We start from the raw sequence: 67221 nt of genomic DNA, 5'->3' as shown, positions 1-67221 counted from the left end.
CATGTTTCATTGATTGCTTCAGATCACGCATGTGACCTATAACTCTGACCCGTTGGTGGTTTTGGGTATTTCAAGTAGGTTTTCGTAATATTTCCAGATGCGAGATTAATTGATATTTATTACTTAATTGTCTGCATTTTTATTTTTTACATCCACAAATGTTAAATTATGAAGTCCATGAAAATAATTGTTTCTAATGGAATAAATGACGTATCATTTGTGAGGTTCCTTGACATTGCTGAGTACTTTCTTCTTGGTAACTTTACCAACAGTTATGCTGCATTACTTGGCATGGAAACTGAACATAGTCCTCTAGAATGTTTTAAGACCATAGAGCAACTCTAGTCGGATGCCTGGTTTACTGGCTACTCTAAGCAGTTTTGCTGGCTCTGCTAACAGTGTGCAAAGTCAGAGGGCTATATACTTGGACGTCCTAATTCTTTCATGCGTATCTCATTTCGCCAAACACATTGTGGGCGCTGACATCGCTAAGGATGGAAAGCTCTAGAGCCGTATTCGGCCGAGGGTAGTGAATGAGGTTCTAAATTGCCTCCTCTAAACTTCTTTAAAGCCAGAATAAGTCATGCACTAGACTCGTTTTATGTACTTGCCCTCCAAATTCGTAGTTTTAAGAGTACGGGTGAATTTAGGGCATTTGATAGTCACACTTAGACAAGATTATCACCCGGGTGGCTTATCACTTGATGAAATCAAACGATCCAGTATGGTCTGTGCATTTTAGGACTATTGCACGCGCTTCTAGACCGTTGTACATGCAAATTTTACTCCATTAAACCTTGTTAACAAACCATTGATGCCATTGAGAATGGATTTTGTACACACGCATGGGTGTGGGCGTTTCTGTCAGGATAATTTGGTTTGTGCAAGATTCTAGTGCAAATGAGGCTGGTCATAGTGCGGAGTGACTTAGACTAGTATGCCAGAAGAATTTTGTCTACATTCACAAGCATACATGGTTCCCAAATAAAGAGTAATAATTTGCATTAAGCATGTTATCGATGCTAAATTTGCCTTGATTTGAAATTTACATACATGTTTTAGTTATTAGTCCAACTAGTTTCGTTTAGGCAAGAAAGGGTGAAGAACAACACAAGCCCTTGAAACTGCTTGTAGCACTCTACTCTACATTATTTAATAACATCGATTTACTATGAGATTATTGTACTAGTACTTATTTTTCTTCAATTACGTAAGTATAACTTTATGTTTCACCTACATACTCTCAAATTCAATGTTTGCTCACCTGCCAGGTAAGATCTTGAGTAAAACTCATAGTCCGGCTACGGCACAAGAGAGAGAAAGGATGAACAAAATCCACTATGCATCGGCCGTAGGCTCTCTCACGTATGCCATGCTATGTACCAGAACGATATCACGCATGTTGTTAGTTTGACCAACAGATATCAAAGTGATCCTGGAATGGAACACTGGACGGCGGTCAAGAATATCCTGAAATACTTGAAAACGACTAAGGATATGTTTCTTTGTTATGGAGGTGACCAAGAGCTCGCTGTAACCAGTTACACCGATGCTAGGTGGAACACTGATCCAGATGACTCTAAGTCTCAATCTGAATATGTGTTTATTTTGAATGGTGCAGCAGCAAGCTGGATGAGTGCCAAGCAAAGCGTGGTGGCGAAATCTTCAACTGGATCTGAATACATAGCTGCTTCGGAAGCTTCATCAGAAGCGATATGGATGAAGAGGTTCATTACTGAGCTTGGTGTGGTTCCTAGTGCGTTGGATCCGATGACCATCTATTGTGATAACATGGGTGCCATAGCCAATGCACAAGAGCCAAGGTCACACAAGAAGCTGAAGCATATAAAGTTACGTTTTCATGTAACTCACGAGTATGTCTGATGGGGATATGCCCTAAGGGGTGTGTCACCAGTCTCACTCGCCGCAGAGAAGGAGGCCCAAGGGGAGTTCCAGTCGACACGGGCGACTGGGCCCCGAGCCCCTGATGCGACTGTGCTGAAGCCTTCAGGAGGGGCGACTGGACTGGAGGCCCAGGCGACTGGAGTTGAAGATTACTTGGATGAAGGGCAACGAATCCCGGATTAGTAGCAACTGATATGATTCAGACTTATCCTCAAGTAACCCTAGATCGGGGGGGTCCATATAAACCCCCCGAGATAGACCCTGGAACACACGCCATCTGAGATCCGATCTCTCCCGCATTGCTCTTGGCGTAGCCACCGACTGAGCCCCCCCATTGTAATTCTCCACTGAGTAATTGATCTAGCATGCCTTTTACTCTCCGGAGGGGCTGAACCTGAGTAAAACCTTGCGTCCTATGCACCTCGCACCGCAGATGGCTATGTCTCCTTGATCCCGCATCAACGAAGTGATGCACCCTGTAGCACCTTCCGTGGTTGAAAGGACACGGATGTCGCCTAGAGGGGGGGGGGGGGGGGTGAATAGGCGATTTAAAACTTTTACGAGATGGGCTTAACAAATGCGGAATAAAACTAGCGTTTACTTTGTCAAGCCCAAAGCCTATATACTATTGTTCACTTATGTGCACCAACAACTTATTCTAAGCAATGGTTCACCTATGTGCACCAACAACTTATGCTAAGCAATACAAGCAAGTATGTGATAGCAAGATATATATAACTTCAAGCACGATGGCTATCACAAGGTAAAGTGCATAAGTAAAGAGCTCGGGTATAGAGATAACCGAGGCACGCGGGAGACGATGATTTATCCCGGAGTTCACACTCTTGCGAGTGCTAATCTCCGGTGGAGAGGTGCGGTTGCTTAGTGCTCCCGAACGCCACAAGAGGCTCACCTTGAGGTGTGGTTGCTCGATGCACACCAACGCCACAAAGGCCTCACCCCAAGATGCGGTACTCACACCACACACCGAACGCCACGAAGGCGCCTCACCTAGATCTCCGGTGACCCTCGCCACAAAGGCCTAGGTCACGGTTCCACTAAGGGATTTCCTTCGAGGCGGAAACCGGGCCTTACACAAAGATTGGGGCACACATCCACAACTTAATTGGAGGCTCCCAACAAATCGCCACAAAGGCCTAGAATCCGTCTAGGGTTCCAAGAACCCAAGAGTAACAACTTCCTTGCTTTCACCTCCACGAATCACCGTGAAGAACTCAAACCGATGCACCAAATGCAATGGCAAGAACACCACAAAGATGCTCAAGTCCTTCTCTCTCAAATTCCAACAAAGCTACAAAAGCTATTGGGGGAATAGGAGAGGAAGAACAAAGAGGAGAACACAAAATTCTCCAAGATCTAGATCCCAAAGATTCACTCACAAAGAGATGATTTGGTTTGGTCAAAGTGTGGATCTAGATCTCCTCTCTCTTTTCCCTCAAAATGGGGCAAGAATCATGGAGGGATAGAGAGAAAGGGCAAGCTTCTCAAGAACAACAATGGAGGAGAGAGAGAGTGGAAGAAGCAACAGCCCAAGGAGGAAGAAGGGGGTATTTATACCCCCCCAAGAAAATCGAGCCGTTGCAGACTTTCGAGGGCCGGATAATCCGGCCCGGATATTTTCGAAATATCCGGCCCAAGTAAACTGCAGAAACACCAAAACTAAAACGGGCATAACTTTAGCATCCGGACTCCGATTTTGATGATCTTGGGCTTGTTTTGAAGCTAGGAACAAGCTCTACAAGATCATGCAGGAAACCATCATAGTCCAACAAGGGAGGATAGAAACAAATGATGAAAGGTTTGACCTATCTAAAAAAGACATACCGGTAAAACCTCCAATCTCGAAAATGCAACAAGTTGCCCGTGCAAAAACCATTCTTGATGAACTAGAGCTTGTCATGAGAATAAGCACAAGCTCTAAATCATCACATGGATAAGATCCAAATGACAACCAAGAAAGATGATGAACCAAACTCGAAAACGCAACAAGTGATCTATGCGAAATCCGTTTTCGATGAACTAGAGCTTGTCATGAGAATAAGCACAAGCTCTAAAACATCACATGGATAAGGTCCAAATGACAACCAAGAAAGATGATGCAAGGATGCAAAGGTTTGAGCTCTCTCCGAACGATACGATCGAGTTACTCACTCGAGAGCCCTCTTGATAGTACGGCAACTAAACTATAAACCGGTCTCCAACTACACTATGAGACTGGTGAGAAAGAAACCCTATCAAGAGCAAACCTTATACTTGCGCATTCCACTTGAGCTTGATGACGACGATCTTGACCTCAACAAGATGGAACGCATTTCTTGCTTGTGCTTGCTTGACGAAGTCTTGTAGATTGCTCCCCCATAAACCACCATGGGAGAGCTTCTTCTTCGGCGCATCTTCGCATAACCATGACCACCATGTGGATTGCTCCCCCATAATCCACCATGGGAGAGCTTCTTCTTCGGCGCATCTTCACATATCCATGATCACCATATGGATGGCAAGACTCAAGCAAAGGATCTCTTCGAGATGGCTCATCTTGAACTTGCACATCATTCTTCATTCTTCATCATATTGATGTCTTGAAGTAACTTGAGGGCTCACTTCATCTTCATCTTCAAGACATACTTGACACTTGATATCCTTCATCAATTTCTTCTTATTGCAACCTTGAAGCCAACATATGGTTCAAGAATTGCCTATGGACAACTCCTACAAATATAACTCAATGCAAACATTAGTCCATAGGGATTGTCATTAATTACCAAAACCACACATGGGGGCTCCATGCACTTTCAATCTCCCCCATTTTGGTAATTGATGACAATCTCTTTGAGAGGTTTTATATAAGGAATTTAAGTAACAAATAAGTTGAATCTATAGAGCAAACTCCCCCATAATATATGCATGTGTGAATGATCTTGACTTTCATTGCATATATTGGCATTCAAAGCCTAGTGGAGTTTCCTCTAAATATTCAACTATGCAAAGCAACAAGATGCAATGCAATAAAGGCACATGCTTAAGCACAAAGCAAAGACATAACCAAATTCCCTTAAACCCTCCAAACTTCTCCCCCATTGGCACCAATTGCCGAAATGGGTGAAAAATTTAGAAGGCCAATATAGTGAGAGTTCCTCCATAGCGTGTGAATTTCTCATAATTTGAGTGGAATCAAATGCACATATCCAATTACGAATATTCGGAAGGAATCACACCATAGATAGGATCAAAGATTGCAAAAAGATAACAAAGTCAAGAAGCTTCAACAAATGAAGCAAGCAACCAAATGAACCACAAAGAAGATACCAAAAGAAAGATAGATATTATGATAAGATCAAGAAGATTGCTCTAAATAATATGAGGAAGCTCCCCAAGGTTTGTGCACAAAACAAGACAATTTCCATTGGAGTATAAAGTGCACAAACATGGAATCATCACTCCCATAATATCATTCAAAAACAAAATATACCAAGTGAATCAAACTCTAATGATCACCAAAAGATAGTGCTCTAAATTAAATGAGGAAGCTCCCCAAGGTACATGCATAAATTAAAATGTTGTATTTGAATACAATATGCATAACATGGAATCCTCACTCCCTCATTACCATTTAAAACACAAACATTTGCAATAGATCATAGATAGAAAATTAAGCTTACCACTTGCAACAAACAAATGGTTGAGCAACAAGTAAGAGGCACCATAATAAAAGGCTCAACCAAGAGGATATGTGAGAGGCATGATAAAGCATATTATAAGACTATTACAAGGATGAGCAAAAAACATCATCATAGTCTTCAATGAATTATATTGCTTAGCATGACCAATCAACACGCAACAAATAAATAAGATATCGAATGGAGATGTATCATCTCTTATGTGTATAAGTTTCTCTAAGTGAGCAATATCACAAAGATATTTATCCACAAAGAAACATGCACACACAAAATAGATACACAAGAAATATAGCATGATATCCAAGACAAAGTCATGCAATATACCAATAAGAATTTTTGCTTAATAGCATGGCCAAAGGCTCAATTTTATCTTATTGTACATTCATGAACTTCAACCACAAACAACTAAAATACATCACAAATATCAACAAGGGATAGAAGATAGTTGGGATGCATTTGAGAAAGGCAACAAGTATCACAAACGGGGATACTAAAAGAAATAACTCAATTTGCACTTTCATCGATATTGCACATGTGAGAGGCTTGAGGAATTGATATGCAATAAAATTGCTAGATAGGCATAGATGGGATGGGTGAATCATGATCATGATTTTATATACTTCCCAACATATGTGCTCATCTCAAACTACTCACATTCGCAATAAAGAGCTTTCGTTAAGATTTTAGCAAGAAGCACAACATTTGCAAATCAAGAGATTCATGCCAAGATGCAACCACATGGTTGGATGCTAGAAAAATATGCATGAGAAGATACTTGTTACCGAGATAGCATTGGTGAGGATGTAGTAGATATGTGTTCGTTGACCATCCTAGCTTGCCTCAAGTTACCATTGAGTCACCACTTCTCCCCAAGAGTGAGACAAGCATCCAATGCATATCCATTGTACCTAACACAAAGGTAAGTACAAAAAGGTCCCCAAACTAATTGGGTTCAAAGTAGTTAGACACACTACAACATATAGGACAAACTCCACAATTCTATGTGCATATAGATATGAAATTGAATTTCATGCACATCTTAGTCAAATTAGGATTTGATGGAGTTTACCCTATATATTGGATCAAAGAAAGTGACACATGCCATAAGATATACATATATTAAATATGCATGCACAATACTTTCAAGAACCAAAGGAAGATACAATTTGGACAAAACACCAAATAAACCAAGAGACAATGGTTGTCCAAATTATATCAAAGAATCAAATCAACACAAGATTGACTCCAAAGACTTATCTCATTATAAGAAGCTAATTAAACCTAAGCACAAAGGAATGAGATAACCAACTCCCAAGAGAGCAAGGTTCCAACAAATAAACCAAACCCTCGACACTTTTTATGATGGCACAAAGTACCAAAAAGAAAATTTATGACTCCCAAAACCAAATTTTTGATAAAGATCAAGAGATATTAAGCATTCTAACAAATATAGGAGAGCTCCCCCAAGATTAGTGCATTATCTAGGATTTTGCATATGAATACTAAATGCACAAAACTAGGATCATCACGCTACCTAAATCTACTAAAATGCTAAGAAAGTTTGAATAGACAAATTAGATCCATAAGATGCAAGGAAGACACATGGGAGTCAAAGCACAACACATTCATGGCAATAAATAAGACAATTTAAACACAAGAGCCAATGTAAATATGATCAATAAATTTCTACCCAATAATAGATTGCCAATTGTCCTAGGACAAGAGGTATTAGGAAATATTTTCCGGTGGTAGTTTGTAAGTAAATGTAAGATCATTTTTACACCAAATAAAGCATATGGTAAAAGATAAGAGTTAACCAACATGCAAAGAGAGTTTCTTGATAGCTTCAATTAGTCATACCAACATGCAAAGCAATTAATAGTATTCATACCAACATGCAAAGCAATTAATAGTATTCATACCAACATGCAAAGCAATTAATAGTATTCATACCAACATGCAAAGCAATTAATAGTATGACTTGAAGCACATGGTTTTCCAAAAATGTATTGAGGGACACATTGTGAAAAACCATGCCAAGAAAAACTTTCACAAATAAGATACACAAAGATATTAGCAATGAAGCCATTTAAGCAAATTGGAACTTGTTTGAGAAAACATGTCACATATGAGAGACAATTTACAATATCAATTCTATGTGACACAACCTCAAATGTTCACATTTCCTAGGCTTGTAATATGCACAAAGCTTATTACTCCCCCATAATGTGATAAGGAATTTATTTTCACAAGAGGCAAATAAGATCCAACTAGAGATATTAATGGACATTAGAATTTGAATTTCTCATGAAGATGACATACCACATAGAGACTAGATAATCTTGCAATATCAATTCTAAGTGATATTCCTCATGTACACACATTGTTAGGATTGTGAAATTCCTAAAGGCATATCACTCCCCCAAAATGTTATAGTCCATTAATCTCTCATAAGAGCCATATAAGATACAACAAGATGCAAAGAGGCTCCAACACAAGCACAAATACATGGTGTGCAACCTAACATACATAGACTTGATTTCTCAAGAAAAACAAGTAGGATGCACAACATATACAAACACATGTTAGGAACAAAACTAACACATGCAAAGGGGCGAGTAACTTTCAATATAAATGAGTTGAGCACATGTTACCGCAAGGAGGAACATTGGGTGTATGATAGAAGTAAGATAACCAAAAGACTTGGCTTGAGATAATATAAATGATGAAGATCCCTTAATTCTTCATGATGTAGCCAAGTCTCCAATTCCCTCCAACAAGCACCTATTGATCAAGTTTTGGATTGTTGGTCCCCAACTAAGTTGGGTCCTAAGAGGTTAGTCACAATAGGCTTGGCAACCCAAATGGTTCTTTTCTTGACACCACTTTGAGCACCAACAAATTTGGCAAACACATTGCCACCCTCATCCTTACGAAGAGAATAAACATCATCAACGGTGATAGAGTTGGATGAGGTACCAATAGTGCAAAAGGAGGAGATGTGGCCCTTCTCACGGCATATGTAACAAGTTCTTTTCTTCTCCTTCTTCTCACTAGATTTCTCCACAATGGGAGCATTGGCTTGATTCTTCTTGGGAAGTGGAATTTCTTCAACTTGAGGTTGAATATGAGTTTGAGCTTGAGGCCGCTTCCCTTTTTGCTTCTTCTTCAAAGGGCAAGATCTAACATGGTGCCCTTCAATTTTGCACTTGAAGCAAACAATCTTGGCCGGGTCTTTGACTTGTACTTTGCCCTTCTTCTTCTTGTTGTTGTTGTTGTTGGACTTGTTCTTGTTGTTGGATTTGAATCCAAGTCCACTCTTGTCATTGGGGGATTGTTGCACACTTAACATCGTGTCAAGTTTGCATTTCCCTTCATGACTCTTTACCAAGTCATTCTTCAAAGAAGTGGCTTGGGCCTTGAGCTCTTTGATTTTCTCTACATGGTTAGTAACAACACAAGTACTAGAGGAAGTAGAACCTTCATTGTTAGAGCAACAAGGCAAGGAAGATAATTCATCACAAAATTTAGCAATACTATGAGTGGATGAATTACAAGGACTAGCACATGGCAATATAGCATTTTGAGTAGTAGTGCTAGTATCCACATGAGGCTCACAAGGTGTTTCCTTAGATATGATAGCCTCATGAGCTAACTTTAGCCTATCATGAGAGGCTAGAAGATCCTCATGGGAGCTAGAAAGCTTTCCATGATTTTCTTCCAATTTCCCATAATTGCAAGTTAGCAAATCAAGTTGAGCCCTTAGCTCAACATTCTCCTTCAAGGTAGATGCTTCACAAGAAGTAGAGTTAGTAGCACAAGCATCATTATCAATAGCAATAGGAGAAGGCAAGTTGGCATGCACTTTTAGATAAGAAGCTTTAAGTTGCTCATGCGACTCGGTGAGTTTGGTGAGCGCACTCTCAATGACCCTTGAGCCCTTTTTGAGTTGCTCAAAATCCTCAAGGAGTTTAGCATTAACAAACACAAGCTTATCATTTTTTAGCTTTAGTTCATTTGCCATCTCAAGAGCTCTATCATGGTTTTCCTTTTCTCTAGACAATTCTAGAGCAAAGGTCTCCTCAAGAGCTTCCTTGATGGTTTGTTCTTCTTCAAGTTCATTCTTTAATGATGCTACATCATCGGCATACTCTCGTTCAAGAGCACCCTTTTTATCAATGGTGTTCTCATGCATCCAAATAAGTTTTTGGCTCTCAATAGCGGTAGTCAAGATTTCAAAGAAGTGAGTGCTAGCAATTTTATCTTTGCAAATAATCTTGAATACACTCTTACCCTTATCGCGTAGAGAGACAACCCAATCCTCTTCTTCATAAACATCCTCATCCTTATCACCACGATAAGTATGAGGTTCCATGGTAGGAGATACCGTGGAACCCTTGGCCATAAGGCACATATGAGAACCGTGAGATAAAGATGAGGAGTTACTTGAGGCTCCTTTCAAGATCTTGTCTTGACCAATAGAATCTTTGGTTTCCTCTACAATGTTAGTCACACAACAACTAGAGGAAATAGAAGCATTTTTATCATGGCCACAAGACAAAGCAAGCATATCATCATTAGATTTATTCAAGCAACTTACACATGATATGCAAGGACTATCAACACAAGCATGTAAATCATTTCTAGTGCTAGATGTGTTTGAGTCCGTAGATGAAACATTGCAATGAGATAGAGATGAAGAATCATCAATAGAAAGCTTAATATCAACATTGCAATTTTCATCACCACTCACCATATCATTACCTTGTGTCTTGACACACTTTGGTGAAGTGGATGAAGATGAGAACTCATCACGGCCGGAAGTGGAAGCAATGTAATCATCCTTAATAATATTGGACACATCATATTTATCTTGAATTTTTGTCCATAACTCATGAGCGCTCCAAAAAGGCAAGTATGGAAAAAGACCTACATCTCGCAAAGCATTCATAAGAACATAAGAAGCTTGAGAATTGAGATATAAATTTTTCTCATCCTCTAAAGATAGATTTTGTGAATCCATAGGAGGAGAAAAACCTATATCTACAATTTTCTCCATATGAGGGTCAATGTCCCGAAAATGACTAAGCATGCAAATTATCAAAACATCATAATTTGTGCCATCTAATATAAGAGTGTTATCGTGCACTAATCCTCTAGCCGACATCTTTACTCTCAAGGCGGTGAAGCCTAAGAATGAGAGACCTTGCTCTGATACCAATTGAAAGGACACGGATGTCGCCTAGAGGGGGGGGGGTGAATAGGCGATTTAAAACTTTTACGAGATGGGCTTAACAAATGCGGAATAAAACTAGCGTTTACTTTGTCAAGCCCAAAGCCTATATACTATTGTTCACTTATGTGCACCAACAACTTATTCTAAGCAATGGTTCACCTATGTGCACCAACAACTTATGCTAAGCAATACAAGCAAGTATGTGATAGCAAGATATATATAACTTCAAGCACGATGGCTATCACAAGGTAAAGTGCATAAGTAAAGAGCTCGGGTATAGAGATAACCGAGGCACGCGGGAGACGATGATTTATCCCGGAGTTCACACTCTTGCGAGTGCTAATCTCCGGTGGAGAGGTGCGGTTGCTTAGTGCTCCCGAACGCCACAAGAGGCTCACCTTGAGGTGTGGTTGCTCGATGCACACCAACGCCACAAAGGCCTCACCCCAAGATGCGGTACTCACACCACACACCGAACGCCACGAAGGCGCCTCACCTAGATCTCCGGTGACCCTCGCCACAAAGGCCTAGGTCACGGTTCCACTAAGGGATTTCCTTCGAGGCGGAAACCGGGCCTTACACAAAGATTGGGGCACACATCCACAACTTAATTGGAGGCTCCCAACAAATCGCCACAAAGGCCTAGAATCCGTCTAGGGTTCCAAGAACCCAAGAGTAACAACTTCCTTGCTTTCACCTCCACGAATCACCGTGAAGAACTCAAACCGATGCACCAAATGCAATGGCAAGAACACCACAAAGATGCTCAAGTCCTTCTCTCTCAAATTCCAACAAAGCTACAAAAGCTATTGGGGGAATAGGAGAGGAAGAACAAAGAGGAGAACACAAAATTCTCCAAGATCTAGATCCCAAAGATTCACTCACAAAGAGATGATTTGGTTTGGTCAAAGTGTGGATCTAGATCTCCTCTCTCTTTTCCCTCAAAATGGGGCAAGAATCATGGAGGGATAGAGAGAAAGGGCAAGCTTCTCAAGAACAACAATGGAGGAGAGAGAGAGTGGAAGAAGCAACAGCCCAAGGAGGAAGAAGGGGGTATTTATACCCCCCAAGAAAATCGAGCCGTTGCAGACTTTCGAGGGCCGGATAATCCGGCCCGGATATTTTCGAAATATCCGGCCCAAGTAAACTGCAGAAACACCAAAACTAAAACGGGCATAACTTTAGCATCCGGACTCCGATTTTGATGATCTTGGGCTTGTTTTGAAGCTAGGAACAAGCTCTACAAGATCATGCAGGAAACCATCATAGTCCAACAAGGGAGGATAGAAACAAATGATGAAAGGTTTGACCTATCTAAAAAAAGACATACCGGTAAAACCTCCAATCTCGAAAATGCAACAAGTTGCCCGTGCAAAAACCATTCTTGATGAACTAGAGCTTGTCATGAGAATAAGCACAAGCTCTAAATCATCACATGGATAAGATCCAAATGACAACCAAGAAAGATGATGAACCAAACTCGAAAATGCAACAAGTGATCTATGCGAAATCCGTTTTCGATGAACTAGAGCTTGTCATGAGAATAAGCACAAGCTCTAAAACATCACATGGATAAGGTCCAAATGGCAACCAAGAAAGATGATGCAAGGATGCAAAGGTTTGAGCTCTCTCCGAACGATACGATCGAGTTACTCACTCGAGAGCCCTCTTGATAGTACGGCAACTAAACTATAAACCGGTCTCCAACTACACTATGAGACCGGTGAGAAAGAAACCCTATCAAGAGCAAACCTTATACTTGCGCATTCCACTTGAGCTTGATGACGACGATCTTGACCTCAACAAGATGGAACGCATTTCTTGCTTGTGCTTGCTTGACGAAGTCTTGTAGATTGCTCCCCCATAAACCACCATGGGAGAGCTTCTTCTTCGGCGCATCTTCGCATAACCATGACCACCATGTGGATTGCTCCCCCATAATCCACCATGGGAGAGCTTCTTCTTCGGCGCATCTTCACATATCCATGATCACCATATGGATGGCAAGACTCAAGCAAAGGATCTCTTCGAGATGGCTCATCTTGAACTTGCACATCATTCTTCATTCTTCATCATATTGATGTCTTGAAGTAACTTGAGGGCTCACTTCATCTTCATCTTCAAGACATACTTGACACTTGATATCCTTCATCAATTTCTTCTTATTGCAACCTTGAAGCCAACATATGGTTCAAGAATTGCCTATGGACAACTCCTACAAATATAACTCAATGCAAACATTAGTCCATAGGGATTGTCATTAATTACCAAAACCACACATGGGGGCTCCATGCACTTTCAGTGGTCACATCCACGACAGTGGCGCCCACCATGGGGCATGGGACATCAGGCCTCCGAGATGCGGCGAGGCCCTACTCGCCTGTGCGCCGGCCGGTCGCCTCCGGCAAGATGATCGCCACGGGCAACTTCTTCCACATCCAGCCGAGCACCTACCACCCGGCTCCGTCGCCCCATTCCCACGCCTGGATGGTGCCGGTCGGCATGATCAACCTTTTCGTCGGGATCGCCGGCGTCAGCGACCCCAGCAAGGCTCGCCCGGCCAGCTGTGCGACCCTTACGCGCCGGGGCAGCTCCTCACGGCTACTCTCCCTCTTTCCGACGAGGTGCACGTTGAGGATGAATCGGCCCTAGAGGATGATGCCGATTCGGCGGCCGCAACGTTGGTCGCCGGAACCATCATCGCGGCATCACTAGGGGACTCCATCACCCTAGTCTCCCACCCGAGCGACTACGAGGATACCTCCATCCTTCCCCTCTTCGACACCGACTCGGAGTCCGACTCCGCCGATGCCCCGCAATACCAGTATCCCATCGCCGTCCTCACGGCAACTGGCGATGAAGCACCTCCTCCACCTGATCCTTTCTCCACAACCCTCCCCGCGATCGCGAACGCGACCGAGATCGAGGCGCATCGAGCTGCCCTCGAGGCGCAGAGGAAGAAGGAGCTTGCCAAACGGCAGAAATTCCACCTCGAGCAGGATTCGGTGAGAGCCGTTTCCTAGTACCGCCAGCAGCGCAATCGCCTGCGCATGGAGCGAGCTCACCAGCAGGGTTTTCCCTCCGCTCGCCTCAACTTCGATGATCTGGATGGAGAGGTCCGAGTCGCCCAAGTCCAAAACCACGACGTCCAACACGCCAAGGCCTTAGTCGCCAAAGCCCTGGAGCAGCAACATGATGCTGTAGACTCACAGGGGCGACTGTACTCACCCGGACCACCACCATCGAGGACCTAGACCACTGCATCCAAGGCCCCCGCGAATCGACTCTCCGGTGGGTACATCGGTGGAAAGACATGTGGACGACGTCAAGCGGCATCAGCATCGACACGGTGATCTACTGCTTTCGGCGGTGCTGCCAGTACGAGCCGCTCGGTGCCAAACTCAGACGTCACAGCCGTGTCAACATCTCCATGGCCGAGCTGTTCAACATCGCCCAGCTCTACGCTGATGAGGACCCCACAGTCGACTCAGATGACGAGTACGTCCAGCGCCGCAATCGTCGCCCCCACCGGTCCGACACTCGCCGCGATGACTACCGCTTCAGCACTCACCCAAGCAACGGCAAGCGCTGCGCCAACGGCAGCAACACCGAGTTCGTCGCCAACGCCGACTACGGGCAGCCCGACTCGAAGTCCTCCCGCCGCGACAACCGCGCCCCAAGGGAAGACCGGCCCCCGGGCAAGCGATTTGACCCGTACAGCCTGCTGGACGCCCCATGCATCTATCACAACAGGGACGGGAAGCCCTCCACGCACACGACTGCAAACTGCTTCTCCCTCAAGCAGATAGAGAAGGCCCGCCGCGCCAAGAAAAACAACGGCGGCAACGAGAACAAAGACCGCAACAAGGACCAGGACCAGCCCATGGAGGACGGGTTCGATCGCAGCATCGGATCCCTCCACACCTTCACCGGAGTTGGTGACCGCCGCGACAAGAAGTTCCTCGCACGCGTGGTGGCTGTCAATGCAGTCATCACGGACGTTCCCCGCTGGCTCAGCTGGTCCGAGCAGAGCATCACATGGAGCCACGAAGATCACGCTCTACACATCGAGTACCCAGGGCGAGTGGCGCTAATCGTCAAAACCAATGTCGCCGAGTACTGGCTCCCGAAGACCCTGATGGACGGAGGAAGATCCATCAACATCATGTACTACGACACCTTTCGGCGGCTCGGACTGCCCGATTCGCACCTCGAGACGACAAGCGTCACCTTCCACGACATTGGCCCTGGACGGAAAGCCTTCCCAATCGGCAAAGTCACACTGCCGGTGACCTTCGGCACACCGGCGAACTTCCGGACCGAGCGGATCTCCTTCGAGGTGTTCAACTTCCGCAGTCCATACCACTGCGTCCTTGGCCGCCAGACGTTCGCCAAGCTCATGGACACACCTCATTATGCCTACAACATGATGAAGATGCCTGGGCCACGCGGTGTCATCACCGTCCGCGGCGACCCGTACCTCGCCCTGGATTGTGAGGACAACAACACCAAGCTCGCCGACATCGTCATCGCCATGGAGCGCGACAACACCGCCAAGATCGTCAAGTATCCGGTCGGCCACAACGACCCCACCATCCTCGAGAAGCCAACCGAGCTCGACTCGTCCGCGGCAACCTTCAAGCTAACGACTGACACTCACCAAGTAGATCTAGTAGAGAACGACCCGAGTAGGCAGGTTACCATTGGGACGGTCATGTTCGCCCAATAGGAAAGCGCGCTCATCAAGTTCCTCCGTGAGAATCGAGATGTCTTTGCATGGAAACCTTCTGACATGCCAGGTGTCCCAAGAGAACTTGCTGAGCACAAACTCCACGTTGATTCCACCGCGCGCCCCGTCAGACAAACGATGCGACCCGCAAGTGAGGAGCGACGGTGCGCAATCGCCGAAGAGGTGAACCGGGTACTCGCCACCGGCTTCATCATGGAAATCAAGCACCCCAAGTGGTTGGCAAACCCGGTCCTGGTGCTGAAGAAGAACAAGACATGGCGAATGTGTATAGACTACACAAGCCTCAATCGCGCCTGCCCTAAGGAACCATTCGTCCTCCTACGAATCGACCAGATCATCGATGCAGTCGCAGGCTCGGAGTCACTGTGCTTCCTAAATGCCTACTCCGGGTACAATAAGATCAAGATGGCGGTTGAAGACCAAGAAAAAACCGCGTTCATCACGTCACTCAGCGCTTACTGCTACACCGCCATGTAATTCGGCCTCAGGTACGCCGGAGCCACCTACCAGCGGTGCATGAACAGCTGCCTCGTGAGCCAAATCGGGCGTAATGTCCATGTCTACATCGGCGATGTGGTGGTCAAGTTGACTTGACAGGACGACCTAGTCGCCGACCTCACCGAGACCTTTGCCAACCTTCGGCGCTACCAGATAAAGCTCAACCCTCTGAAGTGCACCTTCGGGGTCCCTTCGGGACAGCTACTCGGCTACGTCGTCTCCAAGCGCGGCATCGAGCCCAACCAGGACAAAACATCGCGGTCATGCGCACCAAAAGACTGACATGTCTACTCATCGCACAGAAGCTCGTCGGGCGAGTCGCAGCGCTCAATCGCTTCATACCTCGACTCGGCGACAAGGCCATGCCTCTCTACCGCCTCCTGAAGAAGTCCAATTCCTTCGAATGGACGGAAGAAGCACAGGAAGCCTTGGAAACTCTCAAAGACGCCCTGCAGAACGCACCCGTCCTCGCCGCCCCTCTACCCCAAGAAACCATGCTCCTCTACGTTGCTGCATCCAAACGTGTTGTGAGCTCCGTCATGGTCGTCGAGCGCAAGGAAGAAGGAAAGGAGCAGCTCATACAGCGCCCAGTCTACTACATCAGTGAAGCCCTCACCGATTCAAAGCAACGGTACCCGCACTACCAAAAGCTAGTTTACTCCATGTTCAAGGCCCAGCGGGGATTGGCCCCCTACTTCCACGAGCATCCCATCAAGGTCGTCGCCTCAACGCCACTCACCGACATCATCCTCAATCGCGATGCAACCGGTCGAGTCACCAAGTGGGCAGTCAAGCTCGGCGTCCACAACATCACATACGAGCCACACCGTGCGGTCAAGTCCCATGCGCTGGCTGATTTCTTCGTTGACTGGGAAGAAGCGCTGCAGCCAACCACTCCGGCGGACCTCAAGCACTGGACCCTCTACTTCGACGGGTCCAAGAACCTCGAAGGGGTGGGGGTAGGAATCGTCCTCATCTCACCAAAGGGCGACACTATGAGGTATGTCCTGTAGTTACAATTCGAGCCCTGCACCAACAAAATGGCCGAATAAGAGGCACTCCTCCACGACATGCGCATCGCCAAGGAGATGGGCGCAGCAAGACTGCGCTGCTTCGGCGATTCAGATCTCGTCGCCAGCCAAACCTCCGGCACATGCAACACCACCGATGCCAACATGATCGCTTACAAATGGGCGGTTGACCAGGCCGGCGCCAGTTTCGCCGGTCACGTCGTCGAGTGGGTCGACAGGCGCACGAACGAGGAAGCCGACACACTTGCCAAGCTTGGTTCCAAGCGACTACCACCTCCGCCGGGCGTCTTCCTCGATATCCTAACCCACCCGTCGGTACGAGTAACCCGGGAGGTCGACATCGCCAAGCCACCCGCACCCGACTCCATGCTAGTCGCAGTCGTCTCAGACGCTGGGGACTGGACGGAGCCATACATCAACTACCTCGAGTGTCAAGTCCTGCCCATGGACAAAACGGAGGCGCATATGATCATGCGCCGATGCAAGTCTTTCACCATCATCAACCAAGAGCTTTACAAACGCAGCATCTCTGGAGTGTTTCAGCGGTGCGTCACCACCGAAGAGGGACGCCAGATCCTACGCGACATTCATGCAGGGGACTGCGGGCGCACGCTCGATAGTGGCCAAAGCCTTCCGCCACGGCTTCTACTGGCCAACAGCCCACGCCGACGCAACCGAACTCGTCCGCGCGTGCGTCGGGTGCCAGAAATATGCGAGCCAGTCGCACATACCAGGCTCAGCACTGAAGACCATCCCCCTGATACGTCTCCAACGTATCTATAATTTCTTATGTTCCATGCAAGTTTTATGACAATACCTACATGTTTTATATATACATTATATCGTTTTGATGCATTTTCCGGTACTAACCTATTAACAAGATGCCGAAGCGCCAGTTCCTGTTTTCTGCTGTTTTTGGTTTCAGAAATCTTACACAGGAAATATTCTCGGAATTGGACGAAACAAAAGCCCACGATCTTATATTTCACGGAAAGTTCCAGACACCGAAGAGGGGCCAGAGGGGAGCCAAGGGGGGCCCACCCCACATGGCAGCGCGGCCAAGGGGGGGCGCCCCCCTATGGTGTGGGATCCCTGGGACCCCTCCGAGGCTGCCCTTCCGCCTATAAAGTCTCTCCGTCGCGAAAACCCTAAAAAGATAAGCCACGAGACGAGAAAAGTTACGCAGCCGCCACCATCGCAAAGCCAAGTTCGGGGGATAGAAGTCTCTGTTCCGGCACGCCGTCGGGACGGGGAATTGCCCCCGGAAGCCATCTCCATCGACACCACCGCCATCTTCATCGCCGCTGCTGTCTCCCATGATGAGGAGGGAGTAGTTCTCCCCCGAGGCTAAGGGCTTTACCGGTAGCTATGTGGTTAATCTCTCTCCCATGTACTTCAATACAATGATCTCATGAGCTGCCTTACATGATTGAGATCCATATGATGAGCTTTGTAATCTAGATGTCGTTATGCTATTCAAGTGGATTTTACTTATGTGATCTCCGGAGACTCCTTGTCCCACGTGTGTAAAGGTGACAGTGTGTGCACCGTGTGGGTCTCTTAGGCTATATTTCACAGAATACTTGTTCACTGGGTTATGATTTGAGTAGGATGTCTCTATGAAATTGTGTTGTGTTAGTACCTCCTATGAATGCTCACAGTGACAGCGTGGGGTGTTTATTAGTACTTGGGAATACATCTTTAAGGTTTGCTTTTGCAGCCCTACACGGTGAATTAGTGTTCGTTATCCGGCCAGAGAGTAATTCAGAGTAGCATGATGAAGTGCTTATTTATATTCAATTATGATTGCAATGTTGAGAGTGTCCACTAGTGAAAGTATGATCCCTAGGCCTTGTTTCTAAGCATTGAAACATCGTTTCCAACAAGTTCTGCTACATGTTTGCTTGCTGCCATTTTTATTTCAGATTGCAATTGTTACTTATAATCATCCATATTACTTGTATTTCACTATCTCTTCGCCGAACTAGTGCACCTATACATCTGACAAGTGTATTAGGTGTGTTGGGGACACAAGAGACTTCTTGTATCTCAATTGCAGGGTTGCTTGAGAGGACTATCTTTGACCTCTACCTCCCTGAGTTCGATAAACCTTGGGTGATTCACTTAAGGGAAACTTGCTGCTGTTCTACAAACCTCTGCTCTTGGAGGCCCAACACTGTCTACAGGAATAGAAGCGTGCGTAGACATCAAGCTATTTTCTGGCGCCATTGTCGGGGAGGTAAGGTAAAAGGTATTCACATCATCCGACTACTAAGCTATTTCCTAGCACTGTTGCCGGTGTGTGAGTGCTCGAAGCTATTTCCTTTAGATCCTGCAATTATATCTTTTTGTTTCTTGTTTTTATTTTCACTAGTTAGGCTTAATGGGAAACAACAAAAATATTAGAGATCTTTATAGTATTTATCTTGAGTTAGGACATGAGGTGTTTGAAGAGAAAATTAAAAAACCTATGGAACTTTATATGCATGCTAATGGCAATGTTATTAGTATGAATGCTTTGAACACCATTGTTGCTAGTGCTATGGAAAATTCTAAGCTTGGGGAAGCTGGTTTTGATGAGCATGATATTTTTAGTCCCCCAAGCATGGAGGAGAAAATTTACTTTGATGATACTTTACCTCCTATATATGATGATTACAATGATGACTATTATATTTTCAGTCCACCTACTATTGAGGAGAAAATTAATTATGATTACAATATGCCTCCTATATATGATGATTATGGTGATGAGAATAATAATGATAGCTATCTTATTGAATTTGCTCCCACTACAATTAATAGTAATGACTATGCTTATGTGGAGAGTAATAATTTTATGCATGTAGCTCATGATAAGAATGTTTCATGTGATAGTTATATTGTTGAGTTTGTTCATGATGCTACTGAAAGTTATTATGAGAGAGGGAAACATGGTTATATGCATCTTAATAATATTAAGTTTCCCCTCTTTATGTTGAGAATCTTGAAGTTGCGCTTGTGTTGCCTTTCTATGCTTGTTGCATTGTGCTTACATGACTTGTTTATTTACAAGATTCCTTTTCATAGGAAGTGGGTTAGGCTTAAATGTGTTTTGAATTTGCTTCTTGATGCTCTCTTTTACTTCAACTCTTATTTCTTGCGTGAGCATCATTAAAATTACCGAGCCCATCTTAATATCTATAAAGAAAGCACTTTTGGGAGATAACCCATGTTTTTATTTTGCTACTGTTTTGTTGTGTCTTGGAAGTTGTTACTACTGTAGCAACCTCTACTTATCTTTACTTTATTGCATTGTTGTGCCAAGTAAAGTCTCTAATAGTAAAGTTGATACTAGATTTGGATTGCTGCGCAGAAACAGATTTCTACCTGTCACGAATTTGAGTAGATCTCTCTGTAAAAGAACCAAAAAAATCTGTCAGTTTACGTGCGTGATCCTCAGATATGTACGCTACTTTCATTAGTTTTGAGCTTTTTCATCTCAGCCTGTTAAGTGCCTCTAAAAAATTCGTCTTTACGGACTGTTCTGTTTTGACAGATTCTGTCTTTTATTCACATTGCCTCTTTTGCTATGTTGAATGGATTTCTTTGTTCCATTAACTTTCAGTGGCTTTGGGCAATGTCCAGAAGTGTTAAGAATGATTATGTTACCTCTGAACATGTGAATTTTTGATTATGCACTAACCCTCTAATGAGTTTGTTTTGAGTTTGGTGTGGAGGAAGTTTTCAAGGATCAAGAGAGGAGGATGATACAATATGATGAAGAAGAGTGAAAATTCTAAGCTTGGGGATGCCCCCGTGGTTCATCCCTGCATATTTCAAGAAGACTCAAGCATCTAAGCTTGGGGATGCCCAAGGCATCCCCTTCTTCATCGACAACTTATCAGGTCACCTCTAGTGAAACTATATTTTTATTCCGTCACATCTTATGTGCTTTACTTGGAGCGTCTGTGTGCTTTTATTTTAGTTTTGTTATTTTCATTCTCTGAATAAATTCATGCTTATGTGGGAGAGAGACACGCTCCGCTGTTTCATATGAACACTGGTGTTCTTAGTTCTATCTTTAATGTTCATGGCGGAGTTGAAAACCGCTTCGTTAATTGCTATTTGGTTGGAAACAGGAAATGCTTCATGTGGTAATTGGTATATTGTCTTGAATAATTTGATACTTGGCAATTGTTGTGCTCAAATAGATCATGTGTAAGCTCTTGCATCATGTACTTTGCACCTATTAATGAAGAACTACCATAGAGCTTGTTGAAATTTGCTTTGCGTGATTGGTCTCTCTAAAGTCTAGATATTTTCTGGTGAAGTGTTTGAACAACAAGGAAGACAGTGTAGAGTCTTATAATGCTTGCAATATGTTCTTATATAAGTTTTGCTGTACCGGTTCATACTTGTGTTTGCTTCAAACAACCTTGCTAGCCAAAGCCTTGTACTGAGAGGGAATACTTCTCGTGCATCCAAAACCTTGAGCCAAAACCCATGCCATTTGTGTCCACCATACCTACCTACTATGTGGTATTTCTCTGCCATCCAAAGTAAATTACTTGAGTGCTACCTTTAAAATTTCATTCTTTGTCTTTGCAATACATAGCTCATGGGAAAATAGCTTAAAAACTATTGTGGTATTGAATATGTTACTATGTATCTTATTTCTTATAAGTTGCTTGTTGAGCGGTAACCATGTTTCTGGGGACGCCATCAACTATTACACCTTTGTTGAATATCATGTGAGTTGCTATGCATGTTTGTCTTGTCTGAAGTAAGGGCGATTTATCATGATCAAATGGTTTGAGTATGCATATTGTTAGAGAAGAACATTGGGCCGCTAACCGAAGCCATGTATCATGGTGGAAGTTTCAGTTTGGACATTAATCCTCAATCTCTTATGAGAATATTATCTGTTGTTGAATGCTTATGCATTAAAGAGGAGTCCATTATCTGTTTTTTATGTTGTCCCGGTATGGATGTCCTTAGTTGAGATCTATCAAAAACGAGAAATCAAATGTGATTTATCTCCTTGGACCTTTGTACAGGCGGCATAGAGGTACCCCTTTGTGACACTTGGTTGAAACATATGTTATGCAATGATAATCCATGTAAATCCAAGCTAATTAGGACAAGGTGCGAGCACTATTGGTATTCTATGCATGAGGCTTGCAACTTATAGGATGTCTTATGCATAACACATATGAAGTATTACTACCGTTGACAAAATTGTTTCTATGTTTTCAAAATAAAAGCTCTAGCACAAAAATAGTAATCCATGCTTCCCTCTGCGAAGAGCCTTTCTTTTACTTTATGTTGAGTCAGTTTACCTACTTTTTTCTATCTTAGAAGCAAACACTTGTGTCAACTGTGTGCATTGATTCCTACATACTTGCTTATTTGCATTCATTATATTGCTTTATGTTGACAACTATCCACGAGATATACATGTTACAAGTTGAAAGCAATTGCTGAAACTTAATCATCCTTTGTGTTGCTTCAATGCCTTTTACTTTGAATCTATTGCTTTATGAGTTAACTCCTATGCAAGACTTATTGATGCTTGTCTTGAAAGTACTATTCATGAAAAGTCTTTGCTATATGATTCAGTTGTTTAGTCATTGTCTTTACCATTGCTTTGAATCACTTCATTCATTTCATATGCTTTACAATAGTATTGATCAAGATCATGTTGGTAGCATGTCACTTAAGAAATTATCCTTGTTATCGTTTACCTACTCGAGGGCGAGTAGGAACTAAGCTTGGGGATGCTTGATACGTCTCCAACGTATCTATAATTTCTTATGTTCCATGCTAGTTTTATGACAATACCTACATGTTTTATATATACTTCATATCATTTTGATGCATTTTTCGGTACTAACCTATTAACATGATGCCGAAGCGCCAGTTCATGTTTTCTGCTGTTTTTGGTTTCAGAAATCTTACACAGGAAATATTCTCGGAATTGGACGAAACAAAAGCCCACGATCTTATATTTCACGGAAGGTTCCAGAGCACCGAAGAGGGGCCAGAGGGGAGCCAAGGGGGCCCCACCCCACATGGCGGCGCGGCCAAGGGGGGGTGCCCCCCTATGGTGTGGGACCCCTGGGAGCCCTCCGAGGCTGCCCTTCCGCCTATAAAGTCTCTTCGTCGCAAAAACCCTAAAAAGATAAGCCACGAGACGAGAAAAGTTACCCAGCCGCCACCATCGCGAAGCCAAGTTCAGGGGACAGAAGTCTCTGTTCCGGCACGCCGCCGGGACGGGGAATTGCCCCCAGAAGCCATCTCCATCGACACCACCGCCATCTTCATCGCCGCTGCTGTCTCCCATGATGAGGAGGGAGTAGTTCTCCCCCGAGGCTAAGGGCTTTACCGGTAGCTACGTGGTTAATCTCTCTCTCCCATGTACTTCAATACAATGATCTCATGAGCTGCTTTACATGATTGAGATCCATATGATGAGTTTTGTAATCTAGATGTCGTTATGCTATTCAAGTGGATTTTACTTATGTGATCTCCGGAGACTCCTTGTCCCACGTGTGTAAAGGTGACAGTGTGTGCACCGTGTGGGTCTCTTAGGCTATATTTCACAGAATACTTGTTCACTGGGTTATGATTTGAGTTGGATGTCTCTATGAAATTGTGGTGTGTTAGTACCTCCTATGAATGCTCATAGTGACAGCGTGGGGTGTTTATTAGTACTTGGGAATACATCTTTAAGGTTTGCTTTTGCAGCCCTACACGGTGAATTAGTGTTCGTTATCCGGCCAGAGAGTAATTCAGAGTAGCATGATGAAGTGCTTATTTATATTCAATTATGATTGCAATGTTGAGAGTGTCCACTAGTGAAAGTATGATCCCTAGGCCTTGTTTCTAAGCATTGAAACATCATTTCCAACAAGTTCTGCTACATGTTTGCTTGCTGCCATTTTTATTTCAGATTGCAATTGTTACTTATAATCATCCATATTACTTGTATTTCACTATCTCTTCGCCGAACTAGTGCACCTATACATCTGACAAGTGTATTAGGTGTGTTGGGGACACAAGAGACTTCTTGTATCTTAATTGCAGGGTTGCTTGAGAGGACTATCTTTGACCTCTACCTCCCTGAGTTCGATAAACCTTGGGTGATTCACTTAAGGGAAACTTGCTGCAGTTCTACAAACCTCTGCTCTTGGAGGCACAACACTGTCTACAGGAATAGAAGCGTGCGTAGACATCACCCCCTCACTTGGCCATTCGCCGTTTGGGGCATGGAAGTGGTGGGGAAATTCAAAACAGCCCCAGGCAGGTACACCCACCTCCTCGTCGTCGTTGACAAGCAGTTCACAAAATGGGTGGAAGCAAAACCCATCAAGAAATGCGACGGCAAAACAGCCACGAAGTTCCTGCGGGAATTGATCTACCGCTACGGATACCCGCACAACATCATCACCGACAATGGCACCTGATGGGGATATGCCCTAGGGGGTGTATCACCAGTTCCACTCGCCATGGAGGAAAGGGCCCAAGAAGGATGCCAGTCGCCCGGGCGACTGGATGCCTGGACCCTGGAGCGACTGGGCTAAAACCCTTGGATGGGCCGACTGGACGTTAGGCCCGTGCGACTGGAGGAGGAGATTACTTGCAAGAGGAGCGACGAATCCCGTATTAGTAGCAACTTATATGATTCGGACTTATCTTCATGTAACCCTAGATTGGGGGTGCCCATAAAAACCCTCGAGCTAGACCCTAGAAGGACACATCATCTGAGATCCAATCTCCCCCTCATTTCCCTTGGCGTAGCCGCTGACTGAGCCCCCCCATTGTAATTCTCCACTGAGTAATAGATCTAGCAGGACGTAGGCCTTTTACTCTCCGGAGGGGCCGAACCTGGGTAAAACCTTGCGTATTGTAAACCTCGTTCCGCAGATGGCTATGTCTCCTTGCTCCCGCATCAACGAAGTGCTGCACCCTATAGCACCTGCCGTGGTCATATCCACGACAGTGGCGCCCACTGTGGGGCATGGGACATCAGCCCTCCGAGCTGCGGCGAGGCCCTACTCGCCAATTCGCCGGCCGGTTGCCTCCGGCAGGATGATTGCCACGGGCAACTTCTTCCACATCCAGCCGAGCTCCTACCAGCCGGCCTCGTCGCCCCTCACCCACGCTTGGATGGTGCCGGTCGGCACGATCAACCTCTCCGTCGGGCTCACCGGCGTTAACGACCCCACCGAAGCTCGCCACGGCCCGCTGCACGACCCCTTCGCGCTAGGGCAGGTACTCACTGCGACCCTCCCTCTCTCCGACGACGCGAACGTCGAAGACGAGTCGGCCCTGGAAGACGACACCGATTCAGCGGCCGCAGCGTCGGTCGCTAGATTCATTGTCGCAGTGTCGCTGGGGGACTCCATCACCCCAGTCTCCCACCCGAGCGACTACGAGGACAACTCCATCCTCCCCCTCTTCGACTCCGACTCAGAGACCGACTTAGTCGACGCTCCGCGCTAACAGTACCCAATCGCCGTCCTCATGGCGACTGGCGATGAAGTCCCTCCGGAAGACCCTTTCTCCACGCCCCTCCCCGCCACTGCGAACGCAGCTGAGATCGAGGCCCATCGAGCGGCCCTCGAGGCGCAGAGGAAGAAGGAGCTCGCTGAGTGACAGAAGTTTCGCCTCGAGCAGGACTCGGCGCGGGCCGTCTCCCAGTTCCGCCAGCAGCGCAACCGCGCACGCATGGAGCGGGCTCACCAGCAGGGCTTCCCCTTCGCTCACCTCAACTTCGACGATACGGACGCGGAAGTCCAGGTCGCGCAGATCCAAAACCATGGCATCCCAGAGTCGAGTCGAGCCGCGGCCGGCCGAGTGGCGCATGGCGCACCACCACCGCCACCACCACCACCACCTCCGTCGGGTACCCGACCAGAGGTCGACGTCAACGGGCTGCCCCTCCACTCGTCACCGGCGGACAACGTTGCCGCCGCGCAGGCCGCCCTGGCCAACCTCCCTGACACCGGGGAGGGAGCTCTCTTCGTCCAGCACGCCAAGGCCTTGGAACAGAAACATGCTACGACAGACTCCAGGGGCAGCTCTATTCGCGCTCCTCGGCCAGTCGCGCCGCATCCTCGGCGGCAACAAATTGCGTAGTCGCCAACGTCAACAACTGCCCACCCCGGCGCCGCGCGCCACTCACTCGACCAATAACCGAGTCGAGCCCCGCCCTCCGCGGGCAATGGTCACCGCCAACGGACAGCCAATCGACGCGTGCAATCACATCGTCAACGACCAAGCATGGCGAGCGCGCAATCGCTTGAACGACCATTACGTGGACGAGCCCCCGCGCCAGAGCGCATTCAACCGGGTTGGCCCAACATGCTTCGTCCCCATGATTAGGGGCGAGCCATACCCTCAGGGGTTCAAAGCCCCCGCGACATCGAGAAATACGACATGCACATCGACCCCACGGTCTGGATCGACTCCTACACCATGGCGGTGGGCATCCAAGGTTACACGGAGCTACTCGCCGCTCGTTCCCTGCCCCTCATGATGGATGGGATGAATCGCCAATGGTTCAACACCCTCCCCCCAAACAACATCGACTCGTGGGAGGAAGTCGGCGCCGACTTCATCCAGCACTTCGCCAGTGCCTACACCCGCGCCACCACCATCGAGGATCTCGACCGCTGCATCCAAGGACCACGCGAGTCGACTCGCCGCTGGGTACAGCGGTGGCAGGACATGTGGACGACGTCGAGCGACATCAGCATAGACACGGGGATCTACTGCTTTAGGCGGTGCTGCCGGTACGAGCCGCTCGGCGCCAAGCTCAGGCATCACAGCCGCGACAACATCTCCATGGCTGAGCTATTCAACATCGCCCAGCGCTACGCTGACGAGGACTCCACAGTCGACTCGAACCGCGAGTACGGCCAGCGGTGCAATCACCGCCCACACCGGTCCGACACTCGCCGCGATGACTACCGCTTCGGTACTCGCCCAAGTAGCGGCAAGCGCCGTGCCGACGGTGGCAACACCGAGTTCGTCGTCAACACCGACTACGGGCAGCGCGACCAGAAATACTCCTGATACGTCTCAAACGTATCTATAATTGCTTATGTTCCATGCTAGTTTTATGACAATACCTACATGTTTTATTCATACTTTATATCATTTTGATGCATTTTTCGGTACTAACCTATTAACAAGATGCCGAAGCGCCAGTTCCTGTTTTCTGCTGTTTTTGGTTTCAGAAATCCTACACAGGAAATATTCTCGGAATTGGACGAAACAAAAGCCAAACCTTCTATTTTACCGAGACGGACCCAGAGAGCCAGAGAAGTGCCGGAGGGGGGCCAAGGGGGCCCCACACCATACCTGGGCGCGGGCCCCTCCCTGGCCGCGCCACCAGGTGGGGAGGCCGCCCCTTGGCTCCTCCGACTCCGCCCTTTCGCCTATATATTCCGTCCGTCGTGAAAACCCTAACACAATCGATGATATTCCACGAAGAGTTCCGTAGCCACCGCCATCGCGAAGACAAGTTTCGGGGGACAGAAGTCTCTGTTCCGGCACGCCGCCGGGACGGGGAATTGCCCCCGGAGTCATCCCAATCGACACCACCGCCATCTTCATCGCCGTTGCTGTCTCCCATGATGAGGAGGGAGTAGTTCTCCCCCGAGACTGAGGGCTCTACCGGTAGCTATGTGGTTCATCTCTCTCTCCCATGGTGTGATCTTTATGTGATCATGAGCTTTGTATCACTATGTGCTACTCTAGTGATGTTATTAAAGTAGTCTATTCCTCCTCCATGATGTAAAGTTGACAGTGTGTGCATCATGTAGTACTTGGCGTAGGTTATGATTGCAATCTCTTGTAGATTATGAAGTTAACTATTACTATGATAGTATTGATGTGATCTATTCCCCCTTTCATAGCTATTGTTGATAGTATGTATGCTATGTTAGTACTCGGTCTAAATTGCAACGGTCTATTATGCACTCTAGAGGTTGCTTTAATATGAACTCCGGATTCACTCTCCACGGTGTGACGGTGACAGTGTGCGCATCATGTGTGATTCCTTTATGATGTTGTGGAGATTGTTTACTCCGGCTTGAGGGTGCTCTTGTAGCCCTACACGATGAATGGTGTTTGTTATCTAACAAGAGAGTGTTTGAGAGTAGCATTTATTTATCCAATTATGTGATCATTGTTGAGAGTGTCCACTAGTGAAAGTATGATCCCTAGGCCTTGTTTCTAAGCATTGAAACACCGTTTCCAACAAGTTCCGCTACATGTTCGCTTGCTGCCATTTTTATTTCAGATTGCAATTACTACTTATAATCATCCATATTACTTGTATTTCACTATCTCTTCGCCGAACTAGTGCACCTATACATCTGACAAGTGTATTAGGTGTGTTGGGGACACAAGAGACTTCTTGTATCTTAATTGCAGGGTTGCTTGAGAGGGATATCTCTGACCTCTACCTCCCTGAGTTCGATAAACCTTGGGTGATTCACTTAAGGGAAACTTGCTGCTGTTCTACAAACCTCTGCTCTTGGAGGCCCAACACTGTCTACAGGAATAGAAGCGTGCGTAGACATCAAGCAATTTTCTGGCGCCGTTGCCGGGGAGGTAAGGTAAAAGGTATTCACATCCTCTGACTACTAAGCTATTTCCTAGCACTGTTGCCGGTGTGTGAGTTCTCGAAGCTATCCCTTTAGATTCTGCAATTTTATCTTTTTGTCTCTTGTTTTTATTTTTCGCTAGTTAGGCATAATGTAAAACAACAGTGAGCTTTTCAATCTATTTCCTGAGTTAAGACATGAATTATTTGATGCGAAAATTAAAAAACCTATGGAACCTTATTTGCATGCTAGTAGCAATGTTATTAGTATGAACGCAATTACTGCTAATGCTATGGAGAAGTCTAAGCTTGGGGAAGCTAGTTTTATGATCTTTTTAGCTTCCCATCTTTATGGGATAAAATTTGCTTTGATAATACTTTATCTCCCATATGCGATAACTCTAATGATGCTTGTGATATTCTAAATCCACCTACTGAAAGCATTCCTTTAAAGATACCTATGAAAATTGTTAAACTTGCTATGAACAATTTCTATTTTGGAGATGGGACTGTCCATCCTAGTGATCATTTACTCTTTATACATGAATTATGCGAGTTGTTCGAGAGTGCAGGTATTTCAAAGGACCAAGTTAAGAGGAAGCTATTCTCTATATTTCTGAAGGGCAGAGCTGCGGAATGGTATAAGATGCTGAAGAATGGTCGATCTATTGGTTGGGAGGAAATTGTACCTCTCTTTTATTCTAAATTTTATCCTCCTCATGAAGTGCATATTGATAGGAATTACATTTATAACTTTTATCCTCGGAATGGAGAGAGTATTTTCCAAGCATGGGGGAGATTGAAGTCACTAATGCTCAAATGTCCCATTCATGAGCTCCCCCGTAATGTTATTATTAATAATTTTTATGCAAGGCTTTCAGGACACCACAAGGACTATCTAGATGCCTGTTTGGAGGGATCTTTCACAAGCAAGGAGGTTGAAGCTAGATGGGATCTTCTTGAAAGAATTCAAAGCAATACTGAAGATTGGGAGAATGACAAAGGTAAAGAATCAGGTATAAACTACGAGTATGATTGCATTAGGTCTTTCGCTCAAACTGCTGATTTTCAAGAGCTTAGTGCTAAATATGGTCTTGATCCTCAAATTATGGTCGATTGCTATAGAGCCTTTGCTTCTCATATTAATGTTCCTAAAGAAAATTGGTACATGTATCACGAACCTTTTAAAGACACTTGCATGGAAAATGAAATTGTTGATAATGATTGCAATAAACATGCTCAAACTTCTGAAAATGCTATTTCCTATAAGCATGTTAATTTTTGTGGAGTTCATAGACCTTGTGAAAAGAATAAAATTGAAGAAGAATATTGTATCCATCACAGGAATGAAAAAACTAGAAAGTGGTCTAGGGCTCTAGATGATCTTGGTGAAAAAGTTTGTGCCCTCTATCCTTTTATTTGTGAACTTTGCCATAGAGTGGGTCATTTTAATTTTCAATGCTCCTCCAATGATAATTCGAACCTTATGAGTGCTGCAAATTTGTATTGTGATGATGAAATCACTCCTAATCAGCATGATGAACTTACTTTATTTTTGGGGTGTGAAAAGTTATTGAGAAAAACTTCTTTGGTGGATATGAGTGCTCTTGATATTAATAGTGTCCTGCATGGGTGTCTTTCTTATTGCATTGATAATTGCCACACAAACACTTACATACAAAATATTTTAGAAGATGACACTTTGCCAAAATATGATAGGACCGCTGTGTGTTTCGAACTTATTAATGAAAAGGAGGAATCCTCCCAAGTTTCTTCTATTGTTTCTGGAAATAAATCAGGTTATGTGGAGAAGCCTCCCTTCAAGCCTCTTCCTCCTAAAGAAGGGAACGAGGAGAAGGAAAAAGAAGAAGAAGAAGGGAACGAAGAAGAGGAAGAAGAGGGGGAATAAAAAGAAAGAGGTAACGACATATCCCCGCGTGTATGAGATAACGATAGGTAACCGTAAGTATGTTGCTCCTAATGATTATTATGATAATGAATCTGAGTACAATGATCTTCCTATGCCCTTTACATATATTAGTGATCATGATTTGGAAGAACACACTACTTTTGATATTGAAGATCTCTGGGACACTAATTCTGAAAATGATGATGTTAATAATTGCCATAGTATTAGTACTATCCATGTTTCTTTCCATAATATAGAAAGTTCTAAGCTTGGGGAAGCTGGTTTTGATGAGCATGATATTTTTAGTTCCCCAAGCATGGAGGAGAAAATTTACTTTGATGATACTTTACCTCCTATATATGATGATTACAATGATGACTATCATATTTTCAGTCCACCTACTATTGAGGGGAAAATTAATTATGATTACAATATGCCTCCTATATATGATGATTATGGTAATGAGAATAATAATGATAGCTATTTTATTGAATTTGCTCCCACTACAATTAATAGTAATGACTATGATTATGTGGAGAGTAATAATTTTATGCATGTAGCTCATGATAAGAATGTTTCATGTGATAGTTATATTGTTGAGTTTGTTCATGATGCTACTGAAAGTTATTATGAGAGAGGGAAACATGGTTATATGCATCTTAATAATATTAAGTTTCCCCTCTTTATTTTGAGAATCTTGAAGTTGCGCTTGTGTTGCCTTTCTATGCTTGTTGCATTATGCTTACATGACTTTTTTTATTTACAAGATTCCTTTTCATAGGAAGTGGGTTAGACTTAAAAGTGTTTCTTATTTGCTTTTGATGCTCTCTCTTGCGCGAGCATCATTAAAATTACTGAGCCCATCTTAATGGCTATAAAGAAAGCACTTCTTGGGAGATAACCCATGTTTTTATTTTGCTACTGTTTTGTTGTGTCTTGGAAGTTGTTATTACTGTAGCAACCTCTCCTTATCATGTTTATTTCGTTTTTGTGCCAAGAATTGCCTCTAATGGTAAGAAAGTGGTATTTGGGAGATTTGCAATCTTGTTTACTGTTTCTGGTCCGTCACGAGAAAAATCGCCAAAAATCACCAGAACGTAAGTTTGAGCTGAAAATTTACGAGCATCTTCCCCAGGTATTTATCTAACTTTCATTAGTTCAGAGTTTTCCGAGTTACACAGCGTAACTATTTTTCAAAAATCGATTTTTACGAACTGTTCTGTTTTGACAGATTCTTGCACTGTTTTGCATTTGCATCTTTTTGCCCACCTTTTTGAGTTCTCTTGATAAAAGAACCTTATTTAAGTTGTGCTACAGTAGCTAATGCTTATTAAAATGCTTTTCAAATGTCATACTGAACTTTGCAGATTTGATTAATATTATCATTGCACTAATGCTGCTAATGAGATTTGTGATGAGTTTTGTATGAAGGAAGTTTTCAAGTGTAGGAAAGAAGAATGATGACATGATATGAAGAATGGACAAAAGCTCAAGCTTGGGGATGCCCATGTCATCCCCTTCTTCGTCAATAAAAATATCAGGTCCTGTTTCTGTTCACTATATTTTTATTGCTTCATATACTATGTGTTATTCTTGGAGTGTATTTATTTTCTGTTGTGTATTTTATTTTCAATAAAGTGGGAACCATCATACCATGTTTGTTTGGGAGAGAGACACGCTCCGCTTTTTCATATGAACACCGGAAGCTGAAAGCCGCAGCATTTATTGCTATTTGGTTGGAAACAGAAAATGCTTCATGTGGTAGATGGTATATTGTCTTGAATAATATGATAATTGGCAATTGTTTTGAGCTCTCAAATAGATCATGTTTAAGATCTTGCATCATGTAGTTTAAACCTATTAGTGGAGAACTACCGTAGAGCTTGTGGAAATTTGGATTGCATGATTGATCTCTCTACAGTCTAGATATTTTCCGGTAAAAGTGTTTGAGCAACAAGGAGACAGTGTAGAGTCTTACAATGCTTGCAATATGTTCTTATGTAAGTTTTGTTGTACCGGTTCATACTTGTGTTTGCTTCAAACAACCTTGCTAGCCAAAGCCTTGTACTGAGAGGGAATGCTTCTCGTGCATCCAAAACCTTGAGCCAAAACCTATGCCATTTGTGTCCACCATAACTACCTACTATGTGGTATTTTTCTGCCATTCCAAAGTAAATTGCTTGCGTGCTACCTTTAAAATTTTCATTCCTTGTCTTTGCAATACATAGCTCATGGGAAAGTAGCCTAAAAACTATTGTGGTAATGAATATGTCGCTTATGTATCTTAGTTCTTATAAGTTGCTTGTTGAGCGGTAACCATGTTTCTGGGGACGCCATCAACCTGTTACACCTTTGTTGAATATCATGTGAGTTGCTATGCATGTTCGTCTTGTCTGAAGTAAGGGAGATTTCTCATGATTAAATGGTTTGAGTATGCATATTGTTAGAGAAGAACATTGGGCCGCCAACCAAAGCCATGTATCATGGTGGAAGTTTCAGCTTGGACATTAATCCTCAATCTCTTATGAGAATATTATCTGTTGTTGAATGCTTAAGCATTAAAAAGAGGAGTCCATTATCTGTTTTCTATGTTGTCCCGGTATGGATGTCCTCAAGTTGAGATCTATCAAAATTGAGAAATCAAATGCGATCTATCTCCTTGGACCTTTGTACAGGTGGCATAGAGGTACCCCTTTGTGACACTTGGTTGAAACATATGTAATGCAATGATAATCCATGGAAATCCGAGCTAATTAGGACAAGGTGAGGGCACTATTGGTATTCGATGCATGAGGCTTGCAACTTATAGGAGGTTTTATGCATAACACATATGAATTATTACTACCGTTGACACAATTGTTTCCATGTTTTCAAAATAAAAAGCTCTAGCACATGAGTAATCTCTGCTTCCCTCTGCGAAGGGCCTTTCTTTTACTTTATGTTGAGTCAGTTTACCTACTTCTTTCTATCTTAGAAGCAAACACTTGTATCGACTGTGTGCATTGATTTTTGCATGTTTACTTATTGCACTTGTTATATTACTTTATGTTGACAACTATCCATGAGATATACATGTTACAAGTTGAAAGCAATTGCTGAAACTTAATCATCCTTTGTGTTGCTTCAAAACCTTCTATTAAGAATCTAATGCTTTATGAGTTAACTCTTATGCAAGACTTGTTGATGCTTGTCTTGAAAGTACTATTCATGAAAAGTCTTTGCTATATGATTCAGTTGTTTAGTCATTATCTTTACCATTGCTTTGAATCACTTCATTCATCTCATATGCTTTACAGTAGTATTGATCAAGATTATGATAGTAGCATGTCACTTCAGAAATTATCCATGTTATCGTTTACCTACTCGAGGGCGAGTAGGAACTAAGCTTGGAGATGCTTGATACGTCTCAAACGTATCTATAATTTCTTATGTTCCATGCTACTTTATGACAATACCTACATGTTTTATTCATACTTTATATCATTTTGATGCATTTTCCGGTACTAACCTATTAACAAGATGCCGAAGCACCAGTTCCTGTTTTCTGCAGTTTTTGGTTTCAGAAATCCTACACAGGAAATATTCTCGGAATTGGACGACACAAAAGCCAAACCTTCTATTTTACCGAGACGGACCCAGAGAGCCAGAGAAGTGCCGGAGGGGGGCCAAGGGGGCCCCACACCATACCTGGGCGCGGGCCCCTCCCTGGCCGCGCCACCAGGTGGGGAGGCCGCCCCCTGGCTCCTCTGACTCCGCCCTTTCGCCTATATATTCTGTCCGTCGCAAAAACCCTAACACAATCGACGATATTCCACGAAGAGTTCCGTAGCCGCCGCCATCGCGAAGACAAGTTTCGGGGACAGAAGTCTCTGTTCCGGCACGCCGCCGGGACGGGGAATTGCCCCCGGAGTCATCTCCATCGACACCATCGTCATATTCATCGCCGTTGCTGTCTCCCATGATGAGGAGGGAGTAGTTCAACCCCGAGGCTGAGGGCTCTACCGGTAGCTATGTGGTTCATCTCTCTCTCCCATGGTGTGATCTTTATGTGATCATGAGCTTTGTATCACTATTAATCTATGTGCTACTCTAGTGATGTTATTAAAGTAGTCTATTCCTCCTCCATGATGTAAAGTTGACAGTGTGTGCATCATGTAGTACTTGGCGTAGGTTATGATTGTAATCTCTTGTAGATTATGAAGTTAACTATTACTATGATAGTATTGATGTGATCTATTCCCCCTTTCATAGCTATTGCTGACAGTGTGTATGCTATGTTAGTACTCGGTCTAAATTGCAACGGTCTATTATGCACTCTAGAGGTTACTTTAATATGAACTCCGGATTCACTCTCCACGGTGTGATGGTGACAGTGTGCGCATCGTGTGTGATTCCTTTATGACGTTGTGGAGCTTGTTTACTCCGGCTTGAGGGTGCTCTTGTAGCCCTACACAATGAATGGTGTTTGTTATCTAACAAGAGAGTGTTTGAGAGTAGCATTTATTTATCCAATTATGTGATCATTGTTGAGAGTGTCCACTAGTGAAAGTATGATCCCTAGGCCTTGTTTCTAAGCATTGAAACACCGTTTCCAACAAGTTCTGCTACATGTTTGCTTGCTGCCATTTTTATTTCAGATTGCAATTACTACTTATAATCATCCATATTACTTGTATTTCACTATCTCTTCGCCGAACTAGTGCACCTATACATCTGACAAGTATATTAGGTGTGTTGGGGACACAAGAGACTTCTTGTATCTTAATTGCAGGGTTGCTTGAGAGGGATATCTCTGACCTCTACCTCCCTGAGTTCGATAAACCTTGGGTGATTCACTTAAGGGAAACTTGCTGCTGTTCTACAAACCTCTGCTCTTGGAGGCCCAACACTGTCTACAGGAATAGAAGCGTGCGTAGACATCAACTCCCTCCGCGACAATCGTGACCCGAGAGAAGATCGCCCCCCAGGCAAGCGCTTCGACGCGCACAGCCTGCTGGACGTCTCATGCATCTACCACAGTAGGGAGGGAAAGCCCTCCACGCACACGACCGCCAACTGCTTTTCCCTCAAGCAGATCGAGAAGGCCCGCCGCGCCAAGGAGAACGGCGGCGGCGACCACACCAAGGACCGCAACAAGGATCAGGACCAGCCCAAGGAAGACGGGTTCGGTCGCAGCGTCGGCTCGCTCGATACCTTCACTGGGGTCGGCGACCGCCGTGACAAGAAGGTGCTCGGACGTGCAGTCGCCGTCAACGCAGTCGTCACCGACATTCCCCGCTGGCTCAACTGGTCCGAGCAAAGCATCACGTGGAGCCGAGAGGATCACGCCCCACGCATCGAGTACCAAGGGGAGTGGCGCTAATCGTCAAGCCAAAGGTCGTTGAGTACTGGCTCGCGAAGACCCTGATGGATGGATGAAGCTCCATAAACATCATGTACTACGACACCTTCCGGTGATTCGGACTGCCCGACTCGCGCCTTGAGCATACAAGCGTCACCTTCCATGGCATCGTCCCCGGCGGAAGGCCTTCCCCATCGGCAAGATCACGCTGCCGGTCACCTTTGGCACACCGACAAACTTTCACACCGAGCGGATATCCTTCGAAGTGGTCAACTTTCGCAGCCACTGCGTCCTCGGCCGCCAGACCTTCGCCAAGTTCATGGCCACACCTCACTACGCCTACAATATGATGAAGATGCCTGGGCCACGCGGCGTCATCACTGCCTGCACCGACCTCGACATGGCCCTGGAGTGCGAGGACAACGGCGCCAAGCTCGCCGACATCGTCATCGCCATGGAGCGCGACAACACCGCCGAACTCGCCAAGTACCCAGTCGACCACAACGACCCCGCCATCCTCGAGAAGCCGACTGAGCTCGACTCGTCTGCGGCGACTTTCAAGCCAACGACGGACACTCGCCAAGTAGATCTCGTAGAAAACGACTCGAGTAGGAAGGTTACCATTGGGACGGGCCTATTCGTCCAATAGGAAAGCGCGCTCATCAAGTTCCTCCGTGAGAATCGAGATGTCTTTGCATGGAAACCTTCTGACATGCCAGGTGTCCCGAGAGAACTTGCTGAGCACAAACTCCGCGTTGATCCCACCACGCGCCCTGTCAGACAAACGATGCTACCCGCAGGTGAGGAGCGACAGTGCGCAATCGCCGAAGAGGTGAACCGGGTACTCGCCGCAGCTTCATCATGGAAATCAAGCACCCTAAGTGGCTGGAAAACCCAGTCCTGGTGCTGAAAAAGAACAAGACATGGCGAATGTGTATAGACTACACAAGCCTCAATCGCCCCTGCCCCAAGGACTCATTCGTCCTCCCGCGAATTGACCAAATCATCAATGCAGTCGCAGGCTCGGAGCCGCTATGCTTCCTCGACGCATACTCCGGGTACAACAAAATCAAAATCGTAGTCGAAGACCAGGAGAAAACGGCATTCATCACGCTACTCGGTGTCTACTGCTACACAGCCATGACCTTCGGCCTCAGAAACGCCGGAGCCACCTACCAGCGGTGCATGAACAGCTGCCTCGAGAGCCAGATCGGTCGCAACGTCCACGTTTACATCGACGATGTGGTAGTCAAGTCGACTCGGCAAGATGACCTAGTCGCCGACCTCGCTGAGATCGTCGCCAACCTACAGCGCTACCAGATCCAACTCAGCCCCCTGAAGTGCACCTTCGGAGTCCCCTCCGGACAGCTACTCGGCTATGTCGTCTCCAAACGTGGCATCGAGCCCAACCCGGACAAAACGTCGGTGGTCATGCGAACCAAAAGACCAACTTGCCTACTCGACGCACAGAAACTCACCGGGCGAGTCGCAGCGCTCAGTCGCTTCATCCCCCGAATCGGTGATAAGGCCATGCCACTCAACCGCCTCCTGAAAAAATCAGACTCATTCGAGTGGACGGAAGAAGCACATGAAGCCCTAGAAGACCTCCAGAACGCCTTGAGGAACGCTCCCATCCTCGCGGCTCCGCTCCCACAAGAAACCATGTTGCTCTATGTAGCCGCGTCCAATCGCGCCATAAGCGCAGTCATGGTCGTTGAGCGCAAGGAAGAAGGGAAGGATGAGTGTACACAATGCCCAGTCTACTACATCAGCGAAGCCCTAACCGAGTCGAAGCAGCGGTACCCGCACTACCAAATACTAGGGCCCAGCAGTGACTCGCCCCTTACTTCCACGAGCACCCCATCAAGGTCGTTGCCTCCACGCCACTTGCTGACATCATTCTCAACCGTGATGCAACAACCGAATCGCCAAGTGGGCACTCGAACTCAACGTCCACAACATCACCTACGAGCCGCGCCGCGCAGTCAAATCTCAGGCGATGGCTGACTTCTTCGTCGATTGGGAGGAAGCCTAGCAGCTAACTTCCCCGGCGGACCTCAAATACTAGACCTTGTACCTCGATGGCTCCAAGAACCTTGAAGGGGCGGAAGCAGGGATCGTCCTCATCTCACCAAAGGGCGACTCCGTGCGGTACGTCCTGCAGCTAAAATTCGAGCCCTGCTCCAACAACATGGCCGAGTACGAGGCACTCCTCCACAACATGCGCATATCAAAGGAAATGGGCGCGACACGATTGCGTTGCTTCGGCAACTCCGACCTCGTCTCCAGCCAAACCTCCGGCACCTGCGATGCCATCGACGCCAACATGATCGCCTACAAGCGAGCAGTGGACCAGGCCAGCGCCAGTTTCGCCGCTCACGTCGTCGAATGGGTCGACATGTGCAAGAATGAAGAAGCAGACGCACTGGCCACGCTCGGGTCCAAGCGACTGCCACCTCCGCCAGGCGTCTTCCTCGACATCCTCACCCACTCATCGGTGTGAGTGCCTCGGGAGATCGATATCGTCGAGCCACCCGCACCCGACTCCGTGCTAGTCGCAGTCGTCTCCGACGCTGGGGACTGGACGGAACCTTACATGAGCTACCTCGAGCGGCAAGTCTTGCCAATGGATGAGACAGAAGCACGCATGCTCGTGCGCTGTTGCAAGTCCTTCACCATCATCAACAACAAGCTCTACAAGCGAAGCATCTCTGGAGTATTTCAGCGGTGCGTCACCACCGAAGAAGGTCGCAAAATCCTGCGCGACATCCACGCAGGGGACTGCGTCCATCACGCGGGCGCGCGCTCGATAGTGGCCAAAGCCTTTCGACACGGCTTCTACTGGACAACCGCGCACACCGACGCAGTCGAACTCGTCCGCTCATGCGTTGGGTACCAGAAATACGCGAGCCAGTCGCACATGCCAGGCTCGACACTGAAGATCATCCCCCTTACCTGGCCATTCGCCGTTTGGGGCATGGATATGGTGGGGAAATTCAAAACAGTCCCTGGCGGGTACACCCACCTCCTCGTCGCCGTTGACAAGTTCACAAAATGGGTGGAAGCAAAACCCATCAAGAAGTGCGACAGGAAGACTGCCACTAAGTTCTTATGGGAGTTGATCTATCGCTACGGATACCTGCACATCATCATCACCGACAATGACACGAAATTTGCCAAAGGGGAAATGGCCGATTTTTTCGAGGAAAATGGGATCCGACTCGACCTCGCCTCAGTCGCGCATCCCGATTCGAACGGACAAGCAGAGAGAGCAAACCAGAGCATCCTTCATGGAATCAAACCATGACTGGAGGTACCTCTGGAACGCGCGACCGGATGCTGGGCGGGAGAGCTCCCCTCCGTACTCTAGGGCATTCGCACAACCCCGAACAGGTCGACTGGCTACACGCCGTTCTTCCTAGTGTACGGTGTTGAAGCTGTCATGCCCACCGACATCAATCACGACTCGCCACGAGTCGCAAACTACACCGAAGAAGAAAACGAGCGCGCCCAGTAGGACGGCCTCGATCTCCTCGACGAGGAACAAGATGTCGCGCTCTCCAGAACGGCCATTTACCAGCAAGGCCTCCAGCGTTAGCACAGTCGCCGTATCCGCAGCCGCTCCTTCCAAAAGGGCGACCTTGTACTTCAGCTAATCCAGTACAAGAAAGGCATGCACAAGCTATCCCTCCCATGGGAAGGGTCATTTGCCGTCAGCCGCGTACTCGGCAACGACGCCTATTACCTCACCGATGTCCGCAAAGACGACAACGGCGAGCCACTCACCAGGGAGGTCGAGCGCCCCTGGAACGTCAATCTTCTCCGCCGATTTTACACCTAATAATCATGTAAGCAATATCGAAATATCGATAGAAGATATCAACTGCTCCATTTGTTGGAGATATGCCCGAGAGGCAATAATAAATTGGTTATTGTTATATCTTAGTGTTCATCATAAATGTTTACACTTCATGCTATAATTGTATTAACCGGAAACATTAATACATGTGTGTTGTGTAAACAACCAGAGTCCCTAGTAAGCCTCTCATTTAACTAGCTTGTTGATTAATAGATGATCATGGTTTCCTGATCATGAACATTGGATGTTATTAATAACAAGATCATATCATTAGGTGAATGATGTGATGGACACACACCCATAGTAAGCATAGCATGAGATCAAGTCATCAAGTTCAACTTGCTATAAGCTTTAAGATACATAGTAACCTAATCCTTTGACCATGAGATCATGTAAATCACTTATACCGGAAGGGTACTTTGATTACATCAAACGCCACTGCGTAAATGGGTGGTTATAAAGGTGGGATTAAGTATTTGAAAAGTATGAGTTGAGGCATATGGATCAAGAGTGGGATTTGTCCATCCCGATGACGGATAGATATACTCTGGGCCCTCTCGGTGGAATGACATCTAATTAGCTTGCAAGCATGTGACAAGGTCACAAGAGATGACATACCACGGTAACGAGTAAAGAGTACTTGTCGGTAACGAGGTTGAACTAGGTATAGAGATACCGATGATCGAACCTCGGACAAGTAAAGTATCGCGTGACAAAGGGAATCGGTATCGTATATAAATGGTTCAATAGATCACTAAGTTATCGTTGAATGTGTGGGAGCCATTATGGATCTCCAGATCCCGCTATTGGTTATTGGTCGGAGAGGAGTCTCGACCATGTCTGCATAGTTCACGAACCGTAGGGTGACGCGCTTAAGGTTCAATGTCGCATAAGTAGATTCGGAATATGAGATGGAGACCGAAGTTTGTTCGGAGTCTTGGATGGGATCCAGGACATCACGAGGAGGTCTGGAATGGTCCGGAGAATAAGATTCATATAAGGGAAGTTGATTTCTAGGTTTCGGAAAAGTTCGAGATTTTTCCGGTGAAAGACTGTGAAGGTTCTAGAAGGTTCCGGGGGTCCCACCAGTGGGCCCATGACCCTAGGAGGCCTAGCATGGGCCGAGGGGATGCACCCTAGCCTAATGGGCTAGGGGCACATGCCCCTCAAGGCCCAGGCCGACCACCCTTAGGGATTTCCCCAAAACCCTAGGGGGATCAACTTGGGGCCCCTCTTGGACGCCGGCCCTAGATGGGTTTGGGGATTTGGGGGGCCACCCAAACCGACCTCCCCCCTATATAAAGAGGGGAGGGGCAGGAGGGCGCTCACCCCATCAAACCTAGCTCTGGCCGCCCCCTCTCTCCTCCATAGTGTTGTACCGGCTTGGTAAAGCCCTGCAGCTTTTCTCCTCCATCACCACCACCACGCCGTCGTGCTGCTGGGATTCCGAGGGGATCTACCACACCTCCGCTGCCCGCTGGAACGGGGAGAGGACGAGCTTCATCGACACCGTACACACGACCAAGTACGGAAGTGCTGCCGGATTGCAGCACAGGATGATCGACTACATCAACAACGAGATCTAATCTCGTAGGCTTTGGAAATCTTCGAGTGTTAGTCTCACATACATCTCGTTGCTTCGATCTTCATAGATTATATCTTAGCTTTTTCCTAGATTGGATCTTGGTTTTGTTCTTGTTCACGGTAGAAGTTTTTTGTTTTCTATGCAATGAACCCATCAATGGTATCAGAGCCAGGTCTATGCATAGATCTATTGCACGAGTAGAACACAATGGTTTTGTGGGCGTTGATGCTCTTGTTGTTTTTGGTTAGTGTACTTTGCATCTTGCGGGATGGTGGGATGGAAGCGGCCCGGGCTAACTTTACATGACCGCGTCTCATGAGACTTGCTCCACGCTTGACATGCAACTTGTATTGCGTAAGTGGCTTTGCGGGTGTCTGTCTCTCTCACCATAGTTAAGATTCAATTTAGTCTTTCAACTGACGACATTAGTATCACCGTTGTGGTTCATGTTCGTAGGTAGATTGGATCTTACTCGAAAACCCTAAACCACGTAAAATATGCAAACCAAATTGGAGGCTGTCAACACCCGGATTTTTAAGTCCAGATGCCTATTATGCCATTCATCGCAATCCCAGGAATATTGTTTTTGCGAGACATAATAGATTGATATCACAACACATCATTCATTACAACACATAATTGTCTTACAACAAAGGATCACATGATCCAGTCTTAATACAACATAGGGGATCTAAGGATCCAATTACAAAACACATAGCGGAAGCGAAGTAGCGGTCGTGGTCCATCTGTTCCACATGCAACTGTTGACGTCAGGAGTGGTCCTAGTTGTCGTAGACGTCCTGCTGACCTTCTTCCTGGTTCTGGTACTCCTCTTCATAGTCTGGCCATTTGAATAGCCAGGGACAAAGCCATGAGTACTTTAAACTACTCGCAAACTAATACTAATGTAAGTACTATCAATTTTAGTAAGGGGGTGCTAAGCTCTAGGTTTATTTGCATAAAGCCAATTTTATTTCATAAGCACTTTAGTAATAAAAGACTCTTCATTTGCCTAACTTACTCAAGTGGGAACATTAGTGTCATTCCCACAACTCTGTTGTGATTCAAGTCAAATTCACCATTCATCCTTTCAAGTTCAAGTCACCAGTCATATGTCACATTTTTGAAAATGGTCTGATGACGGAACAGTATGGCCTTTCCAACCGTCCTTAACCGTGGACGCGGCTATTCGAATAGTTTTACACTCTGCAGAGGTTGTACACTTGTGCCACAACATTTGATTACATCCGTCAGGGATAACCCTGAATAATCGTAACTCAGTACGCGGATCATCAACCATAACCTTTCACTTACATATCCTAGTATAGGCACCTCTCCCCATGAGCTTGGCCTCCCAGTGAAGACAAACCGTCAGCCTGGGAACTGCACAGGGCTTGGGCCGGACATTCACCTCATTTCACGTCATTTCACATCATTTCACTTTCAACGGAGGCAGCCTCGGCATAACCCCTATGACGCTTGTTTAGAGGGAACCCATACTAAGACACATAAACTTTCACATCCGAACCCAACCATCAGTTTTTATCAAATTCATCATGTCATTCAAGTCACATTCACCTTCAAAACCTTTCAAAGTCATTTCATTTCACATGTTCCCATCTAGAGTAGTCAATTTTATTTGTTAGCACTAGCAACTAGTCATGAGGGGTGCTAACTAGCTTTGATTGCTCTAGGCTAAATTTGATGCTCTTGTACTACTCCATATCTAGACCAAGTGAATCATGAATCAAAAAGTAAACTTTGATAAACAAAACTTGATAACTTGTAAAGTAAAAACTTGGGATAGGATCATTAAGCATGAAGTATGATGTAGTGGTGCCTTGCTCCATTAGAGATTTGCACTTGCAAGAATATTAGCTTGCCTTGGTTGGTGTACTGATCAAAGTGGTCTTCTTCTCCTTGAAAGTAGACCTCCTCCTCCTCCTGGTAGTCCTCGGTACCAGCGTCTAAAAACGGATACGATGTACACAATCACCAAGCAATCTTAAGAGCTAGACTAAGCACACAATTGGTTTACAGAAGCTATTCTAGCATCACAACATTATTAACATGTTGGTTGACTTTGTTTTCTTTTAAAGAAAAATAATGTCCTCTCATTACAATTATTAATTAGGGTTGCTATTTAATTCTTTGGGAGAAATAATTTTCTCTCATTGAATCTTGTTAAGATTTAATCTCCTCAAATAATAATATATGAACCTAGGTTGACCAAGGTCAATACTTCATAATCATCATTTGGGAAAATGATTTGAATGAGGTGATAAACCTCATGCAATTTAATACTAACATGGTAATGATTTAATTTCATCAAATAATTAAATATGAGATTAAGTAGACCATGATTACTACCTCATGTTGAGTTACTTGAGACAAGATTTAAATGAGGGAATAGCTCCCATACTATTTAATAAATAATTTTGAACAATTTAAATGGACTAGAAATAACCATAGAGCCATTATTTAATATAGACCATGATCATACAAACAACTATGTCATATTTTTACATATTCTGATAGACAATATGAAATGTGATTTTTCAGAGTTGGAATCAACTCAAAAGAATTTTTGGTTGATTTTTAATAAATGTTTGAAGTTTGAAAAGTCCCTGCCTTGTTATTTTTTTCACAGTAATTCTACAAAGAAATTTGAGGTGAGACCAGTGGGGTTGGATAGAGTTTTTCACAAGCTTTCCAACAACACCAAATTCATCAAATTTGGTTGGGTAGATTTGATTCTATTCAATTTTTAAAATAGCATCTGCAAGCAATTTGATTTAAACTGAAAATTCGAAATTTGAACTAAATGGGCCTAGCGGGAAACCTAACTGGGCTAAAGAGCGAAAACCGAATGGGCCGGCCCAGCAGTGTGTCGCGCACACGCGGGCCGCCTGACAAGGTGGGGCCACTCGTCAGCGAGTGTAACTCACCGAAACGGTACGCATAGCGGGGAGACGTTGGATCAGACGATGACCGAATGGTTGAGCGTCGTCGTCGTCGTCGGCGAGAAGCGAGCGCTGGCACGACGGAGGTAGGGGGTCGGAGGCGAGCCTGGATTCCGGAGATCGACGGCGTTGGTGCAGGGCGACGTTGCGGACGATGGCGAGGCAGCTGGTACCGACGATGACTCCAATGGTGGCCGAAATCGACGACGCCCTTCTCAGCACCGCCGCGGGGTCCGGCGACAAATTGGACGGCTACAGTGAGAATTGGAGAGGGGAAAGAGGTCGAGGGTGCTCAGGGAGATGAGAGGAGATGAGTTGTGTGAGAAATCCATCGCGGGAGGGCCTCCTTTTATAGCGTCCAGGGGTGCTGCGGGGAGCGGGGCAGGTCATCGTCGACGACGGTGATACAGTGGCGGAGAGGTCCTGGCGATGACGCAGTCGAGTAGGTGACGTCCTGGCGGTCACGTCGAGCGTCAGCGCGCTGAAAACGGTGGTCCGTAGCGCTCGTCATCGTCCTCGCGTCCTCGTGCCCGTGGCGGATGGCGTCGGCCATGGCGACAGCGACAGGTCGAGCGCGAGCCAATGGGCATGTCCACGCGGTTGCTAAGGTCACGGGGAGTCTACTGGCGCGAGGAGAGAGCAAAGGGGTCAACGGAGTTGGACGGGCGACGTCGTGTCTGTGCGTGTTTGTGGCGCTCGCCGTGCGCGCTCTGGCGTGGCATGGCACACCTGGGCATGTCTGGGCTTCGCGTGTTCTAGTGCTTGTCGGCTTCCTCTTGGCTCGGGAGCGTGTCCATCATGATCAGCAGGGAAAGGTGAGTCTCCAGGACATGGTGGCGTGGCCTGGATGGGAGAGGAGAGGAAGTTGACATGGAGAGGGGCATGATCACCTCGGCATGGTCATGTCCTTGCTCCAAACGTCACCAAACCGTGTCTCCAATGCATGGCCTTGTCTACTGGGTGCAAGGAGGGTCTGGTGATGACATAGGGTTGAGGGTTGAGGCATTGGTCCACTGGATATTAGGTTGTATAGGGTTGGCAGCACAAGCCACACAAGTTGCTCGACCAAATGGCCGCAAGAGAGATAGTTTGGAAATTTTCAGTGAATTTTGGTGGAGTCAAAAACATATAATATTTGAAACCTAGTGGTGGTGGTGGTGGTGGTGATCAAATTTGAGTGGATTTGCAAAAAATCAAATGTGGCGTTCGAAAGGGCGTCACATAGACAAATGTGGCGCCGCTTGAAAGGGCGCCGTAGAAAAAGATTAGAGTAGCAAAATAATTTGGCTAAAGGTCATTTCATGCTTTTCTTCGTAAAGGTTATTTTTGTCAAAATCGCCGTCTCAGGGAAGCGCTATTTTGACCGTGAAAAGCAAGACGCTTGTGGTATTTTGGCGATCTTGGTATTTTGGAACCCTTGGTTCTAACGGACGGGGATTCAGTGACTGGCCTACAGCCAGTCACGGCGTGACTGGACGTAGCATCGGCCGGACATTCTACATCCAACGATCTCCAATCAATTGATCCGAAAATTTTGTAAATTTGTCTTTTTTGCTGCGTTCAAAATATAAAGTATTTTTGATTGAAATTTTTTCATAGTTACAACATGAATCGTTGGCAATATGTACATTTTTATTTTGAATTTTTTCATGATTTTGAAAAACGAAAATTCAAAATCATCAAAAAATTCAAAATAAAAAATGTACATATTGCCAACGAATCATGTTGTAAGTATGAAAAAATTTCACTCAAAAATACTTTGTATTTTGAAAGCAGCAAAAAAGACAAATTTACAAAATTTTCGAATCAATTGATTGGAGACCGTTGGATGTAGATCGTCCGGCCGATGCTATGTCCAGTCACGCCGTGACCGGCTGTAGGCCAGTCACTGAATCCCTATCCGGTTCTAACTGTGAAGTGAAGGGGCGGTCGAGTCGAATGTGGACTTCGCCGGAGATGTGCGAGAGAGGTAGGCGGCTCTTTGATAGATCTGTCAACTACTTAGCTAACTTGGTAACTGAGTTCATCCCTCTTATCTATAGCATGATCTATATCGTTTAGTGTCGGCAACTCGGCATCCTCTATATTTTTTTTTTGAACTTTCCTCCATTTTTTCTGTACCACCGGGGGCGAATTGGTTAGAAGTAGCAGCTCCTAAGCAAACCTTGCGCCCCTCGGCCGTCAAGGTGCATTGACTTACCAGTTTATTCTCAAGTACGTTCTGCAGTTAGATCTAGAACCAGAGTTCGCTTTTTTTAACAGTAGGATTCAGAAAATCGCTTGTGAATTCTTTCTAGGAAGATGAAGGATTAGATTACTACTTGTTTGATTCAGCTTGTCCTCTTCTTGTGATGGGTCGATTTTGTGAACTCTCCATTTAGCTATCCTTTTGGCCATGATTTCACCCCCTTTCCATTCTCCAAAAGACGGAGCAGTATGATAGTCAAATTGGCTGGTTGGTCAAGTCTGTATATGCATGAGGTTGGCCCTTTAATTTGGCAAGCAGTTTTGTAATTTCTGGAAGAATGGACACTATCATTTGTCTAATAATTTTCCTAGATCCAGAATTCAATTGTCTTACAGTAGGATCCAGAAAATCACTTGTGGATTCTTTCTATTAAGTAGAAGGATTAGATTGCTACTTGCTTGATCCAGCATGTTCTTTGTTTAAAGACACATGTGATGAGTAACTTGTATGCATCTTTGTAAATTCTTCACTTAGCAATCCTTTTGGTGTAATTTTCTGAAAGAATGGACACTAACATTCTTCTCTGTACTTCCCACAGGGAAATAATATGGCAGTAGTGATTGTATCAGCCATTGCAAACTCAGTTCTTGTTAAGGCTACATCATTTGGCACCGGCTGGGCTGTAAATGCGATCAATTCTGCCCGAAACGTCAAAAAGGAGATTGAAAAATTGGAAAGGTCATTGGCATCCATCTGTGCTGTTCTTACAGATGCCGAGCGCAAGCAGTCTACTTCTTATGCCCTTCAAGAGTGGCTGGACAATCTCAAGGATGCCGTCTATGACATAGACGATGTTTTGGATGACATGGCCACTGAAGCTTTGAAGATGGAAGTTGATAAAGGTTTATCGACTAGCATAAGTCACTGGTTTGCTAGTCACTTCAAAATGTGTAAAAGAATAAAGGAAGTCCGTGAAATACTTGATGACATTGCATCCAACAGAGAGCAATTTGGACTATCCGAGCAAACAATGCATTCACAGGCATCTGCGAGCAGCAACAGGGAGACACATTCATTCATTGACCAAGTAGATATTATTGGAAGAGATGAAGCTAAAGATGATATTGTTGGGAGGATACTGGCAGCTGCAGACTCAAACCCTTTCTCTGTACTTCCTGTTGTTGGTTTAGGAGGCATAGGGAAAACTGCACTTGCGAAATTGATTTACAACGATGAGCAGATCACTGGAAAGTTTGAAAAGAAGTTGTGGGCATGTGTGTCTGATGTTTTTGATCTTAAGATGATCTTAGATGGCATACTACAGTCGGGTACTGGTACGAGCCACAACAAACTGAATCTTGAGGTGCTACAGAGCAACCTACGAGGTCTTCTACGGGGAAAGAGGTATTTGCTTGTATTGGATGACATGTGGAGTGATAAGTTGAATGAGTGGGAAGAGTTGAGAAGCCTATTATCTTCAGGTGGAAACGGAAGTGTGATTATAGTCACCACACGTAGTTCAAATGTTGCATCGATGGTGAAGACCTTGGAACCGTATGATGTGGCAAAACTAACACAGGATGAGTGCATGCAAGTATTTATTCAGTGTGCATTTAGAGGAAATGGTGAAAAGGACCCTCGGTTATTAAAAATTGGAAACTCGATTATTGAGAAATGTTGTGGTGTTCCCTTGGCAGCGAAGACAGTGGGTTCCCTATTATGCAATAGTCTAGATGTTGAAGAATGGGAAAGAATCAAGGACGACAAATTGTGGAATATTGAACAAGGTATAGATGGTATTATGCCAGCATTAAGATTAAGTTATGATGCACTGCCACCACATCTACGAGCATGTTTCTCTTGCTTATCTGTCTTTCCCAAAGATCATATATATTATAAAAATCTATTGGTGATGTTTTGGATGGCTCTGGGGTTATTGCAAGTAGGCAGTGAAAGCAATAAAGTATTAACTGGAGCAAAATTCTTCAACGAACTTCTTGGTAGATCTCTTCTCCAAGACCAACAGTATATTGAATTCAAAAGCAACATTTTTTCATGTAAAATGCATGATCTTGTTCATGATTTAGCATTATCAGTGTCAAGAAAGGAGCATGTTGTTGCTAGTCTAGAAAATGTTAGCGTCTCTAAAAGAGTTAGGCACATAATATGGGACCGCAAGAACTTCTCAGAGGATACAGTATTTCCTGAAGAGCTGAAAAATGCTTGCAAGGCGAGAATATTTGCTAGCGGATGGAATTTGGGCACTGTGAGCAAAGCCTTTCTTAATGAGCTCTTCACAACATTCACTCTTCTGCGTGTCTTGGTATTTTCTGGAGCTGATTTTGAAGAGCTACCAAGTTCGATTATAAATATGAGGCACCTAAGGTACCTGGATCTACAGTGGAATAGAAAAATAAAATTCCTACCAGATTCTTTATGCAGGTTAGTGAATCTCCAAACACTACGTCTTGGTCGGTGCGACCAACTAGAGAAGCTACCAAGAGATGTTCATCGACTTGTCAACCTTAGATTCTTGGTCCTCACGTCAAAGCAAAAGTATCTATTTAGAAATGGCTTTTGTGGCTGGTCTTCCTTGACATTTCTACAGTTAGCTTTCTGCCGTGAGCTAACATCATTGACAGAGGAATTTGGTAGCCTGTCAGCGCTCCAAGAACTTACCATAGGCAGTTGTCCGCAATTGGCCTCCCTCCCCAGTGCGATGAAGCACCTGTCCGCACTCCGGGTTTTGCAGATTGGAAACTGCAAAGAACTGGATCTGATGGGACCAGGGGATGCCTTGAGTGGCCTGGAAAGTCTTTGTATGCTCAGACTAGTTGGGCTTCCGAAGTTAATGGGTTTTGCAGAGAGCCTCAAATCTGCTGCATCCTCTCTTCAATATGTCTTGCTTCGAGATTGCAAGGGACTAGAGAAGTTGCCGAGTTTCATTCAAACTTTCATTTCTCTTAAGAAAATAGTGATTCATGATGGATCCAGCAGGATCAACTAGCTCTAGTTTGAGCCACAAAAGAATAAGATCAGAAATACCTTAGTCTGAAGATGATGCCATGCCTCCTCTTGTTTAATTGCTCACACCAGGATGGAGCAATTTGTGCTAGGTTCTTCCTAGTGCTTTAGTGCTAGCCTGATCGGTGGCTTGTTCTTGAGAGAGAGTGTGTAAGAGAGAAGGCAGAGAGCAGCAGCCGTGTTTCACCTCTCCTCTTCTAGGTCATTTGACCCCTTTTATATGTTTAGCACTATGCACTAGGGGAACCAGCACCGTTGGATCAAAATCGATGTCTCCGATCAAGACAACACATAAGGATAGGTGGCCATTTACTGTAGCACCGCCCTACTGTAGCACCGTCCTACTGTAGCAACCCAAAAAGATCTGACCTAGGAGAGCAGCCTAGATCACCAAAATATCCAACATTCTCCCCCTTGATCGTAAGGCTGATCATTATAAGCTCATTTTTCAACAAAATAATGCACTTAAGACGAAAAGATTATAATGGTCTGTTAGGTACCATTTAATCTAGTGACTATAGCACATTACTTCATATCAAAATGAAACTCTTTAATTTATGAGCTCCATAAACTTTATTCACATCATATATTAACTTAATTTACATAATTCTTTACATAAACATCATAAACATTACAGACTCATCTTTTGATAAAATGGTACACAAGACAATAGGTTACAACAGTCAATTAAGTACTGCTAAACCAAGTGACTATGGTTCCCATCCGATCTCAAAATGAGCCCCTTTTGGGGAGATGGTGCCATAATAGTTCCAACTTCTCCAGGATTAAAAGCTTTCAACCAAACCCATGCCGGCAACATGCTCTCTAAATACGCTGGGTGGTAAGCCTTTCGTGAGCGGATCCGCTAACATAAACTTAGTATTAATGTACTTGATATCTATTGTTTGATCCTGGATTCTATCTTTCACAACAAGATACTTAATGTCAATAAATTTGTCAGCTGCACTTGACTTGTTGTTACTCGCATAGATCACTGCGGGTTGATTGTCGCAGTATAGAGTGAGAGGCCTGGAAATGCTGTCAATCACTCTTAGTTCCGGGATAAAATTCTTCAACCATACCGCCTGCCCGGTTGCCTCATAACATGCTACAAATTCTGCCTGCATTGTCGACGATGCGATAATGATTTGCTTTGAGCTTTTCCATGATATAGCTCCTTTTGCAAGGGTGAAGATATAACCTGATGTGGATTTCTTAGTATCAACACACCCCGCAAAATCAGCATCTGAATAACCCACTATTTCGAGGTTATCAGATTTTTCATAAGTAAGCATGAGGCCTTTAGTACCTTGCAAATAACGCAAGACCTTTTTAGCAGCCTTCCAGTGATCCAGCACTGGATTGGACCGATATCTGCCAAGCATCCCGGTCACAAAAGCTAAATCAGGCGAGTGCACACTTGTGCATACATAATACTCCCAACAATTGAGGCATAAGGAATTGACTTCATCTGCACAGATTCATAATTATTTCTTGGGCACTTTGGAAAGTCCCAAATTTATCGCCCTTAACAATAGGAGCGGGCGAGGTGAGCACTTATACATATTGTACTTTTTAGTACCTTTTCAATATATGCTCTCACGAGATAGCCCCAAGATCCCTCTGGATCTATCCCGGTGAATTTCAATTCCTAAAACATAAGTTGCTTCACCGAGATCTTTCATATCGAACTTTGAAGACAGGAATCTCTTGGTCTCCATCAACATATTTTTATCACTGCTGGCCAAGAGTATGTCATCAACATATAATATCAGGAAGATAAAATTACTCCCCCTGAACTTAACATAAACACAATTGTCCTTCTTATTTTCCTTAAAGCCAAATTTCTTTATGACTTGATCAAATTTGAGATACCACTCTCTTGATGCTTGTTTCAAACCATAGATGGATTTCTTCAGATGACATCCTAAATGTTTATTTTCTTCCATAACAAAACCTTCCGGTTGTGCCATGTAAACATCTTCGCGTAAGTCACCATTTAGAAATGCCGTTTTGACATCCATCTGATGTAGCTCTAAATCATAATGAGCTACGAGTGCCATAATTATTCTGAATGAATCCTTCGAAGAGACGGGTGAAAAAGTTTCATTATAATCAATCCCTTCTCTTTGAGTGAATCCTTTTGCCACAAGCCTTGCTTTAAACCTTTCGATATCACCCTTGGAGTCACGTTTGGTCTTATAGACCCATTTGCATCCAACTGTTTTGGCTCCTTCAGGGATTTCTACTAAGTCCCATACATTATTAGTGCTCATGGACTTCATTTCATCTTTCATAGCATCAAGCCATTTAGACGAATATTCACTTTCCATAGCCTCCTTAAATGAGGTGGGATCATTATCCAACACTGGCTCATTTGTATCCTCACTCATGTAGGTGAGATAATCATCAGGAATAGCAGACTTTCTAGCCCATTGTGACCTTCTAAGAGGCTCATTATTCGGCACATTAATAACAGTTTGAGGCTCGCGATTATTTTCAATAAGAGCATCATTAGATGTGACATACGGAACGATCGCGGTGTATCGGCGGGTGTTGCATTAGCAGCGCGTTGCCTTCTTGAATACACTCGTAATTGCTGTTCTTGGTCCTTTTGTTGTCCAGTTATGTGAGCACCATCAGCTACGGAGCTGAAACTTGAGGTGCAATTTCGGTATGTCTGAAACACCGGCTCTTGGATTACAGGCATCGGGACATATTCCTGTTTTTCCTCCAAGACTATTTCTCTGGGAGTCATGCTCCCCCTCATCATATCACTTTCCAAGAACACAGCGTGTCTTGTTTCAACAAATTTCGTTGTCTGATTTGGACAATAAAATCGATATGCTTTAGATTTGTCAGGATAACCAATAAAATGGCAACTGACTGTCTTGGGGTCTAATTTTCCCATAACCGGATTAAAAATCCTTGCTTCAGCAGGACAGCCCCATACATGAAAATAATTCAGGGTTGGCTTTTTCCCAGTCCATAATTCATACGGTGTTTTGGGCACCGATTTACTAGGAACCCTGTTAAGAATATGTGCTGCTGTTTTAAGGGCTTCCATCCATAAATTCACCGGTAAAGTGGAGTGGCTTAACATACTCCGCACCATATCCATAAGTGTGCGGTTTCTCCTTTCAGCCACCCCGTTTCTTTGAGGTTCACCCGGTCTTTGAGTATTGGGCGGCAATGCCATTTTCCTATAAGAATTTTGCAAATGGTCCAGGAATTTGACCATAAGTTGCATGTCTGCCGTAGTATTCACCACCACGATCAGATCTTACAACTTTAATTCTTTTATTACATTGATTTTCAACTTCAGCTTTGAAAATCTTGAACTTGTCTAATGCCTCTGATTTTTCTTTGATTTGATAAATATATCCATAACGGGAGAAATCATCAGTGAACGTTATGAATGAATTATAACCGTCCACCGATCTCACATTAAACGGACCACATATATCCGTATGAATTAATTCCAAAACTCCCGTGCTTCGGTTTGCACCTTTCTTAATTTTCTTGGCATATTTTCCTTTGATGCAATCGATACAATGATCAACATCCGCATCCGAAAAATCAAGAGAAGGAAGAACTTGATCTTTAATGAGACGCTCAATCCTCCCCCTCGAAATATGGCCTAAACGATAGTGCCATAATTTCGAAGAAGTCTCATTATCATTACGTTTGCGTTTGGTACCGACATTTATATTTGAGGTAGAACCCACATTATTTATATCATCATAAAGGGAAATTACATAAAGTTTGTCGTGTCGACAGGCAAGGCCAACATTATTATTGTCATACATAATTATACACTGCTTATTCCCAAAGTGACACTCATAACTATCATCATCTAAACATGAGACGGAAACTAAATTCCGTTTCATCGAGGGTACATAAAGAACATTATTTAGCTGAAGCTTAAAACCGCCATGAAGTGTAAGAGTGAAGTCTCCAATTGCCTCGGCATAAGCTTCAACACCATTAGCAACTCTAATTGTTCTTTCCCCTCTTTTTAGGGTCTTCCTCATATTGAATCCCTGCAACGAATTTACAACATGAATTGTTGCACCTGAATCAATCCACCAAGTATTGGTGGCATAATTAACATAAAGGGATTCTTCAACAACAGTAATATCGTCGGTACCTCTTTCTTTGAGCCATCTCTTGAAGCCAAAACAATCCTTTCGCCTATGCCCACCTTTTCCACAAAAGTGGCAAGCATTGGAATTATTTCCTTCAGCATTAGGCGCTTTTTCAGGCTTCTTTTGCTGTGATCCTTTTGAGGATTGGCCTTTTTCCTTGAACTTATAAGGCTTGGGCTTCACATATTCATTCACAAATTTTCTATACTTCTTCTTTTGTGAATGACCAAACTGATTAACATGATCAATTCTGTCAGCCTTAAGCCTTTCTTCTTCTTGCACACATCGCGCCATCATTTCATCAATCTCCCATTTAACATCCATCGCATTATAGTTGATCATAAATGGATCAAATTGGGGAGGCAAAGATGACATAATAAAATGGACGAGGAAACCATTAGAGATTTCCATCTCCATTGACTTTAGTTTGGCGGCCATGTTGCACTTTTTCATAATATGCTCTCGAAGACTTCCAGTGGGATCATATTTTTCATCAATTAGCCTTCTGATAAGACTTGTTGCATAAACTTTAGAAGACCCTTTAAATTGATGCTCAATTTTTGCAAAGTACCCTTTGCTTTGTCTCACAATCGGGAAGGGCTCCCCTCATACTCTGTGTAATGGAGCCCTTTATCATCATAAGGCACTTGCGATTAGAGTCATCCCACTTAGCCTTAATAATGTCATATTCCTTCTTGAGGGCTTCATAATTTTCATTATTTTCTTTAGGCACCTCAGGAGGATCATTAAGGAGAGCATAATCAATATTGAGTAAGGCCATAGTGATCTCAAGCTTCTCCTTCCACGTGACATAATTGCTGCCATTTAGCTGTTCGATGCCATTTAGCATTCCAGCAATATTAGAGACATTAGTTGCTGCAAAAGAAAAATTCAAAATGCTTTAGTAAACATCATCATAATCATCATTAAATTTTATTGATCAAATTCAAATCAGCTTTGGCCAGAGATGAAAATGAACAACAAAATTTTGTGGACAAATATTCATCAATTAGCTTTGGCCAAATTGATAAATAGAAGCCACACATTAATGATCCTCATTCATTATTTTCTTTTACCGACCCGGTTCACATCAGCTTTGGCCAGAAGTGAAACAGACCAATAAAAGAATTTTGCAGTTAAAATGCCCGTCAAACAACTTTGGTCAGAATGACAAGGCATAAAACCACACTTTATTTGAGGATCCATAAACTTTATTTTGCAGCGAAAGCATTATCACATAATAATTATAGTGATAAATATCACCATAATTCATTAATCATAAATAAACTAAATAATAAAAGTAATATCAACATGTAAATTAACTAAGCATGACAATTAAAATTGTGGCCTAAAATAAACATAATAAGCATAATCAATTTATCCAGAAAAATAGCCCTGAAAAGATATTTATTTCAGCCCTAAATTTTTTTTATTTTTTTTTATTTTTATTATTAGCATAATAATCCTGCTGAACTGGGCCAAAATTGGCCCTGCCCAGCACTTTAACTCCCCCTGATCCCCTCCTGGGCCTTGGCCCATTAGCAACGTGCCAGGACGACCTGGACCGTCGGATGCAATCCGACGGCCAGGAACGACTGCAGCTGGAACAAAACCAGCCCGCCGTCGCCTGGCCCCCGCGAAACCCTAGCCCATTTCATTTCCTCCTCTCCTCTCCCGACAGCGGCGGCAACGCCGAGCGACCAAGAGACAGCGGCGGCGAGTACCACGCGACGGGGAAGAAGACTCGGCGTCATCTAGGCCCTCTCGCCGGAGTTGCGTGCAGCTTTGGCCAGCGCGCAGCTCCGTCGAGCGGCTCTGGACGGCACCCTGCGCGAGGCGAGCGAACGCGTGCGGGCGTCCCCGCGACAGCGTCGACCGCCAGCGCAAGTCCGGCACCGCGGCGGCCTTCAACGGCGACGTGCGCGCGAGGAAGGAACGCCAGGGCCCGGTGCGGTGGTCGGCAGGTTTGCTCGGGTACATGCCCGGGCAGAACCGTCATCATTAAATGGTGGCACCGGCGCCGCCGTGGCCAGCGACGGCGACGACACCCATAAGGTAAATTCCACCGCCATGATTCTTAAGTTAGGGTTAGGGTTCCTCCAAAATGGGGAATTTCATGATTTAGGGTTTCGGTAAATTGGGGATTTTGCTTTAGGGTTGATCACGGCATCAAATCAATCCATCCCCACTTCAATTCACACTTAGCCGAAACCATAAACATCAAAATAGGGGAAAATTTCATCACTTTAGGGTTTCGGATTGGGAAAAAAACATCAAGATTTGTGCATAATTAACTTATTTCCCCTTTAAATCTTAATCAATCTTAAACCAGAAGCTCATAATTGAGGAGGGGAAAAGAGGACAACATTTCTAGGGTTTCTGGAAAAAATAGGAATTTAACATAAGGGCTTTAATTCCTTTAGTTAATAGCTCAAATTGAAACCCTAGAGTGTCACATAATCTGTTAGGGCTTAGAGTGTGAAAAAACAGGGCTTAAACTTAAGGCATGATTAATAACCAGGAAGAACAGCCTTTAAACATAAGCATAAAATTCTTTCACAGAAGCAACTTGGGCATATGCCTTGACTTGGTGACAACATAAACACATGGGTATGTGCATATGCCCTTGATCTTGATCTTAACTTGATAAATCAAGCATGAATCTTAACATAAGAGGGCTCAAACTTAAGAGCTAGATGCTCTGATACCATTGATGGATCCAGCAGGATCAACTAGCTCTAGTTTGAGCCACAAAAGAATAAGATCAGAAATACCTTAGTCTGAAGATGATGCCATGCCTCCTCTTGTTTAATTGCTCACACCAGGATGGAGCAATTTGTGCTAGGTTCTTCCTAGTGCTTTAGTGCTAGCCTGATCGGTGGCTTGTTCTTGAGAGAGAGTGTGTAAGAGAGAAGGCAGAGAGCAGCAGCCGTGTTTCACCTCTCCTCTTCTAGGTCATTTGACCCCTTTTATATGTTTAGCACTATGCACTAGGGGAACCAGCACCGTTGGATCAAAATCGATGTCTCCGATCAAGACAACACATAAGGATAGGTGGCCATTTACTGTAGCACCGCCCTACTGTAGCACCGTCCTACTGTAGCAACCCAAAAAGATCTGACCTAGGAGAGCAGCCTAGATCACCAAAATATCCAACAATTCAGGGTTGCCCGGAGCTGAGCAGGAGATGTGCTGTTGGATCCGGAGAGGATTACCATCTCATCCGCCATGTCCCTTCGGTAAACATCTATGGATAGATGGATAAAGGTATTGCCAAGTGATATTCAGATAATTAAATTGCAGCAATTTTTATACGCAAACATGTGTGTATCAATTCATTTTTCTAGTTTCGTGTATGTCATCTTATCACAAGCCTCTGCCTCTCTCTTAACTCACTCATGGCATGTACTACAGGAGAACTAAGGTTGTCGGTTGTCACAGAGCTCGTGGATTCCTAATCCTGGAAAAAGGAACGCGTGAAAAGATTCCTAGCGATTGAGTAATCTGTTAGCTGTGTGCGTGCCCGACCAATGAATGTTTTACCTTGCAAGTTATGTCATTCGTTCTACATGGATTCCTGCTCTTTCCAACAAACATTGTTTATTTGTGAAGAACACTTGCTTTGCTTTCTATACGTAATGTCGGCAATTTGCGTTAACTCAGAATAAGCTGGACATGTGCTTCAGATGTAATCCAGTGCTCGAACTGCAAACACTGTTATTTTGTGTGCTATCTGTAATATTGATAGTTTGTGTTAACTAGTTCCGCCTCCAGCTGTCCGACCCCCACCTTATGCGCCTCTCCCTCCGCAGCATCACCATCTGCACCCCACTCCGCTCCTGTGCCTTCCACGCCCTCGAGGTCAACCAACTCCGCCATGTCTATGATCTCCGACATTACAGTCCAACTCCCTGTCACCGGTTGCCCCCTTCTCCGCATCCTCGACTTGCGCTACTGCGCAGGCCTGAACTTCGTCAGCTTCGTGGGGGCTGGGGCTCACCTGACGAGCCTCAGTATATCTGCCTATGGGGCGTTCAGCCTCGGTTCATTCTGCTACAGCGGCTCCTACATTGCCGCCTACAACATCCTGCACAACTCTGTGCTTGCTGACCTTTGCATCTGCTTCAGGCGACCTGCTCGCAAGTGGATGAGTATGTCTGATGAGCTGCGCAGGAATTGGCATGAACTACTCACAAACCTGTCCAACCTCAGTGTGCTTACACTCTGCAACAGCCCCCTGTGGGTTCGTCCCCCACTGCATTTCATGCTATCTCGTTGATTCCAGTACTAACTTACTCATAATCTTGTTATTTGCTCCACCTTGCAGACAATGTCTGCCAGTGCTCGTGCCAGATCAGTTGCCGGAATTGCAAGTTGCACAATTTGAGAGAGCTTCAGCTGCTGATGTTTGCAATGTCCAATGAAAACATGGATGCATTTATGTTTTCCTCATGAACTGCTGCAGCCCTAGATTGGAGAGGCTATTTGTGCAGGTGAACCGCAGCTGTTATATACTCTTTTGTATGGACCCTGGTTGACATGCACTGCTAAAGAAATTTTGATGACCTTGAGAAATGCATTCAGATAGTATTTCATGTTTTTGTTGCTTTATCTTGCTGTTCTTGGTTGGTTTGAATGACTATTATTTTTCCTTCTTGCAGCTTCCAGCAAGGGGCTTTCAATGTGCTCCAAAGAAAGAACTATATATCAGGATCAGGATTAGAATTAAAGGAAGATGGGTCGTGGAAGAACTGTCAGAGGAAGCTGAGCTAGACAAAGATCAATCAGAGACTTTTGAGAACCTTATGTTGCTGAAGATGATTAATTTCAGGGGTCACGACAATGAGATGCGGCTGGTAAGGCTTGTGCTGAAGAAGTCTGGAATAATGACATTGTGACATATAGATTCATGGTTAGGCGTCTTGAGTATTTTGACAGACAAATGGATTGTTGAAGTGTGTAGAAAAATCTTGTGTCGGTTGATTTCGCTCTCAGTGAATATGGCGCCAACGGAGAGGACAAGGCCTTGCATCAGCATTCTTTCAGCTATGGGCTGTCAGTTTCGCATCCATCACACTTAAGGAATCCTCCTTTTGTCAACATTATATACCTTCCAAGACTATTATATTCTGGTCTCTAAACTAACATAATTTATGAGAGTGGAGGGCACGGTAATGCTTAACTATATTTGTGAGTGGAGTAGATCCTAAAAATGATTAGTGTGGTAGGTTTATATAAAAAAATTCCCTTTATTATTTTGGCGATGCAATTTTCTCCCCTTGATTATTTTGGCCATACACGATACTTGAGAGCTAGTGGAGTACACTGCACATTGCTAGTACTAGAAGAAGAAGGGATTTCTATTTTCGTGCCCCTGCTTCGTTAGTTGTACTCAGTTTTCCATAGCTCGTTAGTTTTTCCTCAGCTTTCCCCTCCCTCTAGTTTGAAACCCCTCGAAGACGCGGGTTGCCGTCAGGTCAGAGGCCTTACCGTTACCGTTAATCTGACGGGTGGGGCTGCACAGAGGTGGGGCTGCATAGAGGGCAGTTCCTCTCTGACCGTCTCGTGCTGACGGGTAGCCATCCATCTACCGTTGACGCGTGGATCGTTTTATTTCCTGATTGTATACACGGTGCTGCCAATGACAAATGGGGCCGCTCTATGGGGCTGCCGCAGCCAATGACCAGTGGGTCGTCTATTTATTTATAGAAAATTATATTGCCGCTCTGTGGGGCCTCCGCAGCCAATGACCGCTGTGTGACATAGGCACCCCAAATGGGTCTGCCGAAAATAGTACCCGGGGTTTAATGAAGGCCCACTACTCGAAGAATAAGGAGATTCGGAAGCCCAAGATATATTAAGGAAAGCTAGAGTTGTAATAGGAAATGTTATTTGTAATCTGGCGGGATGAGTTAGAAACCGTCCCGGATTCTGTAACTTGTACGACACGAATCCCTCGGCTCCACCTCCTATATAAAGGGGGAGTCGAGGGACGAAGAGATCATCAAATCATTATTTACAAACCCTAGTTTCCACAATCGTCGAGTACTTTTCGGCTGAAACCTTCGAGATCTACTTACCCTCTACTTCTAACTAAACCCTAGCCTATAATCCATAGGCATTGACAAGTTGATACCTTGTCAATTGGCGCCATCTGTGGGAATTAGAGGCGTAAGGATCTGATCTCGATGGCACGTTCAAGATCTTCGACATCATCAACCGCAAGCAACACAATGGATCGAGGTAAACAGATCGCTGCTGGTCTTGTCGATTTTGTTCCTCACCCACCCTCCCGTTTGGATGCATATGCGTATCTGGCGGAGCCCATGGAGATGACGTTTGGAAGGTTCCACTTTCGCGTCGAGAAGGAAGGATCGTATCGTGTCGAAATTCCGATTTCGTCGGGATCGTCGGCGGTCGATTCCGATTTTTCAAGCTATACATCATCAACCGAGTCAGGAGAAGAAGAAACTTCGTCAGCACGCTACGTCAGCACCAGAACAAGAGAGAAACTCGCCACGATCTTCAACGACACGTCGTTTGAGTCATCTGCGGACTCATATATAAGCGATGGCTCAAGCGATGTCGACAGTTACGACTTCATTGACAAATCTATCACAGTGGGCAAGGTCTTCATCAATCTCAACGACGATGTCACCAAACCCAACATAGATCTGAATACAAAATATCATCAGATTTATGCCATTGAGGATCAAGAGGAAACATCTGAGGCTTTCGACGATCTGGGAAATCCATATGTCGATCCCTCTAATCTGCGACAAGGCCTGGGCAACAAATACGTCGGACCAGAGCCGCGAGACAGAGTTCAACTTTCACAAACAGCATGGGACAGAGCCGCGAGAGCTATGAATGGTACAGAACCAATGGCTACCACGGCCACACCAGAGGAATTACAAGCATATCAATATAGGCTAGCACGAGCTGCCAGAGAATTGAAAAAACAGACAGCCGAGTTAAACAGGAGAAAGGAGGCAGCTTCTGCATCCAGCAGGAGAAGGGCAGATCTAAGTCGACAATCTAGAACTTCGGGTGATAGCCACAGGGAGGCTCGGAACAGAGGAAGATCAAGGTTACAACACATACCCGAAGCTGAAAGGGAGCACTTGGTTCACAACCTCGATATGTCCTTTATGTCGATAGATACAAGAGGGAATATTATCCCTAAGACACCAGAAGCTGGGTATATGGCGACACAAGCTTTTATCCTCGCATCTAAACCACCTCCAGGTGACCCAAGGGAAACACTATACAATATGGCGATAGCAGGAGTTGGAGCTATGGGAACAGCGTTCGTATCAACGCCTCCCGAGGGAGCGGCAAGGCAAAATAGTCCACGACCTGCAGCAGCAACGGCGGCAGCACCTGAAGGACCAAGCGGAGCAAGAGACACGGCAGCACAAGCAAGGGTCGATAGAGCGCGGCAAAGCAGAAGGGATCATCGGCAATCTCCGGAGCTTAACGACGAAGATATGTGCGGCTTGCCATGCTTCACGAGGAGAGTCCGAAAAACTCGAGTCCCCTTAGGATTCAAGTTACCCGATAATTTCAAAAAGTTTGACGGCCTTCAAGATCCAGAGGATTGGCTAGTTGATTATCTCGAGACAGTGAAGCTCACAGGAGGAACCAGGGCAACAGCCATGCAAAGCATCCAAGTGCATTTGAGTGGAGCCGCACGATCTTGGATAAAGAAACTCACTCCAGGATCTATCGACAGCTGGGAAAGTTTCGAGGACGTGTTCGTCAAGAACTTCAGGTCCACGTGCAAAAAACCTGCGTCGTTAGAGGAATTGAGAGCATGTTGACAAAAGCCAGATGAGTCAATGAGAAAATACATCCAAAGGTGGAATATCATTAAAAACTCGGCAGAAAATATATCTGACGAAAGAGCAATAGATGCGTTTGTTGCAGGAGTCAGGCGAGGAGATTTTGTCGAGGACTTGGGAAGGACCAATCCAAAGATAGTATCCGCGTTAATGGAGATAGCAAACAAATGGGCAGATGGAGAAGACGCTGTCCACAACAAACGGCACAGGTCCCCAGAGGAGGACCGTAGTCGAAATTATCAATCGAGGCGACGATTTCCTCGGTAGTACCCGAATTATGACGCTCCAGGGCAAATTTCGGCAGGTTTTCGGACAAACACAGGAGGAAACAACAGAGATGATTATCAGAGAAGCAGTGAACAGCGAGGTGATAACAGAGATGATTCTCGCAATAGCAGGCAAAACAGCGGGCCTAGGTTCCCAAGGCCTTTCGTGTCCCTTGAAGACATGATGAATGGGCCGTGCCAGATGCACTTTTTCATTGACAGCAACGATAAAAGACAGTCAGGACACCTGCAGAAAGACTATCGCAATTTCCAGGCAATGTTCAGGTATGCAGAGCACGCTAACGCTCGGGCAGCACAGAGAAATCCTCGAGAACCCAGGAGCGAGATTCACTTACCACCTCCTCCCGCGATTACAGAAGACAATCGACACCAGCTCAGAATAGCGTCAGCACCACCACCACCACCTTATGTTGATCCCAACTCTCACGGAGCGGTGTCGATGATTCAGAAGGCAAGGCCATCAAATAGAGCTCAAAAAGTAATTTCACGACAGGTGTTTATGGCAGAAAAAATGCCTCCACCAACTGTAGAGTATCTTAATTGGTCAGGGCAAGATATTGGTTTCACCATAGCAGATCATCCGCAATAAGTTCCTCGACCAGGGCAGTCAGCACTTATTCTGCCAGCAGTTATTGCGGGATTTGATGTCTCTCGAGTATTCATAGACGGCGGCAGCAGCTTAAACCGCATGTATGCAGACACATTGAGGAAGATGAACATATCCTTAGCGAACTTGAAGCCAACAGACACAAGGTTCCACGGTATCACACCAGAGAAGCCAAACTACCCATTGGGGAAGATCAATCTCGACGTTCAGTTTGGAACTCGAGAGAATTATAGAATCGAGAGGCTGGAATTTGAAGTCGTGGATTTTCCGTCACAGTACCACGCTTTGTTGGGACGACCAGCATACGCTAGATTTATGGCGGTGCCACATTACACATACCTGTTGTGGAGATTGCCTGGACCAAAGGGACCAATAACAGTCAAAGGAAGCTTCGCCCTAGCCGATAAGTGCGACAAGGATTTTCATCGACTGTCAGAAACTTTCGGGATGCAAGCTGAGTATTTGGCGTCAAAAAGTATGACTGACTACGACGTGCTGCCAGATGTTGGAAGGCCAAATAAAGAGTCAACTTTCAATACCGAGAAAAATTCTAAGGAGGTGCAGATTCACCCGACAGACCCGAAAAAGACGACATCCATTGCAACAAATATGGATATCGCATAGGAAAGCGCGCTCGTCAAGTTCCTCCGTGAGCACTGGAAAATCTTCGCATGGTGTCCATCTGACATGCCAGGAGTACCCAGGGAACTTGCCGAGCACCACCTCAACTTAGATCCTCTCGCAAGACCAATCAAACAGCCTTTGCGGCGTTTTTCGGAACCAAACCGCAAATCTATGTTATCAGAAATAAACCGACTCAAGGATGCTGGTTTTATCAAAGAGATATCCACAGAAGCCACATGGGTAGCTAACCCAGTGATGGTGCCGAAGAAACACACGACAGTCCTTCGCATGTGCGTCGACTTTACGTGTCTCAATAAACATTGTCCAAAGGATCACTTTCCCCTCCCGAGGATCGATCAAATTATCGACTCCACGGCTAGATGCGAACGTCTTTCCTTCCTGGACGCTTATTCTGGTTATAACCAGATCAGATTGAAAGAAGAAGATGAAGTAAAAATCGCGTTTATTACACCATACGGCGTGTTTTGCTACAGAACAATGCCCTTTGGTCTAAAAAATGCGGGAGCAACATATCAGAGGATGATGCAGAAGTGTTTGGCGACACAGATTGGGAAAAACGTGCAAGTATACATCGATGATATCGTCATAACGTCAAAAAAGGGGGCGACACTGATCGAGGATCTCAAGGAAACCTTTGACAACCTCGACAAATTCTGCCTCAAGCTGAACCCGACGAAGTGTTCTTTTGGCGTCCCAGCAGGAGAACTTCTGGGGTTTTTAGTTTCAGCAAGAGGGATTGAAGCAAATCCCGACAAAATACAAGCTATAGTAACAATGAGAAAGCCAACAAAGTTGAAAGAAGTACAGCAGCTAACTGGGCGAGTCGCAGCTTTGAGCAGATTTGTCGCCAGGTTGGGAGAAAAAGCGTTACCTTTTTACGCTCTAATAAAGCAAGGAGATAAATTCCAGTGGAACGAAGAGGCCGATAGAGCCTTCGAGGATTTGAAGCGCAAAATCTCGACACCACCAATTCTGGTGGCGCCGAAGGAAAAGGAACCTCTCCTGCTATATATTGCAGCCACGCCCCAAGTGGTAAGCACGGTGCTAGTTGTCGAAATAGAAGAAGAAGGAAAACTCCACGGAGTACAGAGGCCAGTATACTTCATCAGCGAAGTTTTATCGCCATCAAAACAAAGGTACCCTCAGTACCAAAAGCTAGCATATGGAGTGCTCACAATAGCACGAAAATTGCGCCACTATTTTTCGGCACACCCGATCATAGTGGTCAATGAAGCTCCCTTGTCAAATATACTAAACAATCCAGAAGCTACGGGTCGTGTCTCCCTTTGGGGAATAGAACTTTCCCCTCGGGACAACACGTATGAAAAAAGAAAAGCAATCAAGTCGCAAGTTCTGCCAGACTTCATCGCAGAGTGGATGGAGCTGCAAAACACAGGACCCCCAGACTTGTCGAGAACATGGACCATGAACTTTGATGGGTCCAAGAGACTTGAAGGAGCTGGCGCAGGAGTAGTACTTATATCCCCTGAAGGCGACAAGTTAAAATACGTCCTTCGGATGACGTTCCCTAACGCATCCAATAACGAAGCAGAGTATGAAGCTCTCATACACGGGATGAAGATGGCGAAAGCTTGCGGTGCAACTCGACTAAAAATTTTTGGCGACTCACAATTGGTGGCTCAGCAAGTTATGAACCAATGTGATGCAGTCAATGATAGCATGACGGCATACAAGGAAGTGTACAACGAGCTCGAGAAGTTGTTCGATGGTTGCGAAGTAAATCATATTAGTAGATTGAGCAACGACGAAGCTGACGTTCTCGCAAACATCGGGTCGCAATGCCTTGCAATTCCCCCGGGTGTATTTTGGGAAGAGATAACAGAGAGGTCTACTAAATCGACAAAATCAAAAAAGAAGGAGAAGAAACCCTCGGGGGCTACCAAGGAAGAGCAAGAAGAAGAAGAAGATCAAGACCTGATCATGATGATACAGATACCATGGATGCAGACGTACATATCATACATCCTCAGCAAAGAAATACCCGACGATCCAGTTGAGGCAAGGCGAGTAATTCGACGCTCCAAAGCTTTCACGGTGGTCAAAGGAGAGTTGTACAAACGAAGTATTTCAGGTGTCCTGCAAAGGTGTGTCACACCCGAAGAAGGAAGAATAATTCTGAAGGATGTACACGAAGGAATATGTGGCCACCACGCAAGTAGTCGAGCTATTGCAGCCAAGGTTTTTCGGGCAGGATTCTACTGGTTGACAGCAATCGAGGACGCCAAGGAAATAGTAAGAACGTGCGACGCGTGTCAAAGGTTCGCCGCAAAACCTCACTCTCCAATGAGAACTAACACCAATACCATTGTCGTGGCCTTTTGCCCAATGGGGACTTGATATGGTGGGCAAGTTACACAAATCCTGGCCAGGAGGAAAGGAGTACATGCTAGTAGCTGTCGACAAATTTACAAAGTGGATAGAAGCGAAGCCGATAAATTCACCAGACGGAGCATCCGCAGTGAAATTTATAAAAGGCCTCGTTTTTAGATTTGGACTGCCCCACAGCATCGTCACAGACAATGGCAGCAACTTCACATCCCACGAATTCAAAGATTATTGCAAAGAAGTGGGTATCAAATTGCACTTTGCGTCAGTTGCACATCCTCAAACCAATGGGCAAGTAGAGAAAGCCAATGGCATCATCTGCAATGGCATCAAGAAACGCCTGTTAGGACCACTGGAAAAAGCTCGACATACCTGGCCAGAAGAACTACCAAGTGTATTGTGGAGCATCCGAACAACACCAAATACGGCGACACAGGAGACCCCGTTTTTCCTGGTCCATGGAGCAGAGGCAGTATTGCCAATAGAAATAGAGCATGACTCTCCCAGAGTCATAGAATATAATGAAGATATTTCGAAGATAGCATTAGAAGACGACGTCGACGCACTTGATGAAGCTCGAGACGAAGTACTATCAAGGGTAACCAAATACCAACAGGACTTGAAGAATTACCACAGTCGACGTTTACGGCCAAGATCTTTTTAGGTGGGAGACCTAGTTCTTCGGCTCACACAAAAAAGTCATGAAAAACTCGAGTCACCATGGCTTGGTCCTTACATTGTCACGGAAGTAATCGGAGGAGGAGCATACAGGCTAAAGGACAAGAAGACAGGGGTGGAGGAGCAAAACCCTTGGAACGTGGCGCAACTTAGGCGGTTCTACGCCTAGAGTCGAAATATAGTCCTTGTAAAACTTCAATGTACTGAAACGCCCACGAGTTTTCAGACGCACTCTTTTCCTTTTTCGGGGCACCGAGTGGGGCCGGGAAAGGTTTTTAATGAGGCGGGCTCGTGGTGCTACAATATAATAAAGATAGCGTCAATATAGCTTCTTCTTCATCGACACCCGACGAATTTCAATATAATTCCTCGAAAGAAGAAAAAAAATTTCGCCTTGGTATTAAAATACCTCGCGAGTCAATAAAGATACAAAATAGTACTCAACAAAAAGCCCGGAGGCTCATTCTCGACAAAACTACATATTGAATAAACGCCTTGGTTCAAAACCTCGCGACACACAAATACAGAAAAACAGCCACCGAAACACTCGGGGGCTAGACAAATATAGAAATATGATGGTTGTTTCACAATATAATTACAATAATGGGTTACAAAGAAGAGTTATCTACCAGAGAAAAATAATCAGTCATGATTCAATATAGTATCAAGGGTAACTCTATTTTCTTCAGGAGCAGCGCCAAGAAAATCTGCATAATGACCATCTGCAAAAAAGTCGGCATCCATCCGAAGAAGGTCTTCAATCATTTCTTCGGCTATAGGCGAAACCTTCGTGTTAATTCGGTCGACACCAACTCTTCGACGCTTTACCTTCTCGTGAACTTTCGCAACGACTTGAGTCAGGTCAAGTTTCGAGTGGCAAATCTGAAGCATGATAAGGGCAAATCTGGCGCCAGCTACCAGTTGAGCTCTGACAAAATTATGAATCCTATGGGCATCTTTAAATTTCTCCATTAACTCGGGAAGAGTTTTTGGTTGAACGTTCCGAGGAAACATGGAGTTATAAACCATAGACAGGGTCTTGGTACAGAAGTCAAGGAAGTCGTGAGTTTGAGAGGTGCG

General features: G+C 45.0%; 2 protein-coding genes across 3 annotated transcripts; both read left to right on the top strand.

Annotated features, from left to right (window-relative positions):
• The first annotated feature begins 17157 nt into the window (after positions 1-17157).
• On the top strand, positions 17158-24566 carry LOC139833973 (uncharacterized). Its single transcript, XM_071824353.1, has 2 exons — positions 17158-17737; positions 24397-24566. The coding sequence occupies exons 1-2, from the start codon at positions 17158-17160 to the stop codon at positions 24564-24566; spliced, it is 750 nt and encodes a 249-aa protein (XP_071680454.1).
• A 21710-nt stretch (positions 24567-46276) lies between these two features.
• Positions 46277-57465, top strand: LOC127312301 (putative disease resistance protein RGA1). Of its 2 annotated transcripts, none has more exons than XM_071823164.1 (4): positions 46277-46343; positions 47161-49544; positions 56898-57001; positions 57149-57465. In XM_071823164.1, exons 2-3 carry the CDS (start codon positions 47170-47172, stop codon positions 56989-56991), a joined length of 2469 nt encoding a protein of 822 aa, XP_071679265.1. In that variant the 5' UTR covers positions 46277-46343; positions 47161-47169; the 3' UTR covers positions 56992-57001; positions 57149-57465. The 2 variants fall into 2 exon arrangements, with proteins under 2 accessions (XP_071679265.1, XP_071679266.1); XM_071823165.1 differs by lacking the exon at positions 46277-46343 and adding an exon at positions 46487-46560.
• Positions 57466-67221: the final 9756 nt, after the last annotated feature.

Source organism: Lolium perenne, chromosome 7 (assembly GCF_019359855.2).
Source record: "Lolium perenne isolate Kyuss_39 chromosome 7, Kyuss_2.0, whole genome shotgun sequence".
Lineage (NCBI taxonomy): Eukaryota > Viridiplantae > Streptophyta > Magnoliopsida > Poales > Poaceae > Lolium > Lolium perenne.
This window is presented reverse-complemented; position numbering and strand designations above follow the sequence as displayed.

Coding starts and splice junctions, on each gene's coding strand:
- LOC127312301 (XM_071823164.1), top strand. CDS start 47,170: ATGGCAGTAGTGATTGTATCAGCCATTGCAAACTCAGTTCTTGTTAAG. Junction 49,545..56,897: donor CTTAAGAAAATAGTGATTCA/TGATGGATCCAG, acceptor TCCAACAATTCA/GGGTTGCCCGGAGCTGAGCA.
- LOC139833973 (XM_071824353.1), top strand. CDS start 17,158: ATGCGCATCGCCAAGGAGATGGGCGCAGCAAGACTGCGCTGCTTCGGC. Junction 17,738..24,396: donor CTGCGGGCGCACGCTCGATA/GTGGCCAAAGCC, acceptor AATTCAAAACAG/CCCCAGGCAGGTACACCCAC.